This window comes from Spinacia oleracea, chromosome 3 (assembly GCF_020520425.1).
Source record: "Spinacia oleracea cultivar Varoflay chromosome 3, BTI_SOV_V1, whole genome shotgun sequence".
In the NCBI taxonomy this organism is placed as follows: domain Eukaryota; kingdom Viridiplantae; phylum Streptophyta; class Magnoliopsida; order Caryophyllales; family Amaranthaceae; genus Spinacia; species Spinacia oleracea.
Window position 1 is genome coordinate 132840161 of NC_079489.1, and position 72089 is coordinate 132912249.

At 37.2% G+C, this 72089-nt stretch overlaps 3 protein-coding genes across 4 annotated transcripts; 2 read left to right on the forward strand and 1 right to left on the reverse strand.

The window, feature by feature from the left end:
- Positions 1-4040: 4040 nt before the first annotated feature.
- Positions 4041-9768, forward strand: LOC130470084 (uncharacterized). The gene is made up of 12 exons (XM_056839663.1): positions 4041-4313; positions 4447-5337; positions 5382-5447; positions 5544-6365; positions 6473-6721; positions 7272-7519; positions 7612-7680; positions 7776-7862; positions 7909-8034; positions 8761-8856; positions 8962-9064; positions 9757-9768. Exons 1-12 carry the CDS (start codon positions 4041-4043, stop codon positions 9766-9768), a joined length of 3042 nt encoding a protein of 1013 aa, XP_056695641.1.
- Positions 9769-35850: 26082 nt separating this feature from the next.
- On the forward strand, positions 35851-39376 carry LOC110795584 (probable trehalose-phosphate phosphatase H). 2 transcript variants are annotated; one of them, XM_056840808.1, is made up of 10 exons: positions 35851-36498; positions 36586-36723; positions 36812-36979; positions 37087-37143; positions 37238-37339; positions 37434-37511; positions 37673-37742; positions 37945-38015; positions 38439-38541; positions 38975-39376. In XM_056840808.1, the coding sequence occupies exons 1-10, from the start codon at positions 36259-36261 to the stop codon at positions 39034-39036; spliced, it is 1089 nt and encodes a 362-aa protein (XP_056696786.1). In that variant the 5' UTR covers positions 35851-36258; the 3' UTR covers positions 39037-39376. The 2 variants fall into 2 exon arrangements, with proteins under 2 accessions (XP_056696786.1, XP_021856294.1); XM_022000602.2 differs by having other exon boundaries at positions 35864-36498; positions 38449-38541.
- Positions 39377-42766: 3390 nt separating this feature from the next.
- On the reverse strand, positions 42767-43929 carry LOC130470085 (uncharacterized). Its single transcript, XM_056839664.1, has 2 exons — positions 43807-43929; positions 42767-43309 (listed from the first exon to the last, which is right to left on the reverse strand). Exons 1-2 carry the CDS (start codon positions 43927-43929, stop codon positions 42767-42769), a joined length of 666 nt encoding a protein of 221 aa, XP_056695642.1.
- Positions 43930-72089: the final 28160 nt, after the last annotated feature.

Here is a 72089-nt window from a genome sequence, read left to right on the forward strand (position 1 = left end):
TACTTACTAAAAGTTGTTTAATTGGCTAATTGCCAAATGTAAATAAACAGAACAAATTATTCGTCATTTACTTCTTTGTTGTATTGGACAAACTTCTAGAGACCCGGCCATGCAGGGAGATGATACACATACTCTAGGCATATGTAGGATCCACATATCCTAGTTTTTTATTGGTTTAGGTGTTTAAGGAAATTTAATTTTAGAGGAAGATGAGTTTTATTTGGGGAGAGACCAATAATAAACCAATTAAAAAACCCAAATTCTTATATGAGACTGTCCTCACCATCAACTGATGGTGAGACCAGTTCACATTTGCGAATTTAGGTATGTTACTTCTATAGTTTAGACATGTTACTTTTTTATAATTTTAGATGAGGTATTTTTTTAGTTTAGGTATGTTACTTCTATAGTTTAAACATGTTACTTTTTGTTATACGGAATAGTTTCAGGGGAGGTACATTTTTAGTTTAGGTATGTTACTTCTATAGTTTAGACATGTTACTTTTTTTTTTTTTTTTAGAGGAGGTACTTTTTTAGTTTAGGTATGTTACTTATATAGTTTAGATCTGTTACTTTTTTTTATAGTTTTAGGGGAGGTACGCTATTGGTTTTGCGCTCGTCACACCATCAAGTTATGGTGTGACTGGTCTCACAGGAGACGCGCCAGTGGCGATGCCAGAAAATTCGTACTAAAGGTTCGAAATTCAAACTCAAGCCATCTTTTTATATAAAATATTGAACAGTACTTTTGATACCGTACATAAGATACATTAAAAATTTAACAACACAATTTATAGTCTAAAATACAATTAGAACGCAAAAAATGGGAAGAAAAGATGCTATAGTTGCATTTAGCAAATTTTCTTATTTTAAAAGCAACTTTATATAGGAATTAGTATAAAAAAATATATAATGTTTTAGGAAACCAAATAAAAAAGAGAGGAGGGAAAGCCGGAAAAAAAAGGAATGGGATTCGATCCCCTGACCTTTAGTTTGGTTAGTAAATCAAAAACCACTACAACACCTCTTTTGATTATGTCATAAACTGGGTTTACTATTACTTGACTTTTTTTGTTTTGTAAAATCTGCCAGTTTTTTTGTTTAGCTAGTAAGGGTTTAGTTGAACCCACTGAACCCTTACTAGCACCGCCCCTGAGACGCGCTGATTAAAAAATAGGGTATATAAGGGCCCACATACCCCGGTGTATATGTAGCCTTTGCGGGCCATGCATGCATGTGATGAAAAGAGAAAATACTCAAATAGCCAATAAGGCAAATATGCAGTACTACGTAGGGTCTAAATACTCAAATAGCCAATAAGGCAAATATGCAGTAATACAAAAAAGGACTGTAAGTATAAAACATCTATAAAGGGCAAGGTCTAAATCCAAATGTTTGACGAATGAAAGGGGAAAGGGGGGTGGGGGATTGTATTCAATTATTACATGTTTAACAAGGGGAGAGCTATTCAAACATAATATTTGGACAACTAGAGGTCTTGAATTTATCTATTTATATATCCGACGATGAGCTTGTCTTACATCTTCCTATCTTACGTTTCGATCACAATCTTCCATATAAAAAACATACATTTTAAACACGTAAATAATATATGTAGCCTTTAGGATTATAGCAAGTTATTATGCAATTATTACATTTTCTAATTGAAAAGGGTGGAGGCTCTCTCTAAAGAAAAAGGTCGAGTGATTTTATAACCGAAAGTCAAATATCGAGTAAGATTTAACTTATAGGAAGTCTACTATCAACCCTTGTTTGTCAAAATTAAATCACTACTTACAATTGAATCCATACTTATAGTCTTGTTTTAAATTTTGGACCAGAACCATACATCATATCCAAACGTTACATGTATAATGTCGCAATTAACAACTATGCCCAATTCCCCTATGCTCACAAGTAACTACTTACATGAAATTCACATATTTTTTGTTCAAAAATGAACATAAGACATAACCTCGCTCGTGAATCATATCTAGCTAGTGTTGAAAATCGACGTTATAGGTTAATTGGAGTCTTATACAAAGCATGTTTAATTTATAAAAAAAAATATTTATTTTTTAAAATATATTAACTACTTCGTAATTCTTTCCCAGGGCCAAAGTGAACATCAACCATTCGAGCTTGTTAGAATTTGTGAATGTCATAAACTAGCATAGAATATATGACTGTAAATTCTATTCTTCTGGTCCTCCCGCGATTCCCACCTGCTTTTTGATGTTCTATTGTTCTCTATTTGCAACTTGTGTCGTTTTATACTTCAACTTGACAATAATTTTGCCCAACCCTTGTTATTAATAATCGTTTTTTTGTTTTTGAGTAAATAATAATCTTATTATTAAGAAAATATAAGAAGTACCACTTATTTGTACTATGCATTAAATTTTACTCAACGGGAACATGCTAATAATAATAAAAATATAATACTTAAAAAAATAAAAAAATATTATTATTATTATTATTATTTTGAGAAAGAAATAAAGTACTACTTAATTACCTGTTTAATTTTAATTATTAATATTCTTGCAATTTTTATATTTTCTCCGTGCAAAATAACTGTCATACTTCGCATATTATTAAAATTTTTGGGACACATTGATATGAAAATAATTCATCGCGCCTTTTCGTTTTGTTGATCATTATACAAGAGAGTGATGTTCTTTATACCTTAGCCATGCCCCTAATCTGCCTATAACAAGTTCGAAGTCCTACGATCTGCGACTTCTTTGTCCAGTGAGCTATATAAGAACGAGTAGTGAATACCTATTCAATCTTCTTCCTTTTTGATCTTCAGCTTACGTTAAGACCGGTACATTGTTAATTAATTGCTATTGTTCAATATATCTTTGCCTACAAATCAAAAGGTGGGTTTTTAGGACGTACAAAAAGGCACACAAGGCGTCATTTTATTCCTTCTTTTTCATCCTTTAATAATTATGACAATTAATATCAAAATTGTTATCAAAGTTTACAAAGTTTGACTGTAAAAATAACATAATTAAGTTATTTAATTTTACGTAAAAGAAACAAGTTGGTCACGTTTCATATGTCAAAGTTGCTCCCTCTTGACATTTAGTAACTGATTAACGCCGAAAGATCCTTAATACAAGTATTCTATTGGTGGCTCCTAATCTGAGGACAAGATAGCATATATGATTCCTTAGAGGAGGCTTGTACCATGTAAATCATAACATAACAAAACGGAAATCACGAAGATCAATAATTTTGCAACTTCTTTACTATACTTTAATTTGTTTTAGGCAGGTAGCTAGCTAGAAAACACTTGCAACTTGCATAATTTAATGGATCGCCGTGTCATTTAATAATACTTTGAGAATATTTTGGTAAAAAAAAGTTATATGCTCCTAAACTTGTGATTTAGTACTAACCAGTAACTACAGACCTACAGTAAGTAACTAGGTAGTGGTAGTGTGGTACCATCACTTAATTAGCTTTTCGATCAATAATTATTGTGCCCTACTTTTTCTCATGTTTTCACCCCTCCCGGTACCACACAGTATATACACAATGCATACGAAAGTAAAAACAAATAGTCCGTACTATATATGTACCGGTACGTAGTACTCCGTATTTGTATGCATTTTCGTATGCATTGTGTATACTGTTGCCAGGGTCGGCTTATCTTATTTATATTATTATTTTATTATTTCCTCAACAGAAATCAGTTATAAGTTTGTTAGGCTTGCTATGATAGGCTATGTATATATACCATGTATGCTGCTTCTTTTGGTTGTAACTGATTAAGATCAGTAATACACACTTTCTTTCCTCTCAAGCTTTCTAAAAACTCTCTGAGTTTCTTCATGGTATCAGAGCAAAATCTCTGATAAGAGATTGAGGTTTTCTCACTTTGAGAATTGATCTCGTTTGTTCTTGATCTCCTAGCTGAGAGTAAGTGATCACTGAATTCTGCTGAAGATTTGCTGCGAAATTTCTTGCGATTGCGAAGTTTCTTGCACAAATTTTAGCGAAATTGATTCTTATTGCGATTGATCATTGCAATGGCGATTGAAAACAATGAAAGTGAAAGTTCACAAGCAAATTCTAGAGGTAATAGAAATAACTTTGATCCTTATTTCATAGCTAATTCAGATAATCCAACATCTACTTTAGTTGTTGTTCCTTTTACTGGTGTGAATTTTGTTCGCTGGAGTAGAAATGTTAAGCGAGCACTAATTGCTGAGAACAAAGAAGTTTTCATCAATGGTGAGTTGACAAAACCTGCTATTAATCACAAGGATTATTTGAAATGGAAACCAGCTGATTTTATGGTTGTAAGCTGGATATATTCTAAGTTTTATGAATCATGATTTGGCTGATGCCTTTGGTTATATTGACAACGCTGCTGAATTATGGCATGAATTGTCTGAAAGATTTGGACAATCTAATGGTCCCTTAATCTATCAGTTAAAGAAGGAAATTGAGAATCTCACTCAAGAAAACATGACTATAGTCTCATCTTATAGTAAGCTGAAGAAATTATGGGACGAAATGCAAACCTTAAGAGCTTTTCCTACTTGTACATGTGGTGCAATGATTACATGTAGTTGCCAATTCTTGAAGAAAATGGCTGAGTTCGAAGAAGAAGATAAAATGATGAAGTTCTTACTTGGATTGAATGGAGGTTTTGACAGTATTGTCACTAATATATTGGCCCTGGATCCTATGCCTAACTTGAATAGAGTATTTTTAATTACTCAGCAAATTAAAAAACAGCAAGAAGTAAGTAATGTTGATGTTGAATGCAATGCTATGAGCAGTAGTGCTATGGCTGCACAAGCTTACAGAGGTGGCCAGGTTCAGAAATACGCTGGCAGTCATGGAAAGAAGGATTGGAAAGAACTGAAGAAGGAAAAATTGAATAGAATTTGCACTCACTGCAAAGGGAAAGGGCCTACTGCTGAACAGTGCTTCAAGATCATAGGTTATCCTGATTGGTATAATACTATCAAGGCTTCTAAAGGAAGTAACTCAAGTGGTGGCAGATTTGCTGCTCATGTGAACTCTACTTCTGATGTTGGTGATGATCCTCTGGATAACTCAGTTGGTGATACTGGAATGGTGAATAGTGCAATGCTCAATGCTATCTGCCAGGAAGTCATGAAGGTGATGAAAGGGAAACAATCTCATAATGGTGACACAAATGGAGCTACTTGTTCTTATGCAAACTATGCAGGTACAATTTCTCATTCTTTCAATTGTGCTACAAATAAACAAAGTGATGACCATATGTGGATTGTTGATTCTGGTGCATGTGATCATATGACATATGATGAGAGCATATTGACTAACATAAGAGTTCTCATTTAGCCTATCAAAGTTGGTTTGCTGATGGAACTCAGATGACTGTTGAAAAGATGGGTGATACTGTATTGACTGATAGCCTAATCCTGAATGATGTGTTGCTGGTTAAAGGATTTAGACATAACATTTTGTTTATTGGTAGACTGATTGAACATACTGGTATTCTAGTGACATTTACCAGAACTGGATATACTTTTTAGGACCCCTCTAGTTCCAAGCTGATTGGTGCTGGAAAAAGGACAAATGGCCTCTACTACTTTGTCAGAATTCCAGGTAATATTGATATCAGTCAAGGTATTTCTTCTCAGCTGCCAAGTTGTAATACAGTTGATAGTGTGATTGATGTACATATGATCAGAGTACCAAATAAGCCTGCTACTAGTGTTTCTCAACCCAAGGGTGATTCTAGAAACAAATTGGATTTGTTACATGCTAGACTAGGACATCCTTCTTTGTCCAAAATGAAATTTGTGGATGATGAATATTGCAAAGGGATTACTAAATACAATTGTGGTATATGCTATAGTTCAAAACATCATAAATTTCCTTTTCATGTGAGTGATAGTAGAGCTGCTGCATGTTTCGATTTAATTCACATGCATATTTGGGGTTCATATAGAGTAAGAAACTTGGATGGTGCTTCATATTTTTTAACAATAGTTGACGATCATAGCAGAATCACATGGACTTATTTGATCCACAACAAGTTACAGGTTCATAAGGTTGTGTCTGAATTTATCTCCATGGTTGAAACACAATTTAACAAAAGGGTTAAGAAAATCAGGTCTAATAATGGGACTGAAATAGTCAAAGAGTCTTGCAGATCTATGTTTGCTAGTAAGGGAATCCTACATGAAAATAGGGTTCCTTATGTTCCTCAACAGAATGGCATAGTTGAGAGAAAACATAGAAGTTTACTTGAAATTTCCAGAGCACTAAGATTTGATGCAGGTCTTCCAAAGAAATTCTGGGGAGAGTGTATTCTCACCGCTACTCATTTTATTAACAAAATTCCATCCAAGGTTTTGAATGACAAAACTCCATTTGAATTCGTGTTTAACACCCCTCTTGTCTATGACAACCTCAGAGTTTTTGGTCTTTTTGCTTTGCTCATAACACACAAGTTCAGAGAGACAAATTTGATTCTAGAACTAAAATATGCTTGTTCATTGGTTATCCTGCTGGTTACAAATATTTTAAGCTATATGACCTTGATACTCACAAGGTGTTTCTTTCTAAGGATGTGATTTTCTTTGAGACAATATTCCCTTACAAGTTATCACCTGAGTCAGTTACTTCTATTGCATCTACTCCTCAGTTGGTTGAGTTCAGTACTGATGACTCTCAATCTCCTATTCATACTATTCATGATTCTCTTGTAACCTCTCCAACTCATAGCAATGAAGATCTAATTTTTCTCCCGTGTCTCATTCTCCTCAAAATTCTCTAACTACATTCATTCATTCTACACCCTCTAATTCTATTGAATCTATACCCAATTCTATCAATTCTGGTTCACCTAGGGTGCGTTCTGTTCAACTTATTTGACCTGAACTTATCTGATCTGAACTTATTGGAACTTATTGAAACTTTTAGTAGTAGTAGTAGTAGTAGTAGTAGTAGTAGTAGTAGTAGTAGTAGTAGTAGTAGTAGTAGTAGTAGTAGTAGTAGTAGTAGTAGTAGTAGTAATAATAATAATAATAATAATAATAATAATAATAATAATAATAATAATAATAATAATAATACTTAATAATAATAATAATAATAATAATTAGGGCGATTATGGCGATTATGGGTTTAGGGCATGGCCGACGTCCATAATCCGGTGGTTATTACGGCGGTTTAAGGTCCGACGACGGTTCACGGCAGCGGTCCGGGTGTCAGGCTTCCTGTGGGTTCATTCTCAGGCTTCCTATTTGGTGCAGTTTCCGGCGGTTACTAGGGCAGATTACAGGCATATTTCGAGGGAATTTTTCAGGCTGTGTTGCAGTTTCCGGCGGTTACTAGGGCAGATTACAGGCATATTTCGAGGGAATTTTTCAGGCTGTGTTGGTGGTTTTCTCAGGCGGTGTTCAGGCATCTCTTCCGGCGGTTCTTGGGTCACGTTTGTTACGAAATTAGGACCGATTTTCAGGCGGCATTCTTATGCTAATTTGGGACCAGTTTCCGGCAGGTGTGTTCGATCAAGTGTGTACGATCAGTTTCAGTCAGGTTCGTCGGCAAGTTGGTTTGGTCCGACGTTAGTGGGTTTGGTGTTTCGATCAGGTTGTGTGAGTTTGTTTGTCCCGCGAATCGTGAGTTCGTTTTGGTGATTGATCAGGCTGGTTTTCTTCGGTACGGCAGTTGTGGTTTGTGATCAGGCGGGTGTGTTCGTCGGCAAGTTGGTTGTGGTTCGACGTTTTTGGTTCAGTTTCAGTTCGTGATTTCAGGTTGGTGTTTCGTGAGTTCAGTTTGGTATTTCAGTTTGGTGATTCTTTGTTATTGTGGGTTGTTTTGGAGCGTTGTGTGAGGTTCAGGTTGGTGTTTGGTGAGTTCAGTTTGGTGATCAGTTTGGTGTTTCAGTTTGGTGGTTTGTGGGTGTGCAAGTTCAGCTTTGGTAGTTCAGCTGTGGTGGTTCTGTTTTGGTGGTTTGTGGGTGTGCAAGTTCAACTTCGTCGGTGTTGGTGTTGGGTGTGGCCGTCAGCTTTGGTAGTTTTGGTTAGCTTGTCTCGGCAGTTGTTGTTCGGTTTTCCGGTGAGTGAACGTTGGTATTACTTTTTGGTTGTAGTACGTTGACATGGCGGCTTCCATGGAGAAGTTTCATTGCCCTTTTGTGGGTCTTAGCGGGTGCCAGGATGGTGGTGGGCGTGGCCTGGTGAGGAGTTCTCTGCTCACTCACTTGCGGGATCGTCATTGTTGCTTTGGTGTGCGGGATGTTACCCGTCATTCCCTTACTACCAATTTGCAGGTTTTTTCTACGGCTGAGGTGACCTTTCGTCGTATGGGAATTTGGCTATGTGGAGATTGTTTCAAGACTCATACTCATCGTACTAGGTGTCGACATGGCAGTGGTTCTAGTACTGTTTTTGTGGACCCTCCTGATTCTGGGGATGGTATTCTTCCTTTTATTCTCTATGGTATTCAAAAAACCCTAGCTCCTACTTCCGAGCTGCCTTCTTCTGATGCGCCTCGGGAACATCATTTTTCTTTTGATGTTGCTCTTCTAGACTCTTTGTTGTCTAAGCGGTTGCGTTCTGTGAAATCCATCCCTCCCAAATGTCGTTTGGGTTTTTCGCGAGTTCTGAAAGGGGCGCTTGATAAGGTGATTTGCAGATCAGATGACATCGCTTGTTGGGTTCAGTTGCTCGTGTTACCTCTTTGTGTCCTCACGACTTTTTCTCCGCGGAGTAATCGTGAGTGTTCATCCGGTGTTAGGCGTCGTCGTCAGGAAGAGAGTATCACAGCTGCTATTCGTTCTTGGGGTGTGCCTGGTGGTTCTGAGCAGCTTGTTATGGACACATTGGCTAGCGTGTCTCCCCCTCTATTGGATGTTGACGACGACCATGATTTGGCGGAGCGTAATATTAAGCAATGCAAGAGAAAAATTTCTGACGGTCACTACACGGCTGTCGTTAGAGTTCTTTCGTCCTCAGGTCTTGCCCCTTACAATGATGCTACTCTTGCTGATTTGCAGGCAAAGCACCCTTCAGTTCCGGAACCTACCTTACCGGATATCCCAGTTGATCATCACCTTACTGCTTCCTCCGCTGTTGTGTTGGAGCAGATTAGGGGCTTTCCGCGTGGTACTTCGTGCGGTAGAGATGGCTTGCGTGCTCAACACCTTTTGGATTGCTTGGGTGGTGCTGCTGTAGCTGTTTCTGATGAGTTGGTGGACTCTATCACTCAGGTAGTTAATCTCTTTCTTGCTGGAAAGTGTCCTGCTGAGCTTGGTGGATATATTGCTAGTGCTCCTCTTACGCCACTTGTTAAGCCGGGTGGTGGTATTCGGCCTATTGCTGTGGGCACTATTTGGAGGCGTCTTGTTTCTAAGGTTGGGGCTGCTATGATTGGTCCGCGTTTAGGGAACTACTTAGGGGGGCTTCAGTTTGGAGTTGGGGTTCCAGCAGGTGGTGAGGCTATTCTCCATGCTGTCAATCGTTTGGTTGAGGCTCGTGGGGCCGATGTTGGCCTCTCTATGTTATTGGTGGATTTTCAGAATGCATTCAATTTGGTTGATCGTTCGGCTTTGTTGCGTGAGGTTCGGCTACATTGTCCTGCTCTTTCGCGTTGGTTTGAATTCTGCTACTCTTCTCCAGCACGGTTGTATTATGGGGAGCATACCTTGTGGTCTTGTCAAGGTGTGCAGCAAGGGGATCCTCTCGGGCCTTTGCTATTTTCTTTGGTTCTACATCCATTGGTGTGTCGAATCAGGGACTCTTTTGATCTATCTCTGCAGGCGTGGTACTTGGATGATGGCACTATCGTTGGTGACACTTTGGTGGTTGGAAAGGTCTTGGGGTTGATTTTGGAGGAGGGTCCTCATTTAGGTCTCCATGTTAATGTTGAGAAGACAGAGGTTTTCTGGCCTTCGGAGGACCCACGCAGTCGTCTAGAGGGTGTCTTTCCTACGGATATTGCTCGTCCCGCGCTTGGTGTTAAGTTGCTTGGTGGTCCAGTCAGTACGGATTCCTCTTTTTGTAAGGAGTTGGTTTCGCGACGGGTGTCGAAGACTGTTGTGTTGATGGATGCTGTAGCTAAGCTTAATGATCCCCAGTGTGAGTTGTTGCTTCTTCGTGCGTGCACTGGAGTTTCTAAACTCTACTTTGCTATGCGCACTTGTCCACCTCATCTTTTTGAAGCGGCCCAAGTATCTTTTGATGTGGCTCTTCGGGCTTCTTTAGAGCGTATCGTGACTGCTTCGGGACCTGGGTTCGGTGACTGGCAATGGCGTCTTGCTACCTTGCCTTATTCGTATGGAGGATTGGGTGTTTATTCAGCTGGTGATGTTCGGCATTATGCTTTTCTTGCATCCCGTTTGCAGTCTTCTGGTTTGCAGGATTCGCTTCTTCGGCTTTCAGGTGTTGTTGTTCCGGGGTCGGCCTTTGATGATGCTCTTGGTCTTTTCAATAGGACCGTGGAGAGCGACCTTATGAGTAGCCCTAGTGAAATCGCTGCCCCCACTCTCATGAAGAAATTGGCAGACATATATTTCACGAAGGTTACTGCTGATGCGGTATCCGCCTACTCCTTATCTTCGCGTCATGTTGCCCTTTGGAAATCCCAGCAGGGGGATCACTCCTCAGCTTGGTTGCGGGCAGTCCCCATCTCGGGTTTAGGCCAGATTATGAACGGTAAGACTTATCGTTCGGTTCTTTGCTATCGGTTGGGTATTCCGTTGTTCTCTGATTCGACGCCGTGTTCTGCTTGCTCTCGGGTTTTCGATGGGGATATTTATGGGGATCATGCCGTGTCTTGTGCTGGGATCGTGGGTATCAAACATCGACATAATGTTGTTCGTGATACCCTTTTGGATATTTGCTATCGGTCGGGGATTTCTGCTCGTAAGGAGGTTGATGTTGGGCTGACTAGTGAGAGTGATGGAGCTCTTCGCCCTGCAGATATATTGCTTTATTCTTGGGATGGCGGTGTAGATGTGTGTGTTGACTTGACTGGGTCTTCACCTATGACGCAATCTGGGTTGTCAGACTTCGTTCCGGGTCGGGTTGTGGCGGTTGCTGCGCAGCGGAAGCAGGTTAAGTATGCGGCACGTTGTAGGGCTTTGGGTTACGGTTTCTTTCCTTTTTCCTTCTCTTCTTTTGGGGAGTTAGAGAAAGGGGCTGTTTCGTTGCTGAAGCGGGTCCAGACGTACTCCAGGGCTCAAGACATAGGGGCACGGGCAGCTGCCCACATTTTCAGCAGGATCGGGTTCGCCATAGCTAGAGGAGTGGGGGGCCAGATTGTATCTCGGCTCCCCACCAACTTCTTGTAGTTTACTTGATCTTTGTAGCTTGTTAAGCTTGTAACGTTTTGGTGGTTTCCCATAATAATAATAATAATAATAATAATAAGGGTGTTTGTGTTTCATCGTTTGTGTTTTGCTTTGAATAAGGGTGTTGGAGCCCAATTAGTGGCTAGGCTCCCATCCAACTTTGTGTAATCGTTTCTTCTTCATAATAATAATAACAATAATAATAATAATAATAATAATAATAATTAAATTAATAAATTAAAATAATACTAACAATAATAATTATTATGATTATAATAATAATAAATATAAATAATTAAAAAAAATAATTAAAAAAAAATATATAAATAAAAATACTAATAATGATTATTATGAATAACAATAAATAAAATTATTAAAAATAATAATAATAATAAAATAAATAAAAAATTAAAAATTAAAATTAAAATTAAAAAAAATAATAAAAATTAAAATTAAAAATTATTAATAATAATAATAATTAATATATATATATATATATATATATATATATATATATATAAAATCATTAATAATAATAAATAACGTTTTCAGATTTTTACAGGTACGACCGTACGGGTTGAAACGGGTTCGGATTTTAACGTGTTCGGGTTTTTATGGGTACGAGTTGAAACGGGTTCGGTTTTAACGGGTTTAGGATTTAACGGGTATGGTTTGAAGCGGGTTCGGGTTTTAACAGATCCTGGATTAAACGGGAACGGGTTAAAACGGTTTGAGGTATTAACGGGTACGGGTTTAAACGGGAACGAGTTGAAAAGGGGTTGGGTTTAAACGGATTTGAGAATCATATCGGTCATCTTCATGTCAGATCGGGTAAATCGGGTTTGAATGTAATGGGTCAATTTTCACCGAATTTGGGTTCTTATCGGTTCGGGTTAATATCGTGTCGGGTTATTTATAATCATAATAGTAATATTTCACTAATAATAATAATAAGAATGATAATAATAAGAATAATAATAATATTAAGAAGAAGAAGAATAATAATATAAGAATAATTATTTAATTATTAATTTTTATTTTTATTTATTTATTATTATTTTTATTATTATTATTTATTATTATTATTATTATTTTTTATTATTATTATTATTATTATTTATTTCTTCTTATTATTATTATTATTATTTATTATTATTATTATTTATTTATTTATTATTATTATTATTATTATTATTATTATTATTATTATTTATTATTATTATTATTATTATTATTATTATTATTATTATTATTATTATTATTATTATTATTATGAGAAAACATCAAAACGTTACAAGCTTAACAAGCTACAAAGATCAAGTAAACTACAAGAAGTTGGAGGAGAGCCGAGATACAATCTGGGCCCCCATTCCTCTAGCGATGGCGAACCCGATCCTGCTGAAAATGTAGGCAGCTGCCCGTGCCCCAATGTCTTGATCCCTGGAGTACGTCTGGACCCGCTTCAGCAAAGAAACAGCCCCTTTCTCTAATTCCCCAAAGGAAGAGAAAGAGAAAGGAAAGAAACCGTAACCCAAAGCCCTACAACGTGCCGCATACTTATCCAGCTTCCGCTGCGCTGCAACCGCCACAACCCGACCCGGAACGAAGCCTGACAACCCCGATTGCGTCATAGGGGAAGACCCAGTCAAGTCAACACACACATCTAGACCGCCATCCCATGAATAAAGCAATATATCTGCAGGACGAAGAGCTCCATCACCCTCACTAGTCAGTCCAACATCAACCTCCTTGCGAGCAGAAATCCCCGACCAATAGCAAATATCCAAAAGGGTATCACGAACAACATTATGTCGATGTTTAATACCCACAATCCCAGCACAAGACACGGCATGATCCCCATAAATGTCCCCATCAAAAACCCGAGAGCAAGCAGAACACGGCGTCGAATCAGAGAACAACGGAATACCCAACCGATAGCAAAGAACCGAACTATAAGTCTTACCGTTCATAGTCTGGCCTAAACCTGAGATGGGGACTGCCCGCAACCAAGCTGAGGAGTGATCCCCCTGCTGTGATTTCCATAAGGCAACATGACGTGAAGATAAGGAGTAAGCGGATACCGCATCAACAGTAACCTTCGTGAAATATATGTCTGCCAATTTTTTCATGAGTGTGGGGGCAGCGATCTCACTAGGGCTACTCATAAGGTCGGTATCCACGGTCCTATTGAAAAGACCAAGAGCATCATCGAAGGCCGGTCCCCGACCATCAACACCTGAAAGCCGAAGAAGCGAATCTTGCAAACCAGAAGACTGCAAACGGGATGCAAGAAAAGCATAATGTCGAACATCACCAGCTGAATAAACACCCAATCCTCCATAAGAATAAGGCAAGGTAGCAAGACGCCATTGCCAGTCACCGAACCCAGGTCCCGAAGCAGTCACGATACGCTCTAAAGAAGCCCGAAGAGCCACATCAAAGGATAATTGGGCCGCTTCGAAAAGATGAGGCGGACAAGTGTGCATAGCAAAGTAGAGTTTAGAGACTCCAGTACACGCACGAAGAAGCAACAACTCACACTGGGGATCATTAAGCTTAGCTACAGCATCCATCAACACAACAGTCTTCGACACACGCTGCGAAACCAACTCCTGACAAAAAGAGGAATCCGAACTGACTGGACCACCAAGCAACTTAACACCAAGCACAGGACGAGCAATATCCGTAGGAAAGACACCCTCTAGACGACTGCGTGGATCCTCCGAAGGCCAGAAAACCTCTGTCTTATCAACATTAACATGGAGACCTAAATGAGGACCCTCCTCCAAAATCAACTCCAAGACCTTTCCAACCACCAAAGTGTCACCAACGATAGTGCCATCGTCCAAGTACCAAGCCTGAAGAGATAGATCAAAAGAGTCTCTGATACGACACACCAGTGGATGTAGAACCAGAGAGAAAAGCAAAGGGCCGAGAGGATCCCCTTGCTGCACACCCTGACAAGACCACAAGGTATGCTCCCCATAATACAGCCGCGCTGGAGAAGAGTAGCAGAATTCAACCCAACGCGCAAGAGCAGGACAATGTAGCCGAACCTCACGCAACAACGCCGATCGATCAACTAAATTGAACGCATTCCGAAAATCCACCAATAACATAGAGAGGCCAACATCAGCCCCACGAGCCTCACCCAAACGATTGACAACATGGAGAATAGCCTCACCACCTGCTGGAACCCCAACTCCAAACTGAAGCCCTCCGAAGTAGTTTCCTAAACGCGGACCAATCAAAGCAGCCCCGACCTTAGAAACAAGGCGCCTCCAAATAGTGCCCACAGCAATAGGCCGAATACCACCACCAGGCTTAACAAGTGGCGTAAGAGGAGCACTAGCAATATATCCTCCAAGCTCACCAGGACACTTTCCAGCAAGAAAGAGATTAACTACCTGAGTAATAGCATCCACCAACTCATCAGAAACAGCTACAGCAGCACCACCCAAGCAATCCAAAAGGTGTTGAGCACGCAAGCCATCTCTACCGCACGAAGTACCCCGCGGAAAGCCCCTAATCTGCTCCAACATAACAGCGGAGGTAGCAGTAAGGTGATGATCAACAGGGATATCCGGTAAGGTAGGGACCGGAAAGGAAGGGTGTTTGGCTTGCAAATCTGCCAGAGTAGCATCACTGTAAGGGGCAAGACCTGAGGACGAAAGAACTCTAACAGCAGCAGTGTAGTGACCGTCAGAAATCTTTCTCTTGCATTGCTTAATATTACGCTACGCCAAATCATGGTCTTCGTCAACATCCAATGGAGACACGCTAGCCAATGTGTCGATGACAAGTTGCTCAAAACCACCAGTCTCACCCCAAGAACGAATAGCAGAGGTGATACTCTCTTCCTGTCGCAGCCGCCTAACACCAGAGGAACACTCGCGATTACTTCGCGGAGAAAAAGTCGAGAGCACACAAAGAGGCAACACAAGCAACTGAACCCAACAAGCAATGTCATATGGTCTGCAAATCACCTTATCAAGCGCCCCTTTTAGAACTCGCGAAAAACCCAAACGACATTTGGGAGGGATGGATTTCACAGAACGCAACCGCTTAGACAATAAAGTGTCTAGAAGAGCAACATCAAAAGAAAAATGATGTTCTCGAGGCGCATCAGAAGAAGACAGCTCGGCAGTAGGAGCTTGAGGCTTTTGAATACCGTAGAGAATAAAACGAATAATACCATCCCCAGAATTAGGTGGGTCCACAAAAACAGTACTAGAACCACTGCCATGTCGACACCTAGTATGCGTCTTGAAACAATCTCCACACAGCCAAATTCCCATACGACGAAAAGTCACCTCAGCCGTAGAAAAAACCTGCAAATTGGTAGTAAGGGAATGACGGGTTACATCCCGCACACCAGAGCAACAATGACGATCCCGTACGTGAGTGATCAGAGAACTCCTTACCATACCACGCCCACCTCCATCCTGGCACCCGCTAAGACCCACAAAAGGGCAATGAAACTTCTCCACGGAAGCCGCCATATCAAAGCACTTCAACCAAAAAGTAACACCAACGTACCCACTACCAACCACAACGATCACTCGCCGGAAAACCGAACAACAACTGCCGAGACAAGCTAACCAAAACTACCAAAGCTGACTGACGCACCCAACACCAACACCGACGAAGTTGAACTTGTACACCGACAAACCACCAAAACAGAACCACCAAAGCTGAACTCCCAAAGCTGAACTCGTACACCCACAAACCACCAAAATGAACTCACCAAACACCAATCTGACCACACAGAACGCTCCAAAACAACCCACAATAACAACGAACACCAAACTGAAATACCAAACTGACCACAAGAAACACCAACCTGAACCCACGAATTGCAGTAGCGTCGAACCAGCCAGCCGTCGTACCTGATCAATCACCAAAACACTCACGAATGGCCGGACAAACTAACTCACACAACCTGATCGACACACTGCCGGGAACTGCTGATTTGAAAAACCAACACCCACTCGCCGGAAACTGGTCGTAACACCAAACTGGAACCCGAAATGCCGTCCTAGACCACCAGAAAACGCCTGAGATACCGTCCTAGTCCACCGGAAAAAGCCGTCGACACTTGAGACAGCCAGAAGGTTCCCGTCGACACTTGAATAACCGCCAGCAAAGCCCACCTAAAACCGCCTGGAACCGCCTGGAACCAGCCTGATTGCCGTCGCCTGACCCTTGGCCGTCATCACCTGACACTGGAAAGCCGACGCCGTCGCCGGAGCCCCTTGGATAAACGACGGGAACGTACCCTAAAGGCACATGATTATCGTGCCCTAATCGCCTAACAGAGAGAGATACTTTATTATTATTATTATTATTATTATTATTATGAAGAAGCGATTACATAAAGTTGGATGGGAGCCTAGCCACTAATTGGGCTCCGACACCCTTATTCAAAGCAAAACACAAATGATGAAAAAGAAAAGAACGAATATTAGCAGCAGCCGTGTTACTCTGAGCAACCCGTGAGACCCTAGACATGAACTCAAGGGCATCACTCCCCAGTTCTCCAAAGGTGGAGAAAGCAAAAGCGATAAAACCATATCCGTTGCCTATGCACTTCGCTTCATACTTCTTCTTCTTCCTAGCAACAGCATTAGCGACAGCAACCCCAGGAGCAAAAGCATCAACTCCTGGCCCAGTGAAGGGAGAGATACTTGTGACATCTAAGCATACATTTTTTCCCTTTGTCCCAAGAGTAGACAAGAAGGTCTGCAGGACGGAGATCTCTCCCTTCCTCAGACAGAAATCCCAAAGGCACCTCCTTCTGCACCTTCTTGTCTACTATTAATATTAATATTATTATTATTATTATTATTATTATTATTATTATTATTATTATTATTATTATTATTATTATTATTATTATTATTATTATTATTATTATTATTATTATTATTATTATTATTATTATTATTATTATTATTATTATTATTACTATTATTATTATTATTATTATTATTATTATTGAATCTTATTAGAACTGAAACTTATTTTTTTAAGGTGAACAGAATGCACCCCTACTATTTTCCATCTAGATGCTATTCCTAATGAGATTGATGTACCTGTTCAGAGATAGTCTACAAGACCTATCAAACCATCTATTGTTCTGAAAGATTTTGTGGGAAGTTATAGTCCTCACAGGGATACACTAGATCCACAGACTAGTGAATCTCTCTCATTTCTTGTTGAATCTTCTCCTCCAAATACTGAAAGTGATAATTCAGTTCACACTAATGATAGTTGGTTGTTGGGTTTGGCTCTGGATAGTTATGACACTTGGGAATCTCTTGCCTTTTCTGTTTGCCCTTCTCCTAATGATCCTAAAACTTATGATCAAGCTAAGGATGATGACAATTGGTTGAAAGCTATGGAAAAGGAAATTATTGCTCTTGAGAGTAATGATACTTGGGATCTTACTTTGCTCCCTAAGGATAAGAAGGCAATTGGTTCAAAATGGGTATACATAACAAAACTAAATCCAGATTACACTATTGACAAGCACAAAGCCAGGTTGGTTGCCATTGGTTATCAACAAGTTGAAGGCAAAGAAAACCATGCACCGGTGGCTAAGTTAGCTACTGTGAGAATAGTTATTGCTTTAGCTGCTGTAAAGGGTTAGATTCTTTTCCAACTTGATGTGAATAATGCCTTTATGCATGGTTTCCTAGATGAAGAAGTATATATGAAACCACCTGCTGGTTATACTAAGGCCAAACCTGGGGAAGTGTGTAGACTTGAAAGATCAATCTATGGTTTAAAGCAAGCCTCCGGACAATGGAACAAAGAGCTTAGTAAGTTTCTGAAAATGTTACATTTCCAACAATCAACACAAGACTATTCTTTGTTTACAAGAATTCTTGATGGAGATTTTTTGGTGTTTTTAGTTTATGTTGATGATATTTTATTAACTGTAACATCATTGTCTCAAATTGAAGAAGTAAAATCTGCCCTGGATCAAGATTTTACAATTAAAGATCTTGGTCAGTTGGCTTATTTCTTGGGAATAGAGGTACACAGAACTGACAAAGGTATTTTTCTCTCTTAAAGAAAGTATATCAATGATATTCTTGCTGATGCTGGTATGGAAGATTGTGATCCTGCTCATGCACCTTTGTCTTGTGGTCTAAAATTGTCTACTGCCATTGGTGATCCCCTAGATGAACCTGATGTGTACAGACGACTTGTGGGAAGATTGTTGTACTTAGGAATCACCAGACCAGACTTGTCATACTATGTTCAACACTTAAGTCAGTTTGTTTATTCTCCAAGGGTGCCACACTTGCGTGCTGCTCTTCATGTTCTCAAATATCTAAAGGGGACATTGAATGATGGTTTATGGTACTCTTCCAGTTATGATCTTCATCTTTCTGCATTCAGTGATGCTGAATGGAGCTCTTGTCAATACAGTAGTAGGTTTCTCAATGCCTATGATGTCTTTCTTGGTTCCAATGTGGTTTCTTGGAAGACTAAAAGGCAAAGAAGTGTTAGTAAATCTTCTGCTGAAGCTGAATAAAGGAGTATGTTAGCCACTGCAAGTGAACTTGTATGGATACAAGGTTTACTTGAAGATCTTAAAGTGGACATTCATCTGCCCATTACTTTGTATTGTGATAACACTTTAGCTGAACACCTAGCACGAAATCCAGTGTTTCATGACAAAACTAAACATCTCAAGAGAGACATGCATTATGTAAGAGAACAAGTTGAAGTTGGCTTCATCAAGACAGCTAATGTTTCCAGTTCTCAACAACTGGAAGACATGCTCTATCTGCCAAGCTTGGACTCATATCTAACGTCCATCTTGAGGGGGGAGTATAGGAACTACCTTATTTATATTATTATTTTATTATTTCCTCAACAGAAATCAGTTACAAGTTTGTTTGGCTTGCTATGATAGGCTATGTATATATACCATGTATGCTGCTTCTTTTGGTTGTAACTTATTAAGATCAGTAATACACACTTTCTTTCCTCTCAAGATTTCTAAAAAAACTCTCCCAGTTTCTTCAGCTAACCTATAACACCGGGCCACAAAATCTTTTGGTGTCAAAAAAAATTTATGTTGGCTAAACCCCCAAGAATCATTTTTATATATTTAACAGCTACTTTGTTAAGCATTATGTAATATTTGTCCCAGTTGGTAAGGACTCATTGAAGGAAATAATGCCCTTGGTCCAAGTATGCATTCTATGTTAAGTCTAATAAATGCGGTTCAGTATTAATTAACAAGTTAATAATTCAGTGAGATCAAGTGAGCTGAATGCCTAGCTAGAGGCCGCTTCAGTTCAAGTGGAATTAATGATATTAATCCACAGCTTACTCTTGACCGAACCCGTAGGGTCACACAAATAGTACGTAAACGGATCAAGTATTTAATGGCATTAAATACTCCATCTATGGATATTCGGAATCGACGGATCTTGGTTTCAGTGGGAGCTGAGATCGTCACAGGCAAGAAATGAATACTCCTGAAACGATGATATTGCCGGAAACGGAAATATGGATCGTATCGGAAATATAAATATTATCCAAGTCGTAGATGTTGCCGGAAACGGAAACATGGTACGTATCGGAAAATATTATCGGAAATGGAAATATAGCCAGAATCGGAAATATTGCCGGAAACGGAAATATTGTCAGAATCGGAAATATTATCGGAATCGGAAAATAATTTCGGAAACGGAAATATTAAATATTTGTTCGAAACGGAAATTGATTCCGGAATCGGAAATATTAAATATTGTTCGTATCGGAAATGAATTCCGGAATCGGGAATTTAATCGGAAGCGTATCGTACGAATTAGCATCGGACGAGGCCCGCTAGACGAAGGCCCAACACGAAGCCAGGCCGTCGCCCAGCGAGCCAACGCACACCAGCGCACGCCAAGCCTCGACCAGGCCCAGCGCAAGGCCAGGCCCAGCCAAGGCCTTGGGCGCGCGCGCGGAGCACAGCAGTGGGCCGAGCGCTGTGCGCCTAGCGTGGGCCGCAAGGCTTGCGCGGGTGTACGGTGCTCGTGCAATGCTTGTGCGGGAATCCTGAAGCAATCGGGATTCGTAGTGTGATTAAATCCTAAAACTATTAGATAATGATTATTTAATTAGAGTCCTAGTAGGGTTATAATTAAATAAATTAGTATCCTAATAGGATTCCAAAACCCTTTCCATAACTCTATAAATAAGTGCCTAGGGTCACATATTTTAATAGATTAATTCAAGTATTCAAAGTGAATTTTTGAGAGAAAATTCAGACACATTTCTTAACTATAAAGTGCCGAAAATCTTTAGTACCTTAAGGGCGATTCTAGTTGGTCAATCTTAAGGCGGATCCGGACGTGCTGTGGACTATCTACGGAGGGACGACACTTGGAGTCCTAAAGACTTGTTCTTGTTCGGTTCGGGCGCAGCTAGGGAAGGCACGCAACAAAGAGTATGCATCTAAACTATGCTATATGATTATGTGTAAATAATATGTATTCCTGGCTAAATGGTTTTTCCGCATGATTTATGAATTGTCATATGTATCATAACCTAACAGTGGTATCACGAGCCTCTTATTATTTTCATAATCTAAATTGCATGAACATGGTTAAATATTACAAATTTGCAAGAATTAAAAGGGGTAATTAATTTTCGTAATTGTTAATTAATTGCAAATTGCGTTTATTTAATTATACGTACGCAGTTTTTCGGCAGTTTCTTCGTTACTCATCCAAATCGAGTGATTTTTGTGTCAATTCCGCATGTAAAAGGCATTCTAAAATTTTGACAAAAACAGTATTTTTCTGCCGAACCCAGAATTCTCAAATTCGAAGCCTAACTATGACTTTTCGAAGGTTTTAGTTTTTCGAATGCAAAATTTCGTAAATTTAAGATGTTAAATTAAATATTTGCGATTCTTGTTGATAAATCTTGAATTTTTGATTGACCTACTGTATATGTTTAACAAGTTTGAATGCCTAGCCTTGTTAATTATGCAATCTAATTTGTAATTATGATTAATTTGTTGAAAATTAGAATAATTTAGAATTAATTTGATTTTCATAATTAATTATAATTTAATTAGATACCTATGATTAAAAACCACCATAAAAATTGTAAATTTATGTTAAATTTTAAATTTTTATGACCTAGGCTTGAATCCATGATAATCGGAAATCAATTGAATAATAAATTTTCGATTTTTTCGCCCTAAAATTATGAAATTAATATTATTTATTAATTTGTCATTAATTTTAAATATAAATTTTAAATTTTTTATGCGATTCGTTCATATAACTTGCACGCACAAAGCAATGGACGCTTCGTGTTACCCTTAAGGGGTGTTGTATAGTGCGGGCATGCGACGACGAGCAAGGGAGCTCGTCGCCCGTGCGGCACGAATGCAATGAGCAGGGGCATGGTGCACGAGCACAAGGCAGCAGCCCTGCCTTGTGTCGTGGGCCACGAGCTATGGATGAATGGGCATGGGCGAAGGCAAGGCATGGCAGTCGCGTGTGGGCAGCAAGCGAGCTGCGCCACAACGCGCACTGCCTCGCGCGCAGCGAGCGCTGTGCCCAGCGTTGATCGCGCGCAATTGCTCGCGCACAGCGAGCTATGGCTCGCGTGCATCAAGCGCTGGAGCGCGCGCAGCAAGCGCTGGCGAGCGCGCACAGCGAGCGATGGCTCGCGTGCATCGAGCGCTGGCGCGCGCGCAGCGAGCACCACTTGTGCGATGGCTTGCGATGGGAAGATGCAGCAGCTATGCGACGAGCGCATGGGCTGCGCGCACATGGCCAGCGATGGCTGTGTGTGTGTGGCCCATGGGCGTGCGATGCGTAGGGTGTTTGCGTTGCGATTAGATCGTTTTGAATGTTTAATTTGAAATTTTCAGTTTACGTAATTTTAATTAATTTTAAAATTAATAATTTAAATTATTTTCTTGGATTTAATTTTGAATATTGTAATTATAATAAATTTTATTTATTCTAATTATTTTACTAAAATAAAAATCATGAATTAATTTAAATACGACTGAAATTAAATTAAACTTTTTGGATTCAATTATAAATTTATATGAGCTTTAAATTTTAATTAAATTTGTATGTTTCCGGTTAGACTAGAAATACATTTTTATGTTTAAAATTAGTAAAGCATGCGAATTTATTGGTTTAAGTGGGAGCCCTTTTAGTCATAAACTCTTGATTAGGTCTACAAATCCTTAAGGTTAAAACAACTTGATTAGAATTAATAAGGACTGAATAATTGGTAGATTATTGGTGCCCTTGATTAATTGCTGCAAATGTTTACGTGATGCATAATGTGTTTTACTAACCAGCTATGTGGGCCATTCATGATAATGAATGGGTGAACGGTATATATTGTATATGTACTGTTTTGCAGGTTATGAAGTGACTAGTATGGGCCAAATAGGATAGAAAATATGGTCTGCGTACCATTAATTTGAATGTAATTGGTCTAAAGTACCAAAGTTGTTTTTCAATTCAAATATGGTCTGCGTACCATCAAATAGTTGTAATTAGTTTTAATTATAGCTTATCCTATTTGAAGAAAATGGTGCCTCCCACGGAGATTTTCAAGACGGACTTTGAAGTTAAAGCTTCAAGATGAAGTCGGGCCATACTAGATCACATTTATCTTATGCATGCTTTAAGTTATTTATTGTTTTAAATATGTCTTAATTATGCATGAGATCGCGGCTTGATTATGTTGCATGATTAAGGATTTTAGTTCACTTAAAATCTAACCAACATAGTAAGAGCCTTAAGTTCCAAACTTAAAAATTGAGTTAAAAGGTGCCATGCCAAAATATACACTTGCTTGGATATCCTTTACATCAATCTAGTAATAGTTTTCGCTCAGCGAGGTGTTACTTATTAGTCCTAAAGGGGCAAGGTACACAAATAATTGTGAGTACATGTTAGTTTTGGTGAAACTCAACGATAAAAGTAAGGAGTCCTTTTATGTCGTGGCAAAATCGATAGGTTTTCCTAATAAGTTCTTAGACGTACCTATCAACCAAGAGTAGTTTCTAGACTATTAGCAAAAGGCTTTTGCTTACCTAAAATGTTTTAGAATTGAGTCGACAAACTGTGCTTAATTCTTCAATGGTTTTAGGGTCTTGGAATCATTTTACTCACACCTGCCGGAACAATAAATTCGAATAAAATGCTAATAACTTGTTGAAATTGCATGATTGCTTTAATTTTCAAGTTATTACTCATGATAAATGTTTAGACTTTGCATGCTTCAATGTATGTTTTAATTATTGTTTATAATTAAATATCTTGCACTGCAATAAATCCTTTTAGAAAGGTAACAGTAAATTTCCTCGATTGGTAGTGAATCCAAGAACGATTCACGGAAATGAGAGAAAGTGAGCAATTTAAAATGTACGTTTCTTTTAGCGACTTTTATGGTTGTTTTCGAATATCAAAATCGAATGGCAAACCAATTGGTGCTTGTGAATTCAAAATACAATGTAGTTTTGAGATCATAAAGCATTGAGTTTAATACGCTCAGCTTTACCAATGGTTAAACAACCTAATATCTTTGTCCATTTAATTCTCGAATGAGTCTAGTCCCTAGACATTCGTATAGATAGATGCTTAGAGAACTTTAGAAGCTTCTGGTAAGATCATCCAGTTGAAATATAATGTTCAACATAAATTAAAATGGTAAGAACTTTGTTGTAGTGACATTGGACATGTCTAAACAAAGTATAAAAGTCAACACTAAAGAATTCAATTCTTAAGACTAGGAAAACAAAGGAACAAATGAAAGGAATTTACGATTCCGTTTCTACCTATAAGTTTATGTTTAAAGAGAAGTGACCTAGCAATCAACCTTCCTTGGTATCATATACCGCTTGAGGTTCTTACTTCGGTAATAACTCAAACAATGGAAGCTAGGCTACACTAATGACCTACAAGTGGGAAATGAAGCATGGCAATGCTACATTAGTTGTAGGGTCATCTAGTTTGTTTTAAGTCCTTTCAAGTCTGAACTAAATGGCTATTTTGTTCCATAATCAGCATACCTAAATTTCTGCTTCAAACACAGAAAGACTCACATTCATAAGAACAAAAACAATGTTTGTTTGTTTGTTTATTTGAATAAAATGGTCATTTACAGGATGAGTCAATATGCTTGATTAAAACAAACAACTCTTTAACAATAAAAACTTTACTAGGTTCAAATCAACCCCTTGATTTGAGTTCCACTAATCTTTGGCATTGTTGCTTAGACCATATCAACAAGTTAACATTCAAAAGCTATTTTTTGATGGAATTTTGAAAGTTGATTGATTTCTAGATCAATTTAAGACGACTAGTCTTACTTGTTGAAAGTAACAAAAGATATGAACTATTGTTAGAACGCCTAGACAATAGAGTTCAAAGCTAAAGAAAGGTTTTATGACTTTATTATTTCACACAGATTTGAGTGAATATAGGTTTATTTACTCAATGTGATATAAGTTTGAATCTGTTTGGCTAGTTCAAAGATTCAGAAGTATAAATCCCACTTGGTAAGAAATCATAAAGACCTAGGTTAGATCATGTTGATGATTACTTAAATCAAGAATGATCATCAATGATTGTGTAGTAAAATTCACAATCTAGCTCCATAAGATATGGCATATCTAAGTTGGAATGATCGAAGTCGATTAGTACTTGATTCGATCAATGATGGATCATAAAGACTTTTCCTTTAATTTCTAAAAACAAAATGCTCAACTACCACCAAACTAAACTAAATTCGTCAAAGCTATAGAAAAGAAATTTCAGAATATCTTTTCGATAATATATATCTAGAGAGTTGCTAAACTCAGTGGGAGCTTAGTGTTTGTCATTCGACAAACTAAGGCCCAAGTATAGATATATGTTTCATTGTGATTTATTCAAATGAGACACAAAGGTATTGTTTCTACCACGAATTTTTGAGAACATAATGTTTGTTTGCTCGAAATAATGTCCTTTTGGAGATTCGTTTCCAAAATGACAAGTGGGAGAAAATAGACCTCGAAAGTCTTCAAGGCGAACAACAAACATAAACGGACATTCCGGAGGCTTTTCGAAGTGCTTCAGAAAACCCGAACGTATTCTTTAAGGACTTTAGAAGTGGCTTTTAAAGAATAGACATCTCTTAGAAGACTTTACAAGTGCTTCAAGGAGAACAGAATATTCAAAGGACTTTCAAGTGGCTATTGATATTCTATTGTTTGATGTTCTATACCCAAGTAGGCATAGAGTTCAAGTCACTGGAACTATGAGATTTTTCTATTAGATAGTAAAGAAACATAGAGTTCTGGTCAATGAAACTATGAGATTCTTCTATTAGATAGTGAAGAAACCTACAACTTGCAGTCAAACTATTATCATGTAGATTAATGAGTTTGTGACTTGTAAGAAAGCTATGACGAAACCCAGATTCCCTAAAATGGTTAGAGGCCATATATAGACTCAAATGTTTTAAATGGTTAGAGGCCATAAAACATACTCAATGTTTTGATGACAAAATTGAAATTTTGTTGATTTGCAAGAATAGTTTCACACCTATTGGTTGCAAAAGTTTGTTTTAAGGATAAAAACCATCAAACATGAAATTGTGTTCACACACAAAGCTAGATTAGTTGCTAAAGGTTACAAGCAAATTCACGATGTGGATTGTGTTGAAACCTCATGAAAAATCGTAATGCTTAAGTCTATAATTCAAGCAATGATTGCATATTGGTACATATGGCAATTGGATGACAAAACATCTTCCTCAGTCAAATGTTGGAAGAAACTATGTACATGGTATGTCATAGGATTTGTGGATCCAAATAAATGCTTGAAAAGAAAAGCTAGTTTATGAAATCTAAGTACAGATTTAAGCAAGCAATTGGGAATTAGAAATGTATTTTAGTGAAGCTAATAAGTATTTTAGTTTCATAAAATGTACATGATTCTTATAGATATATAAGAAGTTTAGTGGGAGTACATAAAACTTAATTGGTCCTATGTGTATCACACACATATCTCTCTATTGTGAAATAACATTGAAATGCTAATTTTGAAATTATTCATCAATGATGGACCAAGGCGAAACTTAGTACATACTGGGTATTAAGATCTATTTACAAAGATCTTATGATATTGTTTTGGATTAAGTAATGGCATTTACTAAATCAAACACGAAAGTCTCCATTGGAGATATTCGACCCATGTGAATAAATCTAAGTAAAGGATGTTTGAACTATGTATAAGCATTTACTAAGTTAAACATCAAAGAGTCTAAATGAGATTCATAACCTATATTATATGTCAAAGAATTTAGCCTAATTTAGTATCTACTGAAACTAGATAAGCTAAAGTTACATGAATAGAATTCAATTGGGAATTATTCTCCAAAAGAATTTATCATGTATGATATAATATGAGGATCGCCAAAAACGTATCGTATGACTTTAGGCATGACGAACATATACCAATCTCTATTGATCTAAGTGAAGATCAACTAGATTGAGATCAAGAATACTTATGGTACTTGAAAAGGTACATAGGAATAGTTCTTGATTCAAGGAAATAAAGATATGCTAAATATTGATGCTACACGCATAAACACTGGCAAAGGATCAAGCAAGACCCTTTGGAGTTAACCATTGATAAGGACGAGCTATAGAGCATCGTGTTTTGAAATGGCAACATGGATTGGAGACCATGAGTTGTTGCGTGGGAAATTAAAATATTAATTTCTATGTTCTAAGATACAGCTGGAAAGTCTTCCACATGTCTGTGAACTGCTTGGATAAGTAAATCCAAACAAAGCATCACTAGCAACCTAAACAGTTGAAGTAAAAGTACTTATTGCCTAAGAAGCAATAAAACAGAGTTGTTTATATTAATGAGTTCTTCATTGAACTTGGGTGGATCACATGTCTGCTAACTTGATGGCTCTTCATTGCAAAATGCGTAGAACCACTATCGAAGTAAGAAAGACTAGATCACATAATAAACAAACTCAAAAGATCTTATCATCCTATCTCGAATATCATTCGATGAAAAGGATATTAAGATTGGCAAAGCATGATAACTAAACCTATGCAACAAGTGAGAAGCAACACTCACATTGTAGCACTGGAAATCAAGCATAGCTTTGAATTCCATGAACTGTTTTAAAGATGGGTTTGAGGCCCATGGTTGTAAAACAATGGGGTTAAACATTTATCATATATGAAATGTATTTTCATATTCCATTTAATCTTGGTTTAGTATTAAATGATGAGTCCCTTCAATTTGACAATATATTCAAGATAGACTGTCAGGACCAGTCCTGTGACTAAGAAATGTCTATCAAGTGAACTTGAATGTCAAAGGTTGAAAATGGTCCCTAGTCGGAGTTTTCTATAAAATTGGACGCATAGAAAACGTTAGACGACTAGAATGCAAGATGACTAGTAGTTCTGTTTCTTGAACTATGTGGACATGGCAATGTCATAATCATTTGCATAGATACTTACTTTGGGAAGACTAGTATCGGACAAGACCTATGAAACTTTACTGTAAGAGATGAAAATCTGTCATAAGTAAATTTCATTAAAATTATTAGACACTAAATCCTCAATACCTGAGTGATTTGAGATTACTTGTTTGAGAACTGGTTACTTTGACGTTGACCAACCGTCGCACCGTAAAAGGAGGCTATAAAGGCAACGCTCAGGTAATCACCTATCAAACGAAGTCTAATCTCAAGATCGCAAGATTGGGATTGTCCTCCCATAAATCGGGATGAGATGCTTAAAAGTTGTACAAGGCCACTCGGAGAGCTAGAAACTGTGAAATGCATGGCCGTGCTCGGATGAATCATAGGCTATGATTATCTGTTTATTAGATCAGTTGAACTCTGAAACCGAGGAACACCTCTGGACATAATAAGGATGACAACTCTTACCTTATGTTCAAGAGCAAGCATCGAGCGACAAAGGAATTAGGAAATGCACACTTGTCCCTAAGGACAAGTGGGAGACTGAAGGAAATAATGCCCTTGGTCCAAGTATGCATTCTATGTTAAGTCTAATAAATGCGGTTCAGTATTAATTAACAAGTTAATAATTCAGTGAGATCAAGTGAGCTGAATGCCTAGCTAGAGGCCGCTTCAGTTCAAGTGGAATTAATGATATTAATCCACAGCTTACTCTTGACTGAACCCGTAGGGTCACACAAATAGTACGTAAACGGATCAAGTATTTAATGGCATTAAATACTCCATCTATGGATATTCGGAATCGACGGATCTTGGTTTCAGTGGGAGCTGAGATCGTCACAGGCAAGAAATGAATACTCCGGAAACGATGATATTGCCGGAAACGAAAATATGGATCGTATCGGAAATATAAATATTATCCAAGTCGTAGATGTTGCCGGAAACGGAAACATGGTACGTATCGGAAAATATTATCGGAAATGGAAATATTGCCAGAATCGGAAATATTGCCGGAAACGGAAATATTGTCAGAATCGGAAATATTATCGGAATCGGAAAATAATTCCGGAAACGGAAATATTAAATATTTGTTCGAAACGGAAATTGATTCCGGAATCGGAAATATTAAATATTGTTCGTATCGGAAATGAATTCCGGAATCGGGAATTTAATCGGAAGCGTATCGTACGAATTAGCATCGGACGAGGCCCGCTAGACGAAGGCCCAGCACGAAGCCAGGCCGTCGCCCAGCGAGCCAACGCACACCAGCGCACGCCAAGCCTCGACCAGGCCCAGCGCAAGGCCAGGCCCAGCCAAGGCCTTGGGCGCGCGCGCGGAGCACAGCAGTGGGCTGAGCGTTGTGCGCCTAGCGTGGGCCGCAAGGCTTGCGCGGGTGTACGGTGCTCGTGCAATGCTTGTGCGGGAATCCTGAAGCAATCGGGATTCGTAGTGTGATTAAATCCTAAAACTATTAGATAATGATTATTTAATTAGAGTCCTAGTAGGGTTATAATTAAATAAATTAGTATCCTAATAGGATTCCAAAACCCTTTCCATAACTCTATAAATAAGTGCCTAGGGTCACATATTTTAATAGATTAATTCAAGTATTCAAAGTGAGTTTTTGAGAGAAAATTCAGACACATTTCTTAACTATAAAGTGCCGAAAATCTTTAGTACCTTAAGGGCGATTCTAGTTGGTCAATCTTAAGGCGGATCCGGACGTGCTGTGGACTATCTACGGAGGGACGACACTTGGAGTCCTAAAGACTTGTTCTTGTTCGGTTCGGGCGCAGCTAGGGAAGGCACGCAACAAAGAGTATGCATCTAAACTATGCTATATGATTATGTGTAAATAATATGTATTCCTGGCTAAATGGTTTTTCCGCATGATTTATGAATTGTCATATGTATCATAACCTAACACTCATAAGTGTGGTATTCGAGACAAGAGTTTGGCATGTGGTACCTACTTTATTGAAAGTTCTTTACACTTTGAAAAATGTGTCCAAAACATGAAAACTATGACCCTAACTCTCGCTATGGCCGGAGTTTATATATTATATCAAAACACTATTATGTGAGATCTTGTTAGATTCGTTTCGGTATGTAATTTTTTAATATAAATGTTTTGTAAAAAAATTCTCATACAAAATGGATGTATTAATAGTCAAATATTGTATGGGAGCCCATGCAAATAGAGTGCAAAAAACTTGCAGGAACGGAGGTAGTACTTGATCATAATAAGGTGTTATCTTTGCAAAGTAAATATTAGATCGCCCGGCATTTTAGGGTATACTTTTGGTACTTCTTTCCCAACTTAAAATTTTCTGTACTACAAGAAAACGCGTCATTATTGTCTGTCAATATAACGATCAATAAATTTTCTAAAACGGGTGACAAATAAAATAAATCCACTAATTTAAAGGGATCTCTCTCACATAGTTTATGTATGTAGACCGGATTCGGTATACTTGTATGATATAAATAGAGGTTCTTGCTTTTAAGATCGAACTACGTACATATAAGTAGGGGTGTGCACGGTCCGGTCCCGGCCGGAAATTGAATCGGAATCTGACCGGAATTGGACCTTACCGGACCAATAGATTCCAGTCCGGTTCTCGGTCCTTGAAAATATACGTTTCTGGTTTTTCGGTCCGGCCCAGACCAGTGACTCGGTGTAATACCCCGAATTTTTAATACTCGATTAATTGTGCTTAATTATTTTTATTTAGCTTAAAATCGTTTTAAATCCTAATTTCGAACTTTACTTTAATTAACGAAGTTTTATTTCGCTTGAATTTTTAATATTGTTACACGATTTATTTTTCAGATTTTATAATTTAATTTCATATTTACGAGCTTAAGCTACCTTTTAAATCTTAATTATTTCGTAATTTATAAAGGGTTTTAATAATTCCGAAACGTTCCTATGTTGTTCAAAAACTAAATTTATTTTATGTTACCGATATTTTATAAAGAATTATTTCAAAATCTGGTTTTAGTTAAACATTTCTATTTATATCAATTCCCAAATATAACAAAGGAATTTCTGAATTTTAGCCTAACTAAGTGAAATTACCAAAATGCCCCTAAAGAGAAAATTGGCAGCTTTCTTCTCTTCCTGCTTGTTCCTCGCGTATGAAGTTGGAAACAATTTCTTCATTCCCATCCTCCCTTATTTCAGTCCATATTCATGCCTTGTTCCCCAAGGATTTCAGCTTCTCATTCACTCTACTTGTCATTATAATCAACCATTTTCTTTCCATTTTTCTCAACCCAAAATCAGTTACCAAAACTGATTATCACCCCCCCCCCCCCATTATGTTCTTTGTTCGAACCACTGCTCAACCAACAACCACCGCGACCACCGCCACTGCCCACCGTCACCACCACCACCTACCACTACTCCCCACCTCATCTCTGCCACAATGTCAACACGACCCAACACCTCCCTTATTTTCTCTCCCCTCCCCACAGCCACTCGATCACTCCCCTGTTCCCTCTTCCTTTTCTTCCCTCTTCCTTTTCTCTAATTTATGAAATTATATTTTAAATTCATTATTTATAAATTTATTATTTGTAAAAATATTGATTTTATAATATTTATCGTTTTAATAACTAATTCAATAATTTAATATTTTGAAAGAATTCGGACTCGTAGCTCAGGAAGAACGAACCAAGGAAAAAGACGTAGCAGATCGTGTAATTGAGGTAACGGTTATTGCTAGTACCCGCAGTCCCTTCGAAATGTATTTATGTACGAATGATGTTATGAACGATTGATGTTTTATAATGTTGTTTTATGACTTGCGGGATTACAAGTATGATTTGATTGAATTGTTTTATGATAATGCAGCTTTATGAAAAGTATTGATTTAATGAATTATTATTCCTAAAAGAAATGATTTTATGAAATAACGAGATATAATGGCTTTATTGAATTATCCTGAATGAATGAGATTTTCCTGATTAATGTTCCATTAAAAGAAATATAAACAAGATAAATGAAATTCTAAGAATTGGTCAAGTTCCCCTTATATGAAACCCAGGCTCCCCCTGATATGAAGCACTGGGTTCCCCTGATATGGAACCAAGGTTCCCCCTGATATGGAACCAAGGTTCCCCCTAATAAGAAGCACTAGCTTCCCCTGATATGGAACTCAGGTTCCCCTTGATAAGAAGCACTGGCTTCCCCTGATATGGAACCCAGGTCCCCCCTGTTATGAAGCACTGGCTTCCCCTGTTCGTAGGAGACGTCCTACCATGTTTTCCTGTAAAGTCTTGACAACCAGAAAAAGGTTAAAGAAATGATGTTTCTGCAATGATATTTCTGAAATTATGTTTCTTAAGTGATGTTTTATTAAATGTTTTACTATATTTTATTCTCCTTGTTTATTAAATCAAATGAATTGAAATGATGTTACGATGCTAGAATAGCTCGTTACTGAGTCTTCGGCTCACCGTTTTGTTTTCTGTTTTAGGTGCTGCTGGTGACAACGAAAACGAATAGTGGCAAGGATTTCACTATAGCCATGTTTCACCTAAATTAATATTTAAAGTTATAATAGCTTAAGTAAAAACATTTAGTAAGTTATGTACTTTTATTATGGAATTTAAAAGGATAATATTGTTAATATGGAGGTTTAAAGGTTTATGTTATGATGTAGCCTTGTAATTCCCAAGAGGGAGTTACGGCAGTAATGTCCTGACCGAATTAGGTACATTCCGCTGGCTTAATTATGTGATTTTGAGGTCGGGGCGTTACACTCGGAATATACTTTTAAAAATATTTTTAAAATATAAATTTTAGATAGAAGAGTCCAACTTGTCGCCCACGTACATTAATCTCCCGCACAAAAAAGACTTTGGATATTTTTTGTATGTCATTGACTCATTGGCCTTTATCCCCTTTAAATATATTGAACTTACGATGTGATGTATGACATACTTAAAGAGAAATATAGGTTATAAAAATATAAAATTGTAAAAAAAAAATTGAGTTTAAGATTGTAAATCGCAAAAAATATTTTTTTTTAAAAAAAACGGTCCAAGCCCGTCCAAATCCGGACCGGACCTAATTTTTTTTTATCCGGGTCCGGTCCGGTCCTCGGTCCGTGAATTCTGAAAATTCCGGTGCATCGGTCCAACCGGTTCCGGTCCAATCCAATTTTGACTTGTGCACACCCCTACATACAAGTATGTAGTAGTATGTTAGACTCTGTTGTATTGGACTTATTTTGACTGAAGTTATATTATCTGAACTTATCCGAACTTATTTTATCTTAATTAAACTGATTTGTGAGTGAAAATGTCTGAAAAAACTTATTTTTGTTGAACTATATTATCTGAAATTAACTAACCTATCTGAATTTATTTTGTCTGAAATAAGTCAAAATAAATCGGATAGCCTTAGCGACGATAACAATGACGAAGTGATTGTGTCGATTTTCCCATATATAACATGGTCACTCAGAAAACTGGAAAACTTTTAAAAAAGGAATAAAACTCCCTTTAAAAAAGGAGTACGAGAAAGTACTCAAGGAAACTTGTTGCTTGGGAATATAATATGATCCATTTTTTTGCCTCTCCATTTTTAATATACCGTAAAAATCAGTTGTAATTCAGTAAATTAAAACATTGTTGGATCATTGTAAATAAATTGAAATCAGTATACACCTATTTTAATATATAGAGATACTCCCTCCGTATTTATTTAAGAGATACACTTGATTGGGCACGCGTATTAAGAAGAAAAATTGAATGAAATAAAGTAATAAAATAAGTGGAGTTGGGGTAGATATTTTAATAAGTAAAATAAGTGGGACCATGTCATATTAGAGGGGTGGGGGTGTGAAATTATTTGTTTAATAGGTTGGTGGGACATAGAATATATATTAGATATATTATTTAATTAGATGGTGGAGTTGATAAGTTACTAAAAATGGAAAGTGTATCTCTTAAATAAATACGGCCGAAAAAGGCAAATGTATCCCTTAAATAAATACAGAGGAAGTAATTAGTAATCAATAAATATTAGATGAAATGAACATAGTCAATTATAGGGTTTAGACATTCAGTAAATTTTTGACTAGGTCAAAATAGGTACTCTATTTTTTTTACTTTGAATTATTTTTCTCTCATAAACATAACCATTACTTATTCAATACAATTTCTATGAACTACCAATATGACAACTGAATTAAAATCAAGCTAAAACTAACATTAAAATGGAATGTATATATGGATTACACATTTACACATGCTATAGAATTCTACGGAGTATATCTAATCATGCATATGATTCATTGATTCCCTCCCCCCTCCCTCATGCTGCCCTGAGGGGGGCTGTGTCACTCTACAGTGACACTTCGCCATAAGAAAAATAGATTTCTTACTGCTGCTTGTTTTTGATAGTAGATTGGTTACTGCTTAGGTTAATATAAATAACGGATTTTTCATGAAATGCCCCCGAGGTTTGCCTTAATGCACCAAATACCCCTAAACTTTCCAGAATGCACCAAATACCCCCGAGGTTTTAAAAAATAACACAAAATACCCTTAATGAGCATTTTCCGTCCATTCCGTTAAGTCTCCGTTAGCGTGAATTTACTTTTTTGCCCTTTCTCAACCATTTTCTCTACTAATCCTAATATTAACACTTAATTATATCAATTAAAACTAAAAAAATTTAATTAACTATTATTTTTTAAAAAAATCAAAACTTTGGGCTTTCTTTCACTTATACTACTCTCTTCTTTCACGCCATCAATCATCAATTCATCATCATTATCATCTTCTTTTTCTTCTCTTCCGCTACCATTAATTGCTTCGTTGTAGGCTAAGATGATGATTTGGAAGCCAACATTGCTCCCCCCTTTCTGCCTGGAACGAAGCCCACCTCTCGATCTCCTTCCTTGGTGCACCACCGGGACACAATCCACCCATAGCCACCGGGATTGTTGGGCGGTGGTGGCTATGGGTGGACTGCGTATGTACGACGAAAAACATGGCTGAGAGGAGAGAGGGTAGTGGTGGTGGAGCTTGGCTGGGAGCCTGGGAGCTGAGGAGAGAGAAAAGAACACCCAGCTACCACCGCCCATGTTCCTTCTTCCCTCTGCCATGGAAATCGCCGCCCAGCTACCAAAACAACGCCATTGCCCTTCCTTGTCTCTCCTCTTTCTCCCAAAACCCAGAAAAAATTCACCCCAAAAATCCAAAAAACACACAAAATTATCAACAATCACACAAAATCGATAAAGCAAGCACGAATTTTGTCAAAGAAACAAACAGATCGTATACATTTCCGTCAATTAGCGACGCAAACTTCCAAATTCGAGAAATTAACGCTTAATATCTGGGAAGTCGGCAGGTGTTTGAACAACAAAATAGAAAGGTACAACTCCATTAATGGGTCCAATTTTCCATATGAACTTATGTAGGTTTTGGGTGTTGGATTAATTATATACTTCTCCACTAATCATTCATTTTTGGAGGGGAGTAGAAGTTGAGTTTCTTGGCGAATTGCGGGTGTTGGAATTGTGAAGGTGGAATTGTGAAGGTGGCGAATAGAAGGGAAGAAGAAGGGTTAATTGATTTTATTTTTTTGGGGATAATTGATTTATTTTGGGGTTAATTGATTTTTTTTTTGGGGGGTTAATTGCTTTAATTAAGGGTTAAAATTTAATGTTAACGGAGACATAACGGAATGGACGGAAAATGCTCATTAAGGGTATTTTGTGTTATTTTTTCAAACCTCGGGGGTATTTGGTGCATTCTGGAAAGTTTAGGGGTATTTGATGCATTAAGTCAAACCTCAGGGGCATTTCATGAAAAATCCGTATAAATAATGTAATACGTGGTAATAGTTTGGGGTGGGGCCGGGCTGGGCCGTGGGTCCTATAAATCTATAATCCGGAGTATATTATATTGACTGTCCCAAAAAACTTAGTGTTGTTTGTAGAGAGAGTTTGGGCCGGTAGTGGGGACCAATAATAGGGATCAATGTGGTGGTGTGGTGCTGGTGCGAGCTGCGGAGAGGAGAGGAGAGTAGAGTAGAGGAGATGGAATAAATGAGTAAAATGAGCAAGCATGGATGGCACGTGGGAAACTAAGAGGGCTATAGAATCTTTGACATCTGTCCAAATCCACAAGGCTACATCTGTCCCACGGCTGTTCCTGTGACGGCGAAAACGGCGGAGCTCTTCTGTGCTCTAGCCGTGTTCGGGATCACGTGGACCCTTCAGGATTTTTGGAACTGGGCCCACCTTCTTTTCCTTTTTTTTTTCTTTGCCAATCCGAAAATAATGTCCTTCCTTAACTCGACCAGTGTTGATAGTTGGTGCCTATAAATCACCCCTAACCTCCACCGTCTTTCTCATCTTCCGTCTCTCTCGTTTTTCTCTCTCCTATTTCTCACACACACAAACAACTCTGCTCCATCTGCAAAAATGACAAGACAAACTATGGCACCCATTACCGAACCCAAAAACTCAAATTCGACAATATTATCTCAAAAACTCTCCTCTGTTTCTGGGAAATACATCACCATACCCAACATACCAATGTGTGAGAAACATCTCCTCCAAGACCTCGACATCAATGGCGGATCGTGGGTCGATTCCATGCGTGCTTCGTCCCCTACCCACCTCAAATCCATCACTTCTCTCACTCCTTCTGCCTTCCCACTAGTAAGTATCATATATTACTCATTTCATTTCTCAAAATTCTGTTAATTAGTTAAAAATACTAATAAAAAGAGTTGATCAATGTTTTAGGAGTTGCCATCCGCTCTGGACATGTTCAAGCACATAATCAACTCATCTAAGGGAAAGCAGATTGTCATGTTTTTGGATTACGATGGTACTCTGTCTCCAATCGTCGACGACCCTGACCGCGCTTTTATGTCGGACGCTGTATGTTTGACAAATTACTCATTATTATTCAAGTTTGTTCATTGATTTTCGATTTTGATTTTGGATTTGTTTGTATGAAAATATATAGATGAGAAGTACTGTAAGAAGATTGGCTAAACATTTCCCAACCGCGATTGTAAGTGGGAGGTGCCGAGACAAAGTCTACGACTTTGTCCAATTGCCAAAGCTGTATTACGCTGGAAGCCACGGTATGGACATCAAAAGCCCTGCTAATAAAGGCTTCAAATATCCCAAGGTTCGTTTTCTTATTTCAAATATATGTTTTATATGTGACTATTAATTCCCAATAAAATTACGTATGTTAGTATTAACGTCGTTTTTTTGTACTGTATGTGTTTTTAGAAAAGTCAAGAAGTAGTATTTCAACCAGCTAGTGAATTCATCCCTATGATTGAGAAGGTCAGTTAATTTGCTCCTCTTTCTAAGTATTATTTTTTCCATTATTAAAAGAAAAAATAATGACATTTGACGGAAATGGATAATGATGTTTTAGGTTTATAAAACGCTTTCGGAGAAAACAAAAAACATACTCGGAGCTAGTGTGGAGCACAACAAGTTTTGTTTGTCTGTGCATTTCCGTCGTGTTGATGAAAATGTACGTATATTCATTATTAACCAATGACTTATTATTATATATATTTTTTTTTTAAATATGAGAAACTAACATTTTGATGGATTAAATAATGCAGAAATGGAATGAATTAGCTCATGAAGTAAGGTCAGTGCTCGAGGAATACCCAGAACTCCAACTCGCTCAGGGTCGTAAGGTAAATATACTAGAAAAATATAGAGCGGATAATTGTGTGTCTTTTTTTTGTTAAATGAAAAATATAGAGAAAACTTTTTATTACTCCGTACTTCAAATTAAATCAGTTTTCGCCAAAATTAAGACATGTTTTATGTCTTCTAACATACGACTAAATAACAGGTGTTTGAAATCCGACCAACCATTAAATGGGACAAGGGAAAGGCACTAGAATTTATTTTAGAATCACTTGGTAAGTTATTATTTTTGTAAATTTCACTATCACTTTTTATTTATATAATTAGTTTAATATTCTTTTGGAATTTTATGATTGGCGAGAAAGAAGCTGACACTTGTTACTTTGTTATTTATCATAATCATATTGAGAATTGAGATATATTTTTTTTGTCATCTAACGAGTTGCAATTTGACTTGTTAATTAAATTGTGCTACAGGATTGGCTAATTGCAAAGATGTTTTCCCTGTTTATATTGGTGATGATCGTACGGATGAGGATGCATTTAAGGTATCCTATGTTCGAAAATGATAAAGGTCGCAACATGCGACCTTTAAGCCGTGTCACAATGATGACATGTCATGCTTATGTGTCATGGTTTAAATTGGAAATTAAAGCATTTAACTTATATAACCTATTATACATGTTTTATAAAAAGGTAGAAAAATCTTAATATTATAATTTGTTTCCTTCTTTACGTCGAATACCTAATTTATATATTTTCATAGTAAAAATATTAGATTGATAGTAAAAATAATCTGATGATGCATAGCCTACGTGGCGCGTATATGTACCAATTAAACTCCGACACGTAAGATTGCGACAACTAAATGTTGTCGCAACTTGCGACCTTTATCATCATCCTCCTATATTTCTTAATTATTCCTTAATCAACGTCTCACGTACTGATCTATCATGTACATTACTAATTAGTCATTTTTAGGTTTTGAGAGACAGAGGACAAGGTTGTGGCATACTTGTATCCAAGATTGCCAGGAAAACAAATGCGTCGTTCTATTTACAGGAACCACCCGAGGTGAGTATAATTAACTTAATACTGCAATTATCAATCATTTTTAATTTCATTTGTATCTTACATCTGTACTAACAAAAGGTCTTACACGCACAAGTTGTAAAATAAATTTATTATATATCAGGATAACTTTTATCCAATTTTTATTTTTTTACCATTTTTTTATAACTTTTATATTATAAAAAAAAAAGTTGATGGATAAAAACATTTTAAAAGCTTAAATACGGAGTAATTAATTTTATATATTATTTGTGATTTTGAATAAATAATTTTTATACACTAAAAATCTAAATAACTTTTACATGTATAAGTGTAATTTTTTAATATTTTAACTTGAATTTTACTCGATGTACAATATTTATTTATTATACACTACTTATAAATCAGAATTTATGATATCCTAATATTAATAACCGTAGTTGAATTATTTGCGCAGGTGATGAGTTTTCTACAACGCTTGGTGAAATGGAGGCGCGAGTCGTTAAAGAGGAGGTTTAGGCTGTAAAAGTTAATATAGTTTGGCTCTTCCCAATCTAAAAGTTGTACATAGGGGGGAAATGATGATTATTTGCTTAGGACAATTTAGTAGGCACTAAGGAAGGAGAGAGAAGGGTATTTAATTAATTAGAAGATTAAAGTTTTTGTAAAAAAGAAAAGCCCCAAAAATGAGGGGCCCATAATCTGTGATGTGAATGCCATGCATAATTATTGGCAAGAAGCCACTAAGAAGGGTTATTAATTAGTTAAGCTTGTAGAAAGTACCTTAAACTACAGGGTACAGTGTTTTGTACATAAATCAATCTTGCTAATTTGAAATATATATTTTCATTTATACAAATTGTTAGGTTGCCATTTTAATTTTGCCACAATTCTAGTTAAAACTTAAAAACTACTAATGTAACATAAGTCACTAGAATATTTTTTACTCCGTAATACGTTATGACGTATTCCTGTACCTTCTCAACGCTCGCATTCATGAATATAAGCTCAAATGTTATCAAATATGTCACTGTTTAATTAAAATGAATGATTGAAAAATATCAAATTAACCTCAATCAATCCTTTTTTATTTCTCTTTTACAATTTTTGTATGTCCCACAAAGCTTGCTCTGATACTAAACATATTTGATCCCTATCATTTTTATCTTTATCAATTTAAATTTAATAAAATATTTTAATACATGGACAAACAATAAGGGACAAAAAATTACGAATTAAGTAATAATTAAACAAATCAACATTATTAATTAACTTCAACAAAAGCGGGGACCACAAAGACAGATGAAATAGAAGAGTCTCTATGATGGTAAAATAGTTGCATGTGTATCATTCATGGGTCCATGACTAATATCTCCATGAGTCTATGTTCTACAATAGAACAAACTACTCCTTAACGAATAACGACGACTTCGGAAATAGTTACATTATTATCACGATTTTATTACTAGGCAACAAATGGGGCTGAATTTGGTAGGGAGAAATCGTATTCGATCCCTCGCAATAATAATTGGGAGGGTACTGGAACCTAACCACCCAGAACTCGCCCCGAATCCGGATTAACCCTAAGGGTAAACGGGTACTAACACCAAAAAAAACAAATGGATTAAAGTGACGCAATATAGAGTATTACTCCATTTATTCCCGGAAGATTTCCCTTAAGGCCTCAAGTCATGTTTTGTTTCATGAAGTTTTATTTTTGATAAACTGATAAAAACGATAAGACTAAATAATAATATGTGAAAATAAAATTGCGATCTTATGATAAATTTTAAAATAAAGAAACTATATTATGGTCGGATTAAAATGATAAATGAGAGAAATAAAATTGACGAACAAAGCATTATGAATTATGATGATGAATTACTGGGATAACTATGTCAATGAAACAAACAAAAAGTTAATTACTCGGATAGAAAGGCAATGATATTTTGATATATATGCATGCATGCTGAGTCAAAAGAAAAGGACTCCTTTTGATATCTTTATTGGATTGTTGTTATCTCTCTTATTTTTTCTCTTTCTTTGTTTTGCTACTTCTCTTTCCGCCTGCAATATGCCAATTTCATCTGCTTTAAACTTTTTTGTCCGATCTATTTATGCATTCTATAATTGGAATAAAACTATTACTATTTTTATCATTTCTTCTTTGCCTTTTACTGTGGTTTGAACGAAATGGCCTGGAACTACGAAAATGATAAAGGTCGCAACATGCGACCTTTAAGCCGTGTTACAATGATGACATGACATTTCTATGTGTCCTTATTTAAATTGGAAACTAAAATAGTTTACTCATATAACCTATTATACATGTTTCATAAAAAGGTAGGAAAATCTTAATATTCTAATTTGTTTCCTTTTTTATATCGACTAACTTATTTACATATTTTCATAGTAAAAATATTGCATTGATAGTAAAAATATTCTGATGACGCATAGGCTACGTGGCGCCTATATGTACCAATTAAACTGCGACACGTAAGATTGCGACAACTAAATGTTGTCGCAACTTGCGACCTTTATCATCATCCCTGGAACTATACATCTATACAAGTATTTTTCTTTCGCTCATTTGTAGTTAATAGGAATGTTTTATGATCAAGTTATATATCTAATGCGAAGTATATGCTTAACTCGATTTGATAATTGAAAACTTGTAAACTATACTAACTACGGAGTATGTCCTTTGTATAATTATCATATATTTTCCCTTTCTTAATTTAAATTTTCGGTTTAATATCTTGAAATAATAGCACTGCAAGAAATTATACCATTAACGACGGGAAATCCTGTCGCTAAAGGCCAGGGCCGTTTCCGACAATTTGGAGGCCCTGTGCTAAATACAGATATTGGGCCCCTAAAATTTTTACGGATAAGTATTTAATGTAAAACACATAATTATTATATGATTATTATTTTATTTATACAAAATATAGAGTCAAATTAATAATATGATTTAACTATTAATATTATTTTACTAGATTTAGCCCGTGCGATGCACGGATTTTATAAATTTTTAAATTAAAATAAAACTCTTATATATACTAAGTGCTATATTTTATATATTAGATTAGATTGTTATTTTATTTTGGATAGATTTCATTTTAGATTTATTTTTTAATTATTAGAGCATTTGATTTGGATGTAATTATATATATATATATATATATATATATATATATATATATATATATATATATATATATATATATATATATATATATATGCGTAATATTAGTAATTATTTAATAAAAATATCTACGTGCAGTGACACCTGATTATTTATCTACATGGCACTCGACTTTTTTAATTCAAAAATAATTTTGAAGTCTTATTTTTCATTTGTCGAAACCATTAGATTTCCTACGTGGTGCTCTAATATTGAATTAATGTTTGATTTTGGATTTAATTTTATTTTAGATTAGTGTTTGGTTTTTGATGAATTTTATTTTAGATTTATTTTTTAATTATTAGAGTGTTTGATTTTGGATGGAGTTGTATACATTAGTAATTAATTAATTAAAATATATATGTGGCACCTAATTAATTATCTACGTATTACTCGATTTTTTTAATTCAAAAATAAATTAAAAATCTTATTTTTTATTGGCCGAAATCATTAGTAATCATAGGTGTTGCTCTAATATTTCAGCAAAAATGCCTCCTTTATATATATTATTTTATTTATACAAAATATAGAGTCAAATTAATAATATGATTTAATGTTTTATGTGGGTTAATTTTAGAAATGAATGAAAAAAGTTTGATAGCCATGAAAAAGCAAAAAAAAAAAAAAACAACAAGAGTCAAGGATCGAACTCTGGTATCCTCTCCCACACTTGTTACCCCTTACCAACTAGGAAAAATATCATAAATTGTTTACTAGAACAGCGGTTAAATATTAAAAAAAATTCTGGGAGTTTAACCAACACAATTTCGTTTGGGCCCCAAAAATTATGTGGCCCGGTGTTGTAGGTCCGATTGGACCGCCCTTTAGTCGGCCCTGCTAAAGGCCAATAATCATTGATTAATGACGGGATTACTTGTCACGAACCCGTCATAAAAGGGGGCCGTCGTTAATGGAAAATTCCGTCGTTAATCCGTCGTAAAAGACATTTGCGACAGTTGTTGCCGTCTTTGTTTGGTTGTTAGCCCCGTCGCAAAAGGTTTTTGCAGACGAGATTTTTAACCCGTCATAATTTTATTTTATTTGACGGGAAAATGTAGTTTTTCATTCAATCAAAGCCTTGTCCTCAAGGACAATGGGGATAACATCAGGTGGGCATTCATCCATCCACACTAAGGTCTCCACAAAGGTGAGTGAAGCTTTGGCTATGGCATGAGCTGCCCTTTTACATAAACGTTTGGCAAAGTTAAAAGTACAGGCTTCAAAAAGATTAGCTAAACTAAGAATGTCTTTCACTATCATCTGAGTAGCAGATAGCTCCTGCGAATTCCCCTTGAGTAGCTCCACCAGAGTACTGCAGTCTGACTCGAGCACCACTTTCCTATACCCTGCATCATACGCGTACCGTAGGCCAAAGAGGGATGCTCTTGCCTCCGCTTGTTTTGCTGGTATTATCAGTTCCAATGCACTCCCCCCTGACATGACAACATCCCCTTCACAATCACTTACTATCATCCCCAATCCCACCCTTCCACTCGCTATTGCTGCGTCTGTGTTGACCTTCCACCACCCTCGGTTTGGTGGCTTCCAGACCGTATTCGCCCCACCCAAATTCACCACACTAGGCTCTTCTCGTGTTCCTGCCGCCTACTCCCCTAGGTACCTAACCATTCTATCACATTGTATGCGAGGGTCGCATTTCTTTCGTTCAAAGACCTAGTTGTTACGACTTCTCCATATCTGCCAGATGGCCATCATGGCCAACTCCCATGCTCTCTCCACACTGCATTTCTTTGCATAGTGCTCACACCATGCTTGAAATCCCATCTCCCAATCCTCCATCTCAAGGCGTAGGGGAGATAACATCCATACCACTTTGGCTTCTTTGCATTGTAGCAGTAGGAGTGTAGTTGTTTCACACCCCTCTCCACATCTAGGACATGTGCTATCAACATTTAATCCTCTGCTAGCTAGCTTATGCATCGTAGGGAGTCCCCCTTTTGCTGCCCTCCACACTGCATTCTTCACCGTAGGTGGGACCTTTTCTTTCCATATTCTTTTCCAGAGCCATTGATGCTCGTCTGATGTCAAGTTCCCACACCCGCACACTTTCTCTGAAATTCTCTATGGTACGCACTTCTTACTGTAAACTCTCCACTCTTTGAATGGTTCCATGATAAAACATCACATTGTGCACTTTCCATCACTGGAACCTCTTTGATAGCCTCTATTTCTTCCTCCGTCAAAACCCCCCTCAAAGCTTCCATATTCCACTCGCCATTTTCGTTCCTCCATTCTGCTAAGGTGCTATCCGCAAGTTCCACATTTGGAATTGGGGAAAAAATATGCCCACCAGGGAGCCTTTGAAGGAAATAATGCCCTTGGTCCAAGTATGAATTAAATGATAAGTCTAATAAATGCGGTTCAGTATTAATTAACAAGTTAATAATTCAGTGAGATCAAGTGAGCTGAATGCCTAGCTAGAGGCCGCTTCAGTTCAAGTGGAATTAATAATATTAATCCACAGCTTACTCTTGACTGAAACCGTAGGGTCACACAAATAGTACGTAAACGGATCAAGTATTTAATGGAATTAAATACTCCATCTATGGATATTCGGAATCGACGGATCTTGGTTTCAGTGGGAGCTAAGATCGTCAAAGGCAAGCAAATGAATACTCCGGAAACGATGATATTACCGAAAACGGAAATATGGATCTTATCGGAAATATAAATATTATCCAAGTCGTAGATGTTGCCGGAAACGGAAACATGGTACGTATCGGAAAATATTAATAGAAATGGAAATATTGTCGGAATCGGAAATATTGCCGGAAACGGAAATATTGTCTGAATCGGAAATATTATCGGATTAGGAAAATAATTCCGGAAACGGAAATATTAAATATTTGTTCGAAACGGAAATCAATTCCGGAATCGGAAATATTAAATATTGTTCGTATCGAAAATGAATTCCGGAACCGGGAATTTAATCGGAAGCGCATCGTACGAATTAGCATCGGACGAGGCTTGCTAGACGAAGGCCCAACACGAAGCCAGGCCCGAGCCCAGCAAGCCAAGCGCCCAAACACGGAGCTGCCACAGCCTCGCCAGGCCCAGCGCAAGGCCAGGCCCAGCAAGGCGCACACGGGCTTATGCTCGTGGGCTGCGAGGCAGCGCCTGCTCGTGTGGGCCGCAAGGCCTGCACGGGTGCGTGCGTTCCTCGTAGTCGTGCAACTCTCGTGTTTGTAACGAATCCTAATCCTATTGGAATTCGTGCATAGATTAAATCCTAATCCTAAGAGATTAAATTTATTATTTAGAGTTATAATAGGATTCTAATTAATAAATCCATATCCCAGTAGGATTATAATTCCTTTCCATAAACTCTATAAATATAGGCCTAGGGTCACATATTTAACAGACGATTTTGAAGTATTCAAAGCTAAGATTTTTAAGCAAAAATCAGCCAAACACTTGCAACCTAAATAGCAGAAAATCTAAGTAACCTTAAGGGCGATTCTAGTTGGTCAAGCTTAAGGCGGATCCGGACATGTTGTGGACTATCTACGGAGGGGCGACACTTGGAGTCCTAAAGACTTGTTCTTGTTCGGTTCGGGCGCAGCTAGGGAGGGCACGCTACAAAGTGTATGCATCTGAATTATGCTAAACAATTATGTGTAAATAATATGTTTCCTGACTTTATGGTTTTTCCGCATGATTTATGTTTATTCATATATATCATAACCTAACAGTGGTATCACGAGCCTCTTATTATTTTCATAATCTAAATTGCATGAACATGGTTAAATTTTACAAATTTGCATAGAATTAAAAGGGGTGATTAATTTTCGTAATTGTTAATTAATTGCAAATTGCGTTTATTTAATTATATGTACCCAGTTTTTCGGCAGTTTCTTCGTTACTCATCCAAATCGAGTGATTTTTGTGTCAATTCCGCATGTAAAAGACATTCTAAACTTTTGACAAAAAAAAGTAATTTTCTGCCGAACCCAGAATTCCCAAATTCGAATCCTAACTATGACTTTTCGGAGGTTTTAGTTTTTCGAACGCAAAAGTTTGTAAATTTAAGATGTTAAATTAAGTATTTGCGATTCTTGTTGATAAATCTTGAGTCTTTGATTGACCTACTGTATATGTTTAACAATTATGAATGCCTAGACTTGTTAATTATATAACCTAATTTGTAATTATGATTAATTTGTTGAAATTCGAATAATTTAGAATTGATTTGTTTTTCATAATTAATTAGTAATTTAATTAGGTACCAATGATTAAAATCCACCAAAAAAATTGTTAATTTATGTTAAATTTTTAATTTTTATGACCTAGATTTGAATCCATGTTAATCGGAAATTAATTGATTAATAAATTTTCGATTTTTCGCCCTAAAATTATGAAATTAATATGTTTTATTAATTCGTCATTAATTTTAAATTAAAAAATTTAAAATTTTTATGAAAACGCTCATGAATGTTGCACGCACAAAGCAATGGAAGCTACGTGTTACCCTTAAGGGGTGTTGTATAGTGCCGGCACGCGACGACGAGCAAGGGAGCTCGTCGCCCGTGCGGTACGAATGCAGCGAGCAACATAGCGTAGGGCGCGCGCGAAGAAAAGGAGCTGGCCGTGTGTGCTATGCAATGGGCGAGGGCGAGGGGCAAGGCAAGCGAGCAGTCGCGTGTGGGCAGCAAGCGAGCTGCGCCACAACGCGCACTGCCTCGCGCAGCGAGCGCTGGCTCGCGTGCAGCGAGCGGTGCCTTGCAAGGGTGAGCAGCAGCAGCACGACACAGCACAGAGGCTGCGCGCATCGTGGCCAGCGATGGCTGCGTGTGCGTGTGGCCTATGGCTGTGCGTTGCGTGGTGATGTGCGTACCTTGTGTTACGATTAAATCGTTTTAAATTTTAATTTGAGATTTTCAGTTTGAGTAATTCTAATTAATTTTAAATTAATAATTTAAATTGTTTTCTTGGATTTTAATTTTGAATATTATAATTATTATAAATTTTAATTTATTCTAATTATTTTACTAAAATTAAAAACATTGAATTAATTTAAATTCAACTGAAAAATAAATTAAATAAAATGGATTCAATTATAAATTTATATGAGCTTTAAATTTTAATTAAATTTGTATGTTTTCGATTAGACTAGAAATACATTTTTATATTTAAAATTAGTAAAGCATATGAATTTATTGGTTTAAGTGGGAGAAATTTTATTCATAAACTCTTGATTAGGTCTACAAATCCTTTAAGGTTAAACAACTTGATTAGAATTAATAAGGACTGAATAATTGGTAGATTATTGGTGCCCTCGATTAGTTGCTGCAAATATTTATGTGATGCATACAATGTGTTTTACTAACTAGCTATGTGGGCCATTCATGATAATGAATGGGTGAATGGTATATATTGTATATGTAATGTTTTGCAGGTTATGAAGTGACTAGTATGGCCCAAATAGGATAGAAAATATGGTATGCGTACCATTAATTTGAATGTAATTGGTCTAAAGCACCAAATTTGTTTTTCAATTCAAATATGGTCTGCGTACCATCAAATAGTTGTAATTAGTTTAATTATAGCTTATCCTATTTGAAGAAAATGAAGCCTCCCACGGAGATTTTCAAGACGGACTTTGAAGTTGAAGCTTCAAGATGAAGTCGGGCCATACTAGATCACATTTATCTTATGCATGCTTTAAGTTATTTATTGCTTTTAAATATGTCTTAAATATGCATGAGATCAAAGCTTGATTATGTTGCATGATTAAGGATTTTAGTTCACTTAAAATCTAACCAACATAGTAAGAGCCTTAAGTTCCAAACTTAAAAAATTGAGTTAAAAGGTGCCATGCCAAAATGACACTTACTTGGATATCCTTTTTTCATCGATCTTAGTAATAGTGTTCTGCCATAGCGAGGTGTTACTTATTGATACTAAAGGGGTAAGGTACACAAATAATTGTGAGTACATGTTAGTTTTGGTGAAACTCAACGATATAAGTAAGGAGTCCTTTTATGTCGTGGCAAAATCGATAGGTTTACCTAATAGGTTCTTAGACGTACCTATCAACCAAGAGTAGTTTCTAGACTATTAGCAAAAGGCTTTTGCTTACCTAAAAGATTTTAGAATTGAGTCTAAATACATAATGTGCTTAATTCTTCAATGGTTTTTAGGATCTTGGAATCATTTTATTCACACCTGCCGGAACACATAACTTGAATAAAATGCTTAATGAACATTGAATTATGTATGTATGCTAGAATTTAAGTTTATTAAGAGAAACTGTGAATGATTATTTATTTGTTTATTCTTTTTCAATTGTAGTTTTTATTATGGCAAACAACAATTCATTCAAAAAGGAGAAGTTAAGCGGCAAAAACTTCCTTGACTGCAAAGGAACTTGCAAATAGTTCTTATGCAGGAAGAAAAGGAGTATGTCCTGGAAGAGGCGATGCCCGAAGCCGCAGGCGAAGGGGTCACTCAGGCAGCCCTCGATCGTTGGATTGATGCCAACAAGGATGTGAAATGTCTAATGCTTGCAACCATGAGTGCAGATCTACAAAAAACGTTCATCAACTCAGATGCTTTCACGATCATCAGTGAGTTAAAGAACATGTTCCAAGATCTGGCTCGGGTCGAAAGATTCGAGACTCATAGGAAAATTCTTGAGACCAAGCTTAAGAAAGGCGAGCCCGTAAGTCCACATGTTCTCAAAATGATTGGACTCATTGAGAATATGAGTCGGCTGGATCAACAATTCTCTCAGGAAATGGCTGTAGACACCATCCTCCATTCTCTTCATAACGGGTATGATCAGTTCAAACTGAACTACAGTATGAATAGTCTGGAAAAAACGCTCACTGAGCTTCACGGTATGCTGAAGACCGCTGAAAAGACGCTCAAAAGTGATAAGCAAGATGTGCTTATGGTGCGTGGGGGAAAGTTCAAGAAATTTGGAAAGAAGAGGAATGCTAAGAAAGGTGGCAACAAGGCCAACCCAACTAAGCAAACTGGCGCCAAGTCTTAAAAGAGGAAGGTCAGTCAACCCACTTCTGAATCTGAATGCTTCTACTGCAAGAAGAAGGGGCATTGGAAGAGAGATTGCTTGAAGCTAAAGGAAGATCAGAAGAACGGAACAGTCGTTCCATCTTCAGGTATTTTCGTTATAGACTGTACACTTTGTTAACCCACATGGTTTTGATGATGACAGGCAAACTTAACTAATAAATGTTTAAGTTTCTATGCTAAGAAAACCAGGAGTTCCAGAGCAGGAACAAGAGAAGGCCAAAGCATGTAGACTTGGACAATCAGAGAAACTGATCAAGCAGGCATAAATAAGTTCCTGATGGGAACATGGTTCGAGAAGTTCCAGAGGTGGAACAACCAACATGCGGAGCAGCATGGAACATGAAGACAGGAAATAAGAGTTTATTTTCTAGGATTCATGTAAGTATGTAGTAGCTTGAAAGATTATGGAACAAGGTACTAAAAGGAACTTTGAATATGATCTTGAAATAGTAAAATAAAGTCTCTCTAATATAAGATTAATATTTTCTAAAGAAAGATTTTATAAAACAGAATATTTTCTAAAGAAAGATTTTATAAAATATAATATTTTATAAAGAAAGATTTTATAAAATAGAAATAGAATTTTACTGTGAAGAAATAAAATGAAATAGTTATGTTTTGGAAAATACACCTTGGATCCTATTTTACAAAACATTTCTTTTTCCCCAAGGATTTTATTTAATCACGTTTTCCTATTTTCTGTTCTTTCAAAAGGAAATTCTGTTGAGAAAATTCAGGCACTTCCAGCTTTGACTCCCACGTTTTCAGCAACTGAATAGGTCATGGGAACATGCCTAAAATCATGGCAACATGGTCGTCAGTTGAGGAGATTAAGGGGGAAGTGGTTAGGAGTTTCAACACTATAAAAGAAGATCTTAGCATTCATTCCAAACTGTCTGACTCTCACAGTCTTTCCAGTAGGTCTGGTTTAAGAGGAAAAGCGTTTTAATAAAAATATGTTTTGGTTTCCACGTTCTTGAGTCAGTCCATTAGTTCCAAGTTCCTCGAAGTTCTAAGTTCCCCATTGTTCTTTCATGTGCTACATACTAGAGGGATACTAATCAATTATCAATCATCAATATTTTGAGAGTTGGTCAAGGGTTGAGCGAACTCTTGTAATGGGAAATTGGTCAAGGGTTTGAGTGAATTCTTGTATCAAGTTTTGGGCTGGAACTTGAGTGAGTTCCTGATGTGTATGGGGCAGGAACGTGAGTGAGTTCCTGATATGTATTTGGGTAGGCTTTAAGTGAAGTCTATGAGAGAGAAGCAGAGAGGCTTTGAGTGAAGTCTAAGAGTCAAGAGAGACTTCTAGGGAAGTCAGTGAGAGCGTAGTTATTTGAGGGAACAACTATTGGGAACTTGAGTTCGTAGAGGAACTCAAGTAATGGCCAAGTTTCTTATAGGATTGTAACTGAGTTGTTGCCCTATAGTGAAAAGAGTTTGAGTTGAAATCCCTAGTGGGTCGAGGTTTTCTTTCCAGTTGGGCCCTGGAAAGTTTCCTCGTAAAATCTCTCTTACATTGTTTCTCTACTTGCTTATGTTCTTTATAATTCCGCAAAAATTGGCTAGCAAGTTCCATATTACAATTCACCCCCCCTCTTGTAGTGTTCCATCCAAATAACAATTGGTATCAGAGCCGGAACTCGCTGATAAGCAGGCAACCCTGCTGAGTTAAGTTCCTGGAAGGAGGAACAATTACAAGAAACTTGATGAAAGGAACTCGATCCTACCCATTCAAAGGAACAAGGCAGATCTGACTTTTATTGTTGAATAAAAGTCAGTCAAGGTGTAACAGGCGATCTTCTAAGGTAAATATCTATTCCTTTAGACCTTCTTTGTGTGCATACATTAATTTATTGCGTGTTCCTTGCATTGTTTCTAATGGAACTTCTGTTTTGTTTTGATTTAAAATTAAATTTGAAAAATCTAAAATCTATATTTAATAAATGATTTTTCAATTTATTTTTTTAAACTTCAGTACATTAAAATTATGTCAAGGAAACGTATTTTGAAAAATGCATATTTGTGGAACTCAGAGTTTTTAATTTTTAGGCAACAAAATATCCTACTTATTTTTTCTCTGCCTAAGAACTATTATTTTATATGCTTCATGAATATATTGAATATCATTTATATGAAGGCTTATTGTATCTTGGTAGTAGTTGTTGTGTTGATTATTTTCTTAACAGTTACTACTAACAAGAAGGGACCCAAATCTGTTGGGTTCCCATGACAAAGAAATTGGTACAGGAACAAACAAAGATGCACATTAATATGTCAGAGTTCCTATGAATATAAGTTCCACATTGAGGAACTCACTGGATCACTGTTGACCCACGAGTTACACTTAGTAACTCATGAGGGTGTGACATTATTAAAGATACATTACATCAGCACCCCACTTCGGAACAAGGATCAAAATCCGAAGAGGAACTTCTAGATAAAGGAACTCATTCCAGCACCATTCCAAGGAACAGATAAAGGCTGCAACTAAAAGATCCTTAATGATATATTTAAGGTAAACATCTAATTTTTGAGATCTTTATATGCATACGCTATTTATTTAACTCAAGTTCCTGACAACGTTTTATGAAAATTATTCAAATGTATTTTGAATTTGTTTAATCGATTTTGGATCTTCTCAAATATGTTTTTGTGAGACAAATTTCAGATTCTAAAATTGATTTTACATTTATGCATTATTTGTTTAATAAGAATGGTTCAAGGAACAAGACAAAGGAACAATGCATATAGCCACTCTTGGAACTTGGTTTCCCTGCGAAGGGAACTTTATTCTTTGGGCTACATAATCTAATGTTATATCATTTATTGTCCAAAGAACGATTTTTCCATGTATTATGAGTATATTGAATATTTATTACATGTATGCATGTTGAATCTTAGATCCAGCAGTTTAAGATAATCATTTTCTAAGATGCTAATGCTAAAAAGAAAGGAACTGAAATCATGTCAGGTTCCCAAGACCATTAATTGTTTACAGGTCTGTTAGTTTACAATTTTTGTATACTTTAATCTTCTAAATTATGCTACTTACATATATTTACTACTAATGCATGATTATGGAACGTAGTAGAAGAGAAATGATTTTTACAGGTTTATAACTCATGATTGAGTGTGTGTATGAAGTAAAGGAACAACATCAGAATTACACCAAGGAAAAATGAGTTGGAAATCCATTAGATTCGTTGGAATAGTGAAGAGGAACTCAGGCTCGGAACTTGGAACTTCAGATGTAAACTAGTTCCAGTTCCACCAGCATGTAAGTTCCTTCCAAATATGATGGGTCATATCAACGAATCAACTCACATGCACTATATAATGGGAAGTCACTTTGAACATCTCAAAGGAACTCAATCATGTGAAATGCTAGTAAGGTTGTTCCCTCATTTTACTTGTGTTAATTAATGTTGAATTTTTTTTATAAACCTGTTTCTCTTAAATTATTGTGCAAACTAACCTTATTTGTGTTATAGGTTTTGTTTTGGAATTTAATATGTATAAAATGCATAATATAAGTTTGATTGATCAAAGGAACTCTTCCTAAGTTCTGGTGAAACAATCAGCGAACTCAAGGTTACAGTAACTTGATAAATTGTGCATAAACTATTTGATAGCAAATTTTTGGTGTCAAAGTTTTTCATGTACAAGTTCTTGGTTCTTGTTAACTTAAGTTCCATGGAACAAAATATATGTTTCATGTTTCTTTCGTGAAGTAACTTTTTCAGGAACATCATATTTTGTTATTATGTTTGAGTATATATATATTTATTTTAGACTAACCTGCTAATCATAACTTTGCACAAAAGTACTACACTTGAGTGTTATTTTTTCCCAGATTACTCATATTAAAATAACTCAAGATGGAGAATGGTCATGAAGACCATAGGAACATGTTCTAGCTTACTTGTAACATGAAAAATGAGGTGGCTACAACTAAGGGGGAACAACTCGTTATATCTCGACAATGATTGTTCTATGAAAGAAAATTCACTATTATCGTTTGGTTGCTACCTACAGTGGAAACTTATAACTTTTGACAGTTAAGGTAAGATTGGTTCCAAATGAAAAGTTGGTAAGTCAAGTTCCTGTTCCATTGTGAATTTTTATTGTCGAGTAATTAATGCACATTTGTTTAGAGTTTCCAAAATTATGTTTTCTCTGGTAATTTTAAAAATAAATTACATCATCAGTAATAAATGTCATAGTTGAAGGGAATCAAAGAGGGAACACATACTTTGTGGATCACAATTTGGTTCCTAACAATAATTTGATATTTCTAGGGGTTATTGAAGATGATCCAGAGTTTACAACAAATATAAAAATGTGCGTTGAAATAAGTGAATATATTACTTGTGATTGAAACTAACATGTCTATTCCCAGCAACAGGTTACAGTTTATTTCAATATTGAACTCGCAAGTTCCTGTAGAACTAATCGAGTTTCTAATGATAAAATATGTCACTATTAAAAGCAACAGTAGCCAGCTACATAAGCTCATGTCGAGGAACTTCAAACTAAGGTTCAAGTTCCAGTTCATGAAGCTGAAGATCAACTCGATCAATCAATATCATGCAACAAGTTCCACGGCTGCTCTAGTAGTAGAGAAATTGCCAGATTCATTTATCGAGTTCCTGTGTGCACTACAACATTCATTCAATCAATTTATCAATGACATCGACAAAGGAACTCATAGAAGGTTGGTTCTTGAAAGGAACAACCAGCCAGAAAGGTATTGATTTTTAGGAGACTCTTTCTCCAGTAGCTTGTTTATAAGGTAATTATATATAATCCTATGTTGTTGCACATATGGAACGTAGGTTGTTCCAAACAGAAGATGACTTCTTTTTTCTTATAAAGAACAATGTCAAGTCCCTTCTTGAAAACTGATTTTAAAATTAACATATTTTGTTTTCAAGAGAAACTGATTTATTAGTGATATATATACATAAATGTTGAACCTAACGAATTGTTTTATAAGGTTTCATTATCATAAGTGTTTATATGAACATGATAAAAGAACACAACAACCACTCTCTTAATTTCTATAAAAATTAAATAGAGAGTGATAATTGAGATGATCAAATGACAAAAGCACGTCAAGGAACTTCTGAAGAATGATTGACAATATTCGATTACACATGAATGTTTCAATAAGATGTGAGGGCATCAAGATGGTGGAACTAGCACTCTAGGAACTCGAACATAAAGTCATCAAAATCAGTCCAGCACTTCAAAGAAATCATATACATGGTGAAAATTTATATAAGGTAAATTTTTCTTATTCATATCATAGCATGTTTTAATGCGTTATATTGTTAACTTATTAATACAAGTGTACAAGTTTTGCAATGCATTATGTGAATATGCTTTCTTTATGATTTCATCTACTCATGGACTGTTTGGAGGATCAAGACTTAGTGAAGCATGACATGAGCATAACATAGTCTTTAACAAGAGTTTTGTTGATTTGGAACGCATACACATATTTAAATAAGGCACTTATGTATGCTTAAAGTAAATGTGTCACACTTATATTTTGTGCTGTAAAAGGAAAACGCATTATAGCTTATTTTTCCAAAGAACTATTCTTCATGCATCATGAATTTTCTTTAAAAATCCTTCATATGAATGCATGTTATAATTTGGTTGTTGTACGTATTTATCACTGATTATATATTCTTTGGTACAACTAACAAATCTTTGTGTAAGTACTTTACTAAACTCATAAAGTAATATGAGCGTAAGAATGCAGAGACGCATCACACTCCCACAGGAACACGAGCAAGACTAGATGAAGGTTCCTAAGGGATGATTGTGAGCCATACACAAAGCTTCAGAGGTATGATTGTTAAATTGTCCAATATTTAACCGCTAATAGACCAAATATTGCCATATCCATAGGTCCAAGCGAGAGGTTCCAATCAAATCTCCGAAATTCGCATTTTACCATCCTATAACTCTTGATCAGAAGCACGAGAAAATGTGACTGGAACTCAGTATATTCAAGCTGGATATATTTTCCTTGAAGTTCCCCAAATATGGCAAAACTGTAAGTATTTAGCTTTTGGTAAAATTAATCCCACGCAATTCTTGTGTGTGAACATAGATCAGAATTGTACATTGTGAAGGACTCTCCTAATTTCTCGTATTTTGGTTCATAATTACTTGTGCTAACTGATGAAAAGGTAAAAAGAAGAGTCATAAGCCATGTTGTTTTGTGTGTTCCTATTACTAGTACGACAAGCAATTTTTTATATTTTTTCTTTTGATTCAATCTTCGTTTATTCTTTTTCCTTTACAATTTTTCGTATTTGCTTAATGAAAGGACTCCTTGCCGATCTCAATTTTCCTCAAGGATGTTCCATCTTTTGTTAAGTTACACCCAATAAAATAAAATTTTATCTTTTAAATGTTTCAATCTATCATAAACACCTAAAACACTTAAAATCTCTTTCACCTATATCCTAAAAGACTTATGCACCAATTAAGTTTTGTTCCTCACAAAAATGTTTCCCAATATTCTCTTACCATATCAACCTATTAGAAACCACAAAATCCAAATCAATACCACACGTTGATTTATTTTTTCTCTTCAAAAAATTCTCAAAAATTCATCACTATACAAAAACCCTCTACAAAATATTCCTCCTTTGTCACTAAATCGATGCAGCAACAACTGAGGGGGAACTAATGAGGAAGGTGATTAATAGAGCGTTAATGTACATTTTGAAAAAAAAAAGGGAGATGAAAAAGAAAAAAAAAAAAAAAAAAGAAGGAGACAAAAGAAATCGAAAAAAAAGAGGGGAATAAAAGGAGAGATATGTGAAAATAGAAAGAGAAGGGATCATAAGTTCCTACAAGCATTTCAAGTTTCCAAGTTGAAATGCAAATGAAGCTGTCTATACCTTAAAGAATTATCTCAAAAATTATGTAGTTCCTTCAAGATTCACATGGGAACTTACACCATAAATGTAAGTTCCTACAAAAATTGAATCAAGGAACTATCAAAAAGCTTCAAAGAATTTATACGTACTGCTAAAGAAGAATAGAAGAAAGAAAGGAACAACGGTGTATTTTATGGCGAGGATCTTCAGTTGAAAGTCCGTAAAGAAGGAGACATGCAGATAAACAAGTGACAAAGGAATACATTCATTAAAATCATGAGCCATGCCTAACCTTTACCTCATAAATTGCCTATCCCTGCAAAATACAAATTGATGGTGTTTATGTATTTTGAAATAATTTTTCATTATTTTTATTTTTCTTTTCTGTTTTTTTTGGGTGAACTTATTTCTTTCTTTTCTGCTTGTTGCTAAGGAACATTGGCTTATGATAATTTCTTTTCACTTTGAATTCTATTCGCTTGAGTATGATTGTCTAAACAGTACAACATTGAGGGAGATATTTTGCTTTGTCTCTGATTCTGACTAACCATTCTCGTTAGTATGGTGCTGTGATGGGATTAAATTAATACTATTAGCTAAACCTTTTTGATGATGCCAAAAGGGGGAAAAGAAAGGCAAACATTGAAGGCAAAATATTTTGAGTTCCTAGTCTCAAATATCTGCTTTTCTCAAGTATGTTACAACTATGTATATTCTTTTAACTCTTGTAAATATTTTGTTTTAAGATTTCTATGCATGTTGGATTTATTTTCTCTATTAAGTTTGCTTGGTTTGTCATCACCAAAAAGGGGGAATTTGTTAACCCACATGGTTTTGATGATGACAGGCAAACTTAACTAATAAATGTTTAAGTTTCTATGCTAAGAAAACCAGGAGTTCCAGAGCAGGAACAAGAGAAGGCCAAAGCATGTAGACTTGGACAATCAGAGAAACTGATCAAGCAGGCATAAATAAGTTCCTGATGGGAACATGGTTCGAGAAGTTCCAGAGGTGGAACAACCAACATGCGGAGCAGCATGGAACATGAAGACAGGAAATAAGAGTTTATTTTCTAGGATTCATGTAAGTATGTAGTAGCTTGAAAGATTATGGAACAAGGTACTAAAAGGAACTTTGAATATGATCTTGAAATAGTAAAATAAAGTCTCTCTAATATAAGATTAATATTTTCTAAAGAAAGATTTTATAAAACAGAATATTTTCTAAAGAAAGATTTTATAAAATATAATATTTTATAAAGAAAGATTTTATAAAATAGAAATAGAATTTTACTGTGAAGAAATAAAATGAAATAGTTATGTTTTGGAAAATACACCTTGGATCCTATTTTACAAAACATTTCTTTTTCCCCAAGGATTTTATTTAATCACGTTTTCCTATTTTCTGTTCTTTCAAAAGGAAATTCTGTTGAGAAAATTCAGGCACTTCCAGCTTTGACTCCCACGTTTTCAGCAACTGAATAGGTCATGGGAACATGCCTAAAATCATGGCAACATGGTCGTCAGTTGAGGAGATTAAGGGGGAAGTGGTTAGGAGTTTCAACACTATAAAAGAAGATCTTAGCATTCATTCCAAACTGTCTGACTCTCACAGTCTTTCCAGTAGGTCTGGTTTAAGAGGAAAAGCGTTTTAATAAAAATATGTTTTGGTTTCCACGTTCTTGAGTCAGTCCATTAGTTCCAAGTTCCTCGAAGTTCTAAGTTCCCCATTGTTCTTTCATGTGCTACATACTAGAGGGATACTAATCAATTATCAATCATCAATATTTTGAGAGTTGGTCAAGGGTTGAGCGAACTCTTGTAATGGGAAATTGGTCAAGGGTTTGAGTGAATTCTTGTATCAAGTTTTGGGCTGGAACTTGAGTGAGTTCCTGATGTGTATGGGGCAGGAACGTGAGTGAGTTCCTGATATGTATTTGGGTAGGCTTTAAGTGAAGTCTATGAGAGAGAAGCAGAGAGGCTTTGAGTGAAGTCTAAGAGTCAAGAGAGACTTCTAGGGAAGTCAGTGAGAGCGTAGTTATTTGAGGGAACAACTATTGGGAACTTGAGTTCGTAGAGGAACTCAAGTAATGGCCAAGTTTCTTATAGGATTGTAACTGAGTTGTTGCCCTATAGTGAAAAGAGTTTGAGTTGAAATCCCTAGTGGGTCGAGGTTTTCTTTCCAGTTGGGCCCTGGAAAGTTTCCTCGTAAAATCTCTCTTACATTGTTTCTCTACTTGCTTATGTTCTTTATAATTCCGCAAAAATTGGCTAGCAAGTTCCATATTACAATTCACCCCCCCTCTTGTAGTGTTCCATCCAAATAACACACTTGTTAATTCAACTTCTTGGGTATTAGATACTGGTTGTGGCTCACACTTATGTTCCAATACACAGGGACTAAGAAGAAGTAGAAAGTTAAGCAAGGGTGAAGTCGACCTACGAGTGGGAAATGAAGCACGGATTGCTGCATTAGCTGTAGGAACTTATTATTTGTCGTTGCCCTCTAGGCTAGTTTTGGAACTGGAAGAGTGTTTCCATGTTCCAAGTCTTACTAAAAACATCATTTCTGTTTCTTGCTTAGATGCTAAGGGATTTTCCTCTTTACTAAAAGACAATAGTTTTTCGTTTTATTTTAAATAGATGTTTTATGGATCTGCTAGATTAGGTAATGGACTTTATTTATTAGATCACGACAAACAAGTTTATAACATAAATACCAAAAAGGCCAAAAAGGATGATTCAGATCTCACCTATCTGTGGCATTGTCGATTAGGCCATATTAACTTGAAACGCATGGAAAGTCTTCAAAAGGAAGGAATTCTAGAACCATTTGACTTATAGGATTATGGTAAGTGCGAATCATGTTTACTTGGCAAAATGACAAAGCAACCTTTCTCTAAAGTTGGAGAAAGAGCAACTGAACTATTGGGCTTAATCCATACAGATGTATGTGGACCAATGAGTACAAATGCTAGGGGTGGTTTCAGCTACTTTATCACTTTCACTGATGACCTCAGTAGATATGGCTATGCATACCTAATGAAGCATAAGTCTGAATCCTTTGACAATTTCAAGGAATTTCAGAGTGAAGTAGAGAATCAATTAGGCAAGAAGATTAAGGCACTGCGGTTTGATAGAGGCGGTGAATATCTGTGCTATGAATTTGATGACCATCTGAAAGAATGTGGAATTCTATCAGAATTGACTCCTCCTGGAACACCACAATGGAACGGTGTGTCGGAACGGAGGAACAGAACCTTGCTAGACATGGTTAGATCAATGATGGGTCAGGCCGAACTTCCAATAGAATTCTGGGGACATGCACTAAATACAGCCGCACTCACTATAAATAGAGCTCCGTCTAAAGCTGTTGAAAAGACTCCATATGAGTTATGGTTTGGAAAGCCTCCAAAAGTGTCTTTTCTAAAGATTTGGGGATGTGAAGTATACGTCAAACGATTAATTTCAGACAAACTTCATCCAAAATCTGACAAATGTATCCTTGTGGGCTATCCAAAGGAAACAAAGGGGTATTACTTCTACAATACATCTGAGAACAAGGTGTTTGTTGCTCGAGATGGTATCATTTTGGAAAAGGATCACATTTCCAAAATGACAAGTGGGAGAAAAGTAGACCTCGAAGAAATTCAAGTCGAACAACAAACTCTAGAGAATGCTCAAGATGACATTCAGGATGAAACTCAGAGATCTTTAGAAGTTTCTGGTGAGAATCATGGTCAATCTAGAAATGTAACCCCGCGTAGATCGCAGAGATATAGATCTCAACCGGAAAGGTACTTAGGTATTTTGACGAACGAGAGCTATGACGTTCTATTACTTGAAAGTGATGAACCTGCGACTTACAAACAAGCTATGACAAGCCCTAGATCCAAGCAATGGCAAGAAGCCATGCAATCTGAATTAGACTCCATGTCTGAAAACCAAGTTTGGGATTTGGTCGATTTGCCAGATGGCTACCAAGCCATTGGAAGCAAATGGGTTTTCAAACTGAAAAAGGACAAGGATGGGAAACTTGAAGTTTTCAAAGCTAGATTGGTTGCAAAAGGTTACAGGCAAGTCCACGCTGTGAATTACGATGAAACCTTTTCACCAGTTGCAATGCTAAAGTCTATTCGGATAATGTTAGCAATCGCTGCATATTACGATTACGAAATATGGCAGATGGATGTCAAAACCGCTTTCTTAAGCGGCGTTTTAACAGAAACTGTGTTTATGACACAGCCTGAGGGTTTTGAGGATCTAAAGAATGCTAAAAAGGTAGGCAAGCTAAAGAAATCAATCTACGGATTGAAGCAGGCATCCAGGAGCTGGAATATACGTTTTGATGAAGCAGTCAGTGACTTTGGTTTCATCAAGAACGCAGACGAATCTTGTGTATACAAGAAGGTCAGTGGGAGCAAAATTTCTTTTCTAGTATTATATGTCGACGACATATTACTTATCGGAAATGACATTCCTATGTTGAACTCTGTCAAGATTTGGCTTGGGAAATGTTTTTCGATGAAGGATCTAGGAGAAGCACAGTACATATTGGGCATCAAGATTTACAGAGATAGATCTAAAAAGATGATTGGACTTAGTCAAAGCACTTATATCAATAAGGTGCTTGATAGGTTCAAGATGGCAGACTCCAAGCGAGGCTACCTACCCATGTCTCATGGAATGACTCTAAGCAAGACTCAGTGCCCAAAAACACTTGATGAGCGTAGAAGAATGAATGGGATTCCATATGCATTATTGATTGGTTCAATAATGTATGCTATGATATGTACACGCCCGGATGTTGCGTACGCACTCAGTGCTACGAGCAGGTACCAGTCAGACCCAGGAGAGGCACATTGGACTGCTGCCAAGAATATTCTGAAGTACCTGAAAAGGCACAAAGATGACTTCCTGGTATATGGTGGAGATGATGAATTAATTGTTAAAGGCTATACGGACGCAAGTTTCCAAACCGACAAAGATGATTTCAGATCACAGTCTGGGTTTGTCTTCTGCCTCAACGGAGGAGCAGTAAGCTGGAAAAGTGCTAAGCAAAGCACCATTGCGGATTCTACAACTGAAGCGGAGTACATTGCTGCACATGAAGCAGCAAAGGAAGCGATATGGCTAAGGAAGTTCATAGGTGAACTTGGTGTAGTCCCCTCCATTAAAGGACCAATAGCCCTATATTGTAATAATAACGGAGCTATTGCACAGGCAAAGGAGCCTAGACACCACCAAAGAGTCAAGCATGTACTTCGTAGATTTCACCTTCTAAGAGAGTTCGTTGAAAGAAAAGAAGTCGAGATAAGCAAGATTGGAACTGATGAAAACATATCAGATCCATTGACTAATCCTCTGCCGCAGGCGAAACACAACTCGCACACTGCAGCTATGGGAATCAAGCATATTGGAGAATGGCTTTGATGTCCTTGTTTAATGTTTTAAAGTTTTTGAGTTTAATTCTTTGTAAAACATTATTGGTTAATCATTCACAATAAATGAATAGAATTCATTTTTCCATTTAATTTGTGGTTTATTAAATGATGAGTCCCTTCAATTTGACAAAATATTCAAGATAGACTGTCAGGACCAGTCTTGTGACTAAGAAATGTCTATCAAGTGAACTTGAATGTCAAAAGTTGAAAATGGTCCATGGTCGGAGTTTTCTATAAAGATGGACGCATAGAAAACATTAGACGACTAGAATGCAAGATGACTAGTAGTTCTGTTTCTTGAACTATGTGGACATGGCAATGTCGTAATCATTTGCATAGATACTTACTTTGGGAAGACTAGTATCGGACAGACCTATGAAACTTTACTGTAAGAGATGAAAATATGTCATAAGAAAATTTCATTAAAATTATTAGACACTGAATCCTCAATACCTGAGTGATTTGAGATTACTTGTTTGAGAACTGGTTACTTTGACGTTGACCAACCGTCGCACCGTAAAAGGAGGCTAGAAAGGCAACGCTCAGGTAATCACCTATCAAACAAAGTCTAATCTCAAGATCGCAAGATTGGGATTGTCCTCCCATAAATCGGGATGAGATGCTTAAAAGTTGTACAAGGCCACTCGGAGAGCTAGAAACTGTAAAATGCATGGTCGTGCTCAGATGAATCATAGGCTATGATTATCTATTTATTTGATCAGTTGAACTCTGAAACCGAGAAACACCTCTGGACATAATAAGGATGACAACTCTTACCTTATGTTCAAGGGTAAGCATCGAGCGACAAAGGAATTAGGAAATTCACACTTGTCCCTAAGGACAAGTGGGAGACTGAAGGAAATAATACCCTTGGTCCAAGTATGCATTAAATTATAAGTCTAATAAATACGGTTCAGTATTAATTAACAAGTTAATAATTCAGTGAGATCAAGTGAGCTGAATGCCTAGCTAGAGGCCGCTTCAGTTCAAGTGGAATTAATTATATTAATCCACAGCTTACTCTTGATTGAACCCGTAGGGTCACACAAATAGTACGTAAACGGATCAAGCATTTAATGGCATTAAATACTCCATCTTTGGATATTCGGAATCGACGGATCTTGGTTTCAGTGGGAGCTAAGATCGTCAAAGGCAAGCAAATGAATACTCCGGAAACGATGATATTACCGGAAACGGAAATATGCATCGTATCGGAAATATAAATATTATCCAAGTCGTAGATTTTGCCGAAAACGTAAACATGGTACGTATCGGAAAATATTAATGGAAATGGAAATATTGCCGGAATCGGAAATATTGCCGGAAACGGAAATATTGTCTGAATCGGAAATATTATCGGAAACGGAAAATAATCCCGGAAACGGAAATATTAAATATTTGTTCGAAAAGGAAATTCATTCTGGAATCGGAAATATTAAATATTGTTCGTATCGGAAATGAATTCCGGAACCGGGAATTTAATCGGAAGCTCATCGTACGAATTAGCATCGGACGAGGCTTGCTAGACGAAGGCCCAGCACGAAGCCAGGCCCGCGCCCAACAAGCCAAGCGCCCAAACACGGAGCTGCCACAGCCTCGCCAGGCCTAGCGCAAGGCCAGGCCCAGCAAGGCGCACGCGGGCTTATGCTCGTGGGCTGCGAGGCAGCGCCTGCTCGTGTGGGCCGCAAGGCCTGCGCGGGTGCGTGCGTTCCTCGTAGTCGTGCAATACTCGTGTTCGTAACGAATCCTAATCCTATTGGAATTCGTGCATTGATTAAATCCTAATCCTAATCCTAAGAGATTAAATTTATTATTTAGAGTTATAATAGGATTCTAATTAATAAATCCATATCCCAGTAGGATTATAATTCCTTTCCATAAACTCTATAAATATAGGCCTAGGGTCACATATTTAACACACGATTTTGAAGTATTCAAAGGTAAGATTTTTAAGCAAAAATCAGCCAAACACTTGCAACCCAAATAGCCGAAAATCTAAGTAACCTTAAGGGTGATTCTAGTTGGTCAAGCTTAAGGCGGATCCGGACGTGCTGTGGACTATCTACGGAGGTACGACACTTGGAGTCCTAAAGACTTATTCTTGTTCGGTTCGAGCGCAGCTAAGGAGGGCACGCTACAAAGTGTATGCATCTGAATTATGCTAAATGATTATGTGTAAATAATATGTTTCCTGGCTTTATGGTTTTTCCGCATGATTTATGTTTATTCATATGTATCATAACCTAACATCCTTGGCACCCACGAATCTTTCCAGAACTTGACCCCCGTACCATCCCCTACGAGCCATGTTGAACCCTGTACCACAATGTCTCTTGCAGACATGATCGAATGCCATGTATAGCTTGAGTTGGGAGTCACTTTTGCATCCCACAGTGAAGTACGTGGTTGATACTTTCCTTTCATAACTCTCCCCACAAAAGAATCTGGATTGGCCATCAACCGCCACACCTGTTTTGCTAAAAGAGCCATATTAAAGGAACCAAGGTCCCTCATGCCAACTCCACCATCATTCTTAGACTTACAAAGCTTCTCCCAACTTATAAGGGCTAGTTTCCTCTCATTTCTTTGATGTCCCCACCAGAATTTTCGATAGAGGGAGTTCATATTCTGGATCACACTCTCCGGTAATTTGAAGCATTGCATAGCATAGGTTGGAATAGCTTGTGCCACCGACTTCAAAAGTAATTCTCTTCCCGCTCTAGACAAACACCTCTCCTTCCATCATTTGATCTTCTTCCATACCTGGTCCTGGATTACCTGGAAAACCACTTTCTTGGATCTTCCAATATAAGTTGGAAGCACAAGATATTTTTCTTGCTTGTATACTGCCGTAAAGTTCAACTTCAATTGAAGGGTATTCTGCACATTAGTGCTAACATTTCGGCTGAACGAGACCTCCGATTTTTCCAAGTTAATCTTTTGTCCCGAAGCAATTTCATATGAGGTAAGGATGTCCAAGATTGCCTCTGCTTCAGTCTTATATGCCTGAGTAAAAAGCAAGCTATCATCAGCAAAAAAGAGATGTGATATGGGTGGGACGTTTCTACCAATCTTGACTCCATGAATCAAACGACTCTCCTCAGCATTTGTTAGGAGAGCAGACAGTCCCTCTGCGCATATAAGAAATAGAAAGGGTGAGATCAGGTCTCCTTGTCTAAGTCCCCTACTAGGGGTAAACTTAGTCGAAGGAAACCCGTTAAATAAAATGGAATACGAAACAGAAGCCATGCATTTCATTATTAGCTCCACAAAACTATTGTCAAAGCCTAGCTTTATCATCATCCCTTTTATGAACGGCCATTCCACACGATCGTAAGCCTTGCTCATATCCAACTTAAGCGCCATATAGCCTTTCACTCCCTTCTTTTTCTTTCTCAGATAATGAAACATCTCTCGGGCTACAAGTACGTTATCCGTTATCAAGCATCCCGGAACAAATGCACTTTGTGAGTCACTAATCACGTGAGGCAAGACGGCTTTAAGTCTATTAGAGATTACCTTTGAGACCAACTTATAAAGGACATTACATAAGCTAATCGACCGATAATCCTTTGTAGACTCGCACACTTTCTTCTTTGGAATGAGGACTATATGTGTTTGATTAATGCTCTCAAGTGATGCGCCTTTGTTCAGAATATTTAACACGTACCTTACCACTTCGTCGCCCACTACTCCCCAATACTTCTTATAGAAAAGAGCTGGCATTCCATACGGACCCGGGGCTTTCGTAGGATGCATTTGTTTAAGCGCCATTTTAACTTCATCCTCCGAATATCTCGCCCTAAGTTGCACGTTCATTTCTTCTGTTACACGGTTTGGGACCTTCTCGAGGACGTGTTGCATTTCATCATTCCCCCCCTTAGTAAATAGGTCCATAACATAAGTCACAAACACTGCCTCCGCCTCCGCCTCCTCCTCATCATCTCTCCAGGTGCCTCCATCATCAAAAACTCCTCTTATCGTGTTCCTCCTACGGCGTTGATCTGCTTTTTTGTGGAAGAATGCTGTATTTTTGTCCCCATCTCGGAGCCAACATTGTCTGCTACGTTGTGCCCAGTAAGCCTCCTCCCTAAGCTCTAGCTCATCCATTTCCATCTCAATCTTCTTAATGTCGCTCAAAACTTCCTCTGTTGGAGGAGCACCCATTAGACCCTTCATGACTTCCCTTCTGCTTGCAATTTCTTTGACAAAATCTATAGTGCGTGTGCCACTCCACTTTCTAAGATTGCTAGCACACTCAGCCACTCTCTTGTGGGCATCATATATTACCCACACTTGCTGTCCAGGTTTCGGTAATAATACGGCCGCATTCATCCTCCCTCATCCACTCTGTTTCAAACTTAAACCCTTTCCTCCTCTTCCTTTTTTGCGAACCTGAATCTGTCCTTGGACCCGAATTTTAATCGGTAAGTGGTCCGATTTGCGGCGTGGTACAAATTCTTGCAGTGGGTCGTTTTAATTAAAGGTGTTCAAAGTTACGTTTTGGTGCGCATCCAATCTTTTCGGGACATATTAGATTAATCCAAGAATTAAACTAGGTTGATTAAAAAGTACTTTGTAATTTGGTACGGTCAAAGACGTGAAGCTAGTGTTAGTTGGCTTTAATAATTATGACACTTTTTTAACTAGTTTTTTTTTGTTTTGTTTAGGGAGCATTTCCTTAACTACTTAAAAATTATCCAAATTAATGTGCATTTTATTTATTTTATGCATGAAACATTAAAACTAACACGTACATAATTTGATAAGATAATAGGGTTCACACTATCCCTCATGCATGTGTACATTCATGCATGTGTACATTCAAATAGTGGTGTAGGAATCTCCTGCAGTATTGGAATTACTCGTATGTTTCACATTTAGTTCCAAGGTTTATTATTATCTATTTCTCTCTCATGCCAAGTGGTTCTATGGTTTTGATCAAATAATTGGTGAAACTCGATTGATTGGTTAAGCTTTGAAAGATTAACTAGTGTATTATCGTTTCATTGTCCGAATAAGTACACACGAATGTTGGAAATTCTCATTGGGAAACACAAAGGGAAAAAAGTGAGTAAAAATAAAGAGTCCCACATGGAAAAAAACTCTTCATATTCTCCTTGTTTATTAATTGGGGAATGAGTGTAACTCTTGTTTAAGAAAGTGTGAGAGTGGTATGGGTGGACACATCACACACACGCGCGCGTGCCGGGCCGGGCTCGGGCCGTGGGCCATGGGCTCTTGGGCTCTTGGGAATGCGGTTCGCGGGCGTGGGGTGGGTTTTGTGGGTTAAAGACGTGAAGCTAGTGTATTGCTGTGGCAAACAACCATGCCTACAATGGGAAGAAACGACACATTCGTTTGAGGCACAAGGCCGTCAAAGAATTGTTGTCAAGTGGGGTGATATCACTAGACTATGTAAAGTCTGAAATGAACATTGCGGATCCGTTAACGAAAGGCCTGTGTAGAAAACTAGTTTTGGAAACATCGGAAGGGATGGGCTTGAAGCCCATTGAATGAATTATAAAATAATGAACTCCTACTCACAGAGTTCAAAGGACGACATTATGTTATAATTCGGAAGCACAAAAATTTATTTTTTTGTTCATCCCCTAGATGTTATAATGTGCTTGCTACAATCGGAAAGAGGTTGAGCATACGGCTCTTAATGAACCCATACCATATGTTTGGTGGTGTGAATGTATCTCACACTTGATGGGATTCACCTACGTAGGTGTGGAAGTGTGGCCGCTTCCTATGAGAATTGCGATGTGGGCTATTCTCTAGAGCACCTATGAGCATATCCAGGTCGGACGTATGGCCAGTATAAGGCGTCACTTTATTTGCGGAGTCAGAATATCATACATATTCAGTTGCGTGCTTTAAGTGACGGGTTTCTAACTCCCTATCAAGTTCAATACGAAAGTCACTTGGTAGGAAAGAGATCATAGCTTAAATGTCACTAAGTGTTAATTCAAGTCGAAAGACATTGACACCTATTCAATTGTTTTGTTTTGCCCAAAACCAATATCCTTCTCCTTTTTCCTTTCTTTTCCAGATATTCGAACCTGTGGGGGATTGTTGGAAATTCTCATTGGGAAACACAAAGGGAAAAAATCGAGTAAAAATAAAGAGTCCCACATGGAAAAAAACTCTTCATATTCTCCTTGTTTATTAATTGGGGAATGAGTGTAACTCTTGTTTAAGAAAGTGTGAGAGTGGTATGGGTGGACACATCAAACACACGCGCGCGCGCGCCGGGCCGGGCTTGGGCCTCGGGCCGTGGGCCATGGGCCTTGGGATCTTGGGCTCTTGGGCTCTTGGGAATGCGGTTCGCGGGCGTGGGGTGGGTTTTGTGGGTCAACCCTTTTATTTTTGGTAACTGGACCGTTTTGGTTAAATCATTGTTACGGGAATCTGTATTGGTTAAGTCATTGCAATCCTCATTGATTTCAGCCGTTTCTGTCTGTTGCCTTGCTTTGTTTCTGATTACTTAAATCAGATTTATTCTTTCAAAAACACAGAAAATCATTCACACAAATACGAAAACACATTCTTTCTCTCACACAAAATTGCTCTCGGTTTTGGGCATATTTTCTGACTCCATCCGACTTTGTGAGTGCACACAACGTCGGAGTTGCGCTAATCCTGGAGGGCGACCGCATTCTGTTCTACTACACCGGGAGGTAGCGCGAAATCGTCTTTTAGGACTGTGGATGTCCACGATGCAACAATTGTTCTTCGTTCAGATTTTTGGTTTAATCGCAACAATCTAAAAGACGATTATTATGGCTTTGACTTCGAAATTCATGATTCCTGATATGTCTAAGTTAGAACCTCTTGATGGCAAGAATTATAAACGTTGGGCTGTTAGGATGCGATTCTATTTAGAACAAATTGAGATTGCTTATGTGCTTGATGATGTTGTCGAACCTGATGATGAAACTGAATTGCATGCTTTTGAGTTGAAATTTGCTAAAGATGATAGGACATGTAAGGGCATGTTGCTGCATCATATGTCGAATGCATTGCTTGATATCTATATGGGGTTTGGTCATGCTAGGGATATTTGGGATGCATTAGAAAAGAAGTATGGAACTGATGATGCTGGCACTAAGCGTTATTGTGTCAGTAAGTGGTTTGGTTTTCAAGTTCAAGATGATAAACCAATTATTGATCAGATTCATGCTTATGAAATTATTTGCATTGCTATGGCTGCCGAGGGTTTGGGTATTTGTGATATTACTCTTGCTATAGTTTTAATTGAGAAACTTCCCCCCTCTTGGAAAGATTTTCGTAATCAGTTAATGCATAAGAAAAAGGACCTTACCTTAGAGGAGCTTGTAGGTCACCTTAAAATTGAGGAGGAAAATCGTATTAAGGATAAGGGTCAATCTGTGTTTTCCGGTTCCGCTAAGGCTAACCTTGTAGAACCTAAGCCTAATGCATATTCTGATATGTTTAAGGGAAAGGGCAGTCCTTTCAAGCCTCAAGGGAAACCAATGAAGTATAAGTTCAAGGGGAAATGCTTTGAATGTGGGAAAACTGGTCACAAGTCTGTAGATTGCAGATCCAAGAAGAAGCCTGATCAGAACCAAGCCAACCTTGCTGAAGCTAATGAAGTTTCTGATCCTAACAATTTTATTGCTGTTGTTTCAGAAGCTAACTTGATAGGTAATGTTGCTGAATGGATCGTTGATACTGGAGCAACGAGACACATCTGCACCAACAAAGACATGTTCACTACCTACGAAAAAATTGATGGTGAAAATGTCTTCATGGGTAATTCAGCTTCTGCAACCGTTCAAGGCAAAGGGAAGATCGTTCTCACTCTTACCTCTGGAAAACTTATTACTCTTACCAATGTGTTGCATGTTCCAGAAATGCGTAGGAATCTGATTTCTGGTAGCTTGCTAATGAAGGCTGGATTGAAGCTTTCATTTGATTCTGATAGGCTTGTTATTACTCACAATGGGGAATTTGTGGGAAAGGGTTTCTGTAATGGGGGTTTATTTACTCTTGATGTCAAAATTATGAATAAGAATGCTAGTACTTCTTCTGTTTATATTGCTGAGTCTATTGATTTATGGCATGCAAGGTTGGGTCATCTCTGAAGGAAATATGTCCTTCACCCAAGGTGCATTAAGTCTAATACCAAGGTTCAGATTAATTGCGAACAATTAATTCAGTGAGATCAAGTGATCGGAACAGCTAGCTGGAGCAATGCTTCCGATCAGTGAGTTCTAATGGATATTGAACTCACAACTTACTCTTGACTGAACCTACAAGGTCACACCAATGACACATAACAGATCACCGGATTAAATGAATCAGAAATTCATTTAATAGCTTTTCGGGATTTAAGTTGGAAACGCATTATACGATACGACCTTGCATCGGAATCGTATATCGTATCGCGAATATTCGTAAGCTAGGCGAAACGAATAAATCGTATCGTACGACGGTGATTCATCGTATACGAAACGATAAATAATATATCAGAAATATATTAAACGCGGATACGAGGAGCGGCCCACGAGCCGAGTGCACGAAGCACTCAAGGCCCATGGGCGTGCGCGCTAGGCAAGCAAGCAAGGCGACACAACAGCGCTGGCCCATGGCCGAGCAGCTGTGTGCGCGCGCGGGCCAAGACCACGACATAGCAGCAGCAGCGCGGCCCACGGCCCAGCTCGCTGCGCGTGTCCGTGTGATGCTGCGCGGGCTTGCTAGCCGGCCTTGCCTTATGGCTTGGTCGGTTAGTAAGGTTATGTAAATAACCTTATGACCTAATTTCCAACTAAGGCAATCACAATTCAGATTACACACAACCCTAGGAGAAAACAGAGAACCCTAATTCTCTTTGTGCCTCCATAGTGTGTTCATCCCAAAAAGCAAATCTCTTGATCGATTGTCTAAGCTACGATAATCAAGACGGATCTGATCGTGTCGGTTAACCAAGTAGAGGAACGACAAGTGGAGTTCTTTGTTCGTGTTCGTTGACAGATTATTGTGGAAAACACGCTTCGAATGTAAGTTTGCTTAATCTGTGCTTTATACATGTTTCCTGGCTTTGGGGATTGTTCCGCGCATGTTATTATGTTTAACTGTATTCCCCTACGATGGTATCATGAGCCTTATGTATTCAGAGCATGAATTAGCATGATTATTATTGTTTTTGCATTGTCGAAATGTTTGGAATTTTTGTTGATTTTTCGGAATTTTTTCGAATTATGGGATTAATTGCGAAATTGGCAGTTCCAAAATAAAAAATATTCGCTTTTTCGATTTTTAAAAACCTAATCTGATGGAAAACGATTTTCTAAGATCAACTCATGAGAATAGAATTGCGAAAACAGGCCTCGAAGCATCAGTTTTTGGGCGTTTTTGTTAATTTTTCATTAAAAATTAAATGTGTCGGACAGTAATTCAATTAAAAGGTCGACCTAAACTACTCGGAATTGCTTAAAATTTTGACACAATGTTTCTGGGTACATGCTTGATCTATGGTAAACATTTCAGATTTTTCCGATAAGTATAAATCCTAATTTTGCCTTTCCCCAATTCGTAAAATTTACAACCCTAATTGATTTTTAATTAATTATGGATTTATAATTCGGTATAATTTCATGGGTCAGTGGCTAATTTTAAAAATTATTGGATTAAAATTTTGAATGGTTTCGTTAATTTTAATCACACTTAAACCAATTTATTAATAATCTGAAATTTAATTGTTTATGAACGATGTAAAATTTCGGATTTTGTTAATTAAAGGTTCAAATTTTAAAGTTGATTCGATCGTTCTTAAAAGTTTGAATATTGTTAGCCCTTGATTTATTAATTTTACGAAATTGGATTGTCGTTAAAGTTTATTAAATCGTTAAAAATCGTTGTTTTTCGAAAAATTAAATCGTAACCTTTTTTGAAAAATAAAATTAATGCAAGTTTTTGAATTAAAATTTAATTTTAATTAGGTTGGTCCGTTTTACGAACCAAAAACACGAACATGAGCATGATGGAAGTATGGCTCGTCGAGCCATACGAGGCCGTTATGCGAGCCATGCCATGCGACACGGGCAGCAGCACGAGCTGCGTGCCTCGTGCGCGCTAGGCAAGGCAGGGGCGGGCGATGCCTGCGGGGCTGAAACGAAGCAAAGCGCGATGCTTGCGATGTCGAGCGCCCACGATGCACAACACACACGCAACGCAGGGCAGCTAGGCTGCGGGTACGCGATGCGCATGCGCAAGGCATGGCGCGCGACGCGTGTGGGTGAGGCATGGCGCGCGAGCGATGGGCGAGCGATGGCATGGTATGCGGTGCGATAGGCTGGGCGCGCGCGGGCAATGCTCGTGTGCTCTTGGGCCTCTCGCACGACGGGCTGGGCGCAAGCCTAGGCCGTTTGATTAAAATTTTTTTTAATCGTTTAATTAGTTGTGCTTCGTGTATTTGCATTAATTTGGGCTAACAGGATTTTTAATTTAATATTTTATTTGCTTGGGCCGGGCCGCGAGTTTTAATTTAATATTTCATAATTAATTATCCGGAATAATTATTGGTTTGAGTTGGAGCCACTAAATGAAATTAAAATGAAATAATTATTTTAATTATTTCGAAGGTCGCATTATTTTAATTAAATTCAATTTTAATTAGAATAAAGTCTAAGGATTAATAATTTGAAATTGATTAATCTTTTAGGACGCGTTTATGTGAACGTGAATTTTAATTAATTCACGTAAATACTTGCATATCAACATGGGCCATTCGTTTTAGCATACGAATGGGTGAATGTGTAGAATATATATTTTATGCAATGCAGGTACTCCAAGTGACTAGTATGGCCAAATTTAGGATAGTTAAATACGGTCTGCGCACCGTTCTATCTTTGAATGTAAAGTTTTAAATATGGTCTGCGTACCATGGAATTTTTGATGTAATTTATTATTTTCAAGTATTTCTAAGTTTAGAACTTTAAGTTAGCATTTG

What these genes read in the sequence shown, in the direction of transcription:
- LOC130470084 (XM_056839663.1), top strand. Translation starts at nt 4,041, where the DNA reads ATGGCGATTGAAAACAATGAAAGTGAAAGTTCACAAGCAAATTCTAGA. An exon ending in GCATATTGACTAACATAAGA is followed by an intron (nt 5,338 to 5,381) that starts GTTCTCATTTAG and finishes GATGGAACTCAG; the next exon opens with ATGACTGTTGAAAAGATGGG. An exon ending in GAGCGTTGTGTGAGGTTCAG is followed by an intron (nt 7,863 to 7,908) that starts GTTGGTGTTTGG and finishes TTGGTGTTTCAG; the next exon opens with TTTGGTGGTTTGTGGGTGTG.
- LOC110795584 (XM_056840808.1), top strand. Translation starts at nt 36,259, where the DNA reads ATGACAAGACAAACTATGGCACCCATTACCGAACCCAAAAACTCAAAT. An exon ending in CTCCTTCTGCCTTCCCACTA is followed by an intron (nt 36,499 to 36,585) that starts GTAAGTATCATA and finishes TCAATGTTTTAG; the next exon opens with GAGTTGCCATCCGCTCTGGA. An exon ending in GCGCTTTTATGTCGGACGCT is followed by an intron (nt 36,724 to 36,811) that starts GTATGTTTGACA and finishes GAAAATATATAG; the next exon opens with ATGAGAAGTACTGTAAGAAG.
- LOC130470085 (XM_056839664.1), bottom strand. Translation starts at nt 43,929, where the DNA reads ATGGAAGCTTTGAGGGGGGTTTTGACGGAGGAAGAAATAGAGGCTATC. An exon ending in CAAAGAGTGGAGAGTTTACA is followed by an intron (nt 43,310 to 43,806) that starts GTAAGAAGTGCG and finishes CTAGGGGAGTAG; the next exon opens with GCGGCAGGAACACGAGAAGA.